This window comes from Bufo gargarizans, chromosome 6, assembly GCF_014858855.1.
Source record: "Bufo gargarizans isolate SCDJY-AF-19 chromosome 6, ASM1485885v1, whole genome shotgun sequence".
NCBI lineage: Eukaryota > Metazoa > Chordata > Amphibia > Anura > Bufonidae > Bufo > Bufo gargarizans.
Window position 1 is genome coordinate 31528884 of NC_058085.1, and position 72089 is coordinate 31600972.

General features: G+C 46.3%; 1 protein-coding gene across 1 annotated transcript; it reads left to right on the forward strand.

Annotated features, from left to right (window-relative positions):
• The first annotated feature begins 8573 nt into the window (after positions 1-8573).
• LOC122941690 (gastrula zinc finger protein XlCGF49.1-like) lies at positions 8574-40495 on the forward strand. Its single transcript, XM_044299115.1, has 3 exons — positions 8574-8629; positions 29199-29301; positions 38835-40495. Exon 3 carries the CDS (start codon positions 39212-39214, stop codon positions 39806-39808), a length of 597 nt encoding a protein of 198 aa, XP_044155050.1. The 5' UTR covers positions 8574-8629; positions 29199-29301; positions 38835-39211; the 3' UTR covers positions 39809-40495.
• The last annotated feature ends 31594 nt before the right edge of the window (positions 40496-72089 follow it).

Genomic DNA, 72089 nt, shown 5'->3' on the forward strand with positions numbered 1-72089 from the left:
TATAAAATATATAAACAATAAACAAATAAACATGTTACATATCGCCACGTCCGAAAAGTCCAAACTATTAAAATGTAAAAAAAATCTATGTGGTGAATGCCGGAATAGAAAAAAAATAAAATAAAAACTGTGCGATTCGCCATTTTTTTAAATGCGGAACGTACGTTGCTTTTTTGGTGTTTTTTTTGTGTTTTTTTTACATGGTATTGAGTATCGCAATACTTTTTTATGGTATCAAAATTGAATCAAAATTTTGGAATCGCGACAACCCTAGTCCCTCACCCTTTTTCTGTTCAAAAAGGTACCTTGGGAAATCAAATGGCCCCTTATGACAGCATTGTGAGCCTCCCGAACCAAACCTGATGAGACCGAAGCCGATTCGTTGTCCGAGAAGTAGTTCTTCACCATACTTTGGACATGAACTGGGTCACTTAGCAAGGTTTCGTTCAGTCATCAGGTTTATTCCTGCTTTGGGAGACCCACAAGGCCGATCTCTATAAATAGAGGCACATGATCTGAAAGAAGAAGGTTACCAATTATTGCCTGTTTGCAGAAGGATGGTATTTAGGGTGGGACAAAGATATAATCAAGATGTTGATATGACTCATGGGCCACAGAGTAGAACGTATAATCTCTCATGGTAGGATGTATTGTTCTCCAGGCATCCACTAGGCCAGAATCTGCTATTGCAGTAATTGCCACTTGGGAGAGGGAGGACATTGCTGTACAGCTGTCCTGTTGGGGGTGGCGAGTTATATTCAAGTCTCCGCCTATGGAACCATTGATTGTAAACCGAGCGAGTCATGTTGGGAACATGGCCCACCCAGAAATGGGTTTCCTGTAACATAGCCACTCCCACATGTTGTTGTTTAAGAATTGGCAAATTTGAGAGCACTTGGAGGGTGCGTTCAGACCCCTTACGTTAAAAGAACAAATAACAACTGTAGCCATGAGATAAATTATGCATTTCACAAGATGTTACCATTGTAGGCACTTTAAACCAAAAGTTGGGTATGTAATAAAACCAAATAAAAACAGTAAAAACTTGATAAAGAGTTGGAGCAACAAACTTCCAGTAGACCTGAGAGAAAGTATCTCCTAAAAAAGGTCAAATCTGGGATAACAGAATTCTTCTGTATACTCATATTCTAAATACGGAGGGGGTGACCACTACGTGGACCGTATCAGTGGAGTACGGGCCTTTATTTAATCCAATATTGGACATGGCTGTGTAACAGTAATGAAAGACTGTTTTTCTATGAAATAAAGCTCACTGAACTAGTGAGGTCAACAGACCACCTGGTCACTGAGACCAGGTCCCAGCAACAAAGAAAGGAAAGTTAAAAGTCCAAAAAGGAAGATGGTTAGGTAATCTGAGTGGACTCCATGGGCTAAGTCTGTTGGAGCATAAATGTGGTTATAGTGCAGTCAAAAAGAAGGCCTCCAAGGCAAAGCATTGTGTCTGGTTGCCCTGGACAATTGTTCATCCCTCGGTGTCCACTGGTAGCCTTCTTGGTGTGAGCTTGTCCTGCTTCCTGTCATTGGTGCTTTGCTGGATGTGATGGCGTTCAAGGGGCAAAGAAGTGGAGGCAGTTCTGCTAGATCACGGGTGGTGTTCCAGTCCGGTATATTCAGAGCAGCTATATCCAACGTATCACAAACCACTTGTCGATTTCTCAGTCAATTTCTTCCCAGGGGCATTAATAAGTAGCCCCACAGGATGTAGCCAGCGATATGTGATGGATTTCACCTTTAGGATCTCTAGGAGTGGTTTCATGACTCTCCACTTCTGCATTGTCATGGGGGAGAGATCTCAATATGAATGAACACAGAGGCGCCTGTAAAGGTGAAAGATGGAGTGGCCTGTGCAGCTTTTAAGATCTTCTCTTTAGTTTGATAGCTGACCATGCGGCTTATAACATCCTGTGGGAGCTCATTTTGCTTTAGCGGTGGGCGCGGTGAGCTCTGTCCATAGTCAGGTCAGCAGAGGCCTCTGTTCCCAGCAGTAGAGAGAACAATTCCATCACAGAAGCAATTAAACTTTCTGTTGGTATGGTTTCAGGGAGACCCTTAAGACGCACATTATTTCTGTGTCCTTTATAATCTTTGTCTTCTACCAAGTTGTATAATGAGATGATGCAGGCCTGTGTGCTGTCTAGGCTAGATGATACCGCCATACCAAACTCCACTATGGCTCCTTGGTTAACCTCCATCATGTCAACTCGTTTAGATACTTGCCTTATGTCACATTTGATGTCCTGTAGGTCCTTTCTGATCGGATCTAGAGTTTCCGAAATTAGTGCTCTCATGAAAGCTTGAGACACCGGTAATTGCTCCTGCGTACATGCCTCGTCTGCGACGCTCTCTCTTTCCCCTACCATGCCATCTTCTTCCTCCCGCGCTATCTTGTTTCCCTAGTGAAGGCCCGATCTTCCTCATAAATGTATCCATGTCTCCAGCACCTAGGACAGGTTTTTGCGTACCCGGGCGTTCCTCGGCTTGTCCTCAGTTATCTTGCCCATATCGGATGCGTGGACTCAGTGTATGAAGCCCATTTCCACACTGTCCTAGAGCCGAGCTCGCACAGGCATGTGTGCACAGCTCCGCTGCCAGGCCTAACGACCTGATCTATAAAAGGATCACGTTACTTTTATCACACGGTGATAAACGACCTGCTCTATTAAAATATCACATGATCTACCCTGTGAGGTGAACATTGTAAAATACAAAAAAAAAAACTGCTAGAACAGCTATTTTTTGGTTACCTCGCCTCACAAAAAGCGTAATATAAATAAATATATAGACACACACACGACGCACAACTACCTCTAGCAAAAAATTTGTATACTGCAGGAGTAACCCTAATAATGATTTATATATATATATATATATATATATATATATATATTAGGGCTGCACGATATATCACAAAAATTATCGAATCGCGATAATCACCAAATGCGATATGGCGATTTGGCCGACCCAAAAATGCAGCGATTATATATGAAGGGGCCCCGTGCACATAACTGGCTTTGTGTGTAAAGTATTTTACTCCTGTGTGAAACAAGCTCTCTCCTGGGAGAAGCGTTACTAAGTGATGTCAGTCACGCGCCGGCCGGCCAGCTCGCTGCAGTGCATTCATAGTGACAGTGAGTACAGAGGCGGCCATGTTATCAATAGGAGAGAGCTTGTTTCAGACAGTAGTAAAATACTTTACACACAAAACCAGTTATGTGCGCGGTTTAGGACACATAGGGCCATGAGGGGGACCAGCATAAGATGCTATATGTGTGTCTTATGCTGGCCCCCATCATGGCCCTATGTGTCATAGCAAACATCCCCTATAACAGTGTCCTCCACAGATCCCCCACATAACAGCGTCCTCCACAGATCCCCCACATAACAGCGTCCTCCACAGATCCCCCACATAACAGTGTCCTCCACAGATCCCCCACATAACAGCGTCCTCCACAGATCCCCCACATAACAGCGTCCTCCACAGATCCCCCACATAACAGCGTCCTCCACAGATCCCCCACATAACAGCGTCCTCCACAGATCCCCCACATAACAGCGTCCTCCACAGATCCCCCACATAACAGCGTCCTCCACAGATCCCCCACATAACAGCGTCTTCCACAGATCACCCACATAACAACGTCCTCCACAGATCCCCCACATAACAGCGTCCTCCACAGATCCCCCACATAACAGCGTCCTCCACAGATCCCCCATATAACGGCGTCCCCCACTGATCCCCCACATAACGGCGTCCTCCACAGATCCCCCACATAACAGCGTCCTCCACAGATCCCCCACATAACAGCGTCCTCCAGAGATCCCCCACATAACAGCATCCTCCACAGATCCTCCACATAACAGCGTCCTCCTCAGATCCCCCACATAACAGCGTCCTCCACAGATCCCCCACATAACAGCGTCCTCCACAGATCCCCCACATAACAGCGTCCTCCACAGATCCCCCACATAACAGCGTCCTCCACAGATCCCCCACATAACAGCTACCTCCACAGATACCCCACATAACTGCGTCCTCCACAGATCCCCCACATAACAGCGTCCTCCACAGATCCCCCACATAACAGCGTCCTCCACAGATCCCCCACATAACAGCGTCCTCCACAGATCCCCCACATAACAGCGTCCTCCACAGATCCCCCACATAACAGCGTCCTCCACAGATCCCCCACATAACAGCGTCCTCCACAGATCCCCCACATAACAGCGTCCTCCACAGATCCCCCACATAACAGCGTCCTCCACAGATCCCCCACATAACAGCGTCCTCCACAGATCCCCCACATAACAGCGTCCTCCACAGATCCCCCACATAACAGCGTCCTCCACAGATCCCCCACATAACAGCGTCCTCCACAGATCCCCCACATAACAGCGTCCTCCACAGATCCCCCACATAACAGCGTCCTCCACAGATCCCCCACATAACAGCGTCCTCCACAGATCCCCCACATAACAGCGTCCTCCACAGATCCCCCATAACAGTGCGTCCTCCACAGATCCCCCATAACAGTGCGTCCTCCACAGATCCCCCATAACAGTGCGTCCTCCACAGATCCCCCATAACAGTGCGTCCTCCACAGATCCCCCATAACAGTGCGTCCTCCACAGATCCCCCATAACAGTGCGTCATCCACAGATCCTCCATAACAGTGCGTCATCCACAGATCCTCCATAACAGTGCGTCATCCACAGATCCCCCATAACAGTGCGTCATCCACAGATCCCCCATAACAGTGCGTCATCCACAGATCCCCCATAACAGTGCGTCATCCACAGATCCCCCATAACAGTGCGTCATCCACAGATCCCCCATACCAGTGCGTCATCCACAGATCCCCCACAACTCAGCGTCATCCACAGATCCCCCATGACTATGTCATACCCAGCCGCGTCAGCGGCTCATATGGGAAAATCCAAGCAAATAGACCTCTAGCACAATTCCCTTAAAATATTGCATCGCATATTGTTATCGCAATTTTTAGGGCCCTAATCGCAATCGCACAAAATTCCCATATCGTGCAGCCCTAATATATATATATATATACTGTATTTATATTAGGGCTGCACGATATGGGAATTTTGTGCGATTGCGATTAGGGCCCTAAAAATTGCGATAACAATATGCGATGCAATATTTTAAGGGAATTGTGCTAGAGGTCTATTTGCTTGGATTTTCAAGGCAAAATCACACACAAATTACTGATAATGCTGAAATGTAGTTTTGCTTAACTCCAGAACTGAAATGCACAGTGTTTTTCAAAATAAAACATCTTTTACTAAATTAAATAACATATTTGCATACTGCAAAAGTACAAAATACAAAACTTGCCATTTTCCTAATAGCACTGCACAGAACAGATAAACAGAATAAATAGAAGAACATTTGTTCATTAAAATAACGACTTGCCTCCAGCCCCTCCTCCCTCCCTGCACTGTAACTGATGTATCGCCGGCCGCGCTGTGCAGCATAGCGGCCGGCGATACATCCGTGTCAGCCACGTAAAAAGTCAACCATCGCTTTATAAGGCGCACTGCCATTTCCCCCCCACTGAAAAGTTTGTCTTGTAAAGCGTAAAATATGGTAATATAATTGTAGCATTTTTGGGTCGGCCAATTGGCGATTGCGATATGGCGATTAATTGCGATTGCTTTGGCGATATATTGTGCAGGCCTAATATATACTATATATAGATATATATATATATACTGTAATGGCAGCACAGAAGGCCAAATATAAATATGGAGGTGATGCCAATGGATCCGGCAACAAATCTGTGATAATATAAAAAAAATAAAAAATGGCAGCACTCTCAGAAAAAAAGAGTGAAAAGAAACCCCCTGTGGTTACAACGTTTCCGCTTATCGCTTGAATGAGTCGAAAACGTTGCGACCACAGGGGTGAATTAAGTGTTTGAGAGTGCTGTCACTTTTTTCGTTATATTGTCATTTTTCAAACTGGTGTAAAGTAGAACTGGCCTAGTTGCCTATAGCAACCAATCAGATTCCACCTTTCATATTTCACAGCTCCTTTGGAAAATGAAAGGAGGAATCTGATTGGTTGCTATGGACAACTAAGCCAGTTTTCCTTTGCACTAGTTTTGATAAGTCTCCCCTCCCCCGTGTACTTCTATGTGTACATGGCATTGTGTGTCGTCACACTGTACTAATCTGTGTGGGAAAAGTGACTGCACACAATACTGTATTCAGAAGAGAGAGCGCATGTTGTGACCACGTGAGAGCGTCAGTAAATGAGATCTATATCCTGTGTATAACACCAAGGTTCTGACTGTAGATCGCTGCACTAACGTTATCAGCAGAACTATCTATTGTCTTCTACAAATAATGGACTTTCTACAGAATGGAAAGTGAGAAATAGATCTTCTGATTACAGGCCTGTATGGAAGTGGCTGATAGCTGTGACAGGATGTCTCAGGGAAGGGGTGGAGCAGAGCTGTGCCATGTGACAGGATGTGGGGCAGGGCTTATCTCAGGGAAGGAAGGGAGGGGAAGCAGAGCTGTGCTGGTGCATGTGAAATCCACAGGCAGGGCAGAGGCCATGTGACCAGTGCTGAGGGAACGCCTACAGAGCCTCACAGGAGATGACCACAGTGAGTAAAAATCATAGAAGAGCATTTCTGAGTGCGTGTGAAGCAAAGTAGATACCAATAAACAAACGTGCAATTTTATTATGTGCTGCATTACAGTAAGATATGGGTTATTGATTTTTATTTTTTTTTGCACAAAGGTGTCCATAGCCTTTAAAGGGCTTCTGTCACCCCACTAAACTGTTGTTTTTTTTTTGTGTACTTCTAATCCCTATACTGCGATTTATCCATACATAATGTGATTAATCATTTTGGTTCAGTAGATTTAGCTAAAAACGTACTTTTGTAATATGTAAATTACCTGTCTACCAGCAAGTAGGGCGGCTACTTGCTGGTAGCCGCATCCTCCTATCCTAATGACGCCCCCTCCGCATGTTGATTGACAGGGCCAGCGAACGGGATCATTCTCTGCTGGCCCTGCCTGTTTGCATTCAAAATCTGGCGCCTGCGCCGCGGCTGTACCTGTCTTCAATCGGCACAGGCGCACTGAGAGGCGGCTGCTTGCTCGGCCGCTCCATCCTCAATGCGCCTGCGCCGGGTGTAGATGTGACATGATCGGCGCAGGCGCATTGAGGATGGAGCGGCCGAGCAAGGGCCACCTCTCAGTGCGCCTGCGCCGATTGAAGACAGGTACGGCCGCGGCGCAGGCGCCAGATTTTAAATGCAAACAGGGCCAGCAGAGAACGATCCCATTCGCTGGCCCTGTCAATCAACATGCGAAGGGGGCGTCATTAGGATAGGAGGATGTGGCTGCTACCAGCAAGTAGCCGCCCTACTTGCTGGTAGACAGGTAATTTACATATTATAAAAGTACGTTTTTAGCAAAACCTACTGAACCAAAATGATTAATCACATTATGTATGGATAAATCGCAGTATAGGGATTAGAAGTACACAAAAAAAACAACAGTTTAGTGGGGTGACAGAAGCCCTTTAAGTTGTGACATATTATGAAACTACCTTGACCTCACACATTGAGGATCTGCCTTGACTAAGCTATTTAACTCATGTTCCTATCCAAACAAAAAAAGAGAACACAACATCTACACTTTATTATCTCCTCCAATGTCTCCTCTTATTCTCTCAAGTAATTGTATTTTACATGGGATTTTGTAGGATTTTACATCATCTCATCTTCTCTCTATTTAGGTTCCTACAATACAGGATCCGCCCAGTGGAGATCTACTATATAAGACCCTTCTCCTGATTGACCCATCAAGGATGGATAGGGACAGGGACAAGATGGCGGAGAGTATAATAAATCTCACCCTAGAGATCCTCTTCCGGCTTACTGGAGAGGTGAGAGATTCTGATGATGTCACATTACATCATCTTCTCTATGTTACTAACAGATAGACATGACTGGAGAGGTGAGGGACTCTGGAGATGTATGGAGTGATATTTATTATTGTGTCTCTCCATAACCAGGACTACACAGTAGTGAAGAAGACCTCTAGTGAGCGCTGCCAGGACCCTGTGTCTGAAGGATGGGGAAGAACCCTGAGCCCAATCATGGGGCCTCCTCCTCACCCCCTGATACATGAAGAAATCAGTAAAGAGAAGATCCTAGAGCTCACCAATAGGATGATTGAGCTGCTGACTGGAGAGGTGACAATGCTGGGACATTATACAGGAACGCTATGAAGGGATCTGGGTGATGACTGTATCATTGTGTTGTCAGGTTCCTATAAGGTGTCAGGATGTCACAATCCATTTTTCCATGGAGGAGTGGGAGTATTTAGAAGGGCACAAAGATCTGTACAAGGACGTCATGATGGAGGATCACCAGCCCCTCATATCACCAGGTAATAGACATGACTAAATCCACACGTCCTCTCATTATCTGTATGTAAGGAATTAATTCAGTCACTGGATGTGTTTACTACAGTTAAGGAAGAGACAAGAACACCAGAGAGATGTCCCAGTCCTCTTCTTCCACAGAATGGTTCAGAAGAACATCACAATGTCCCACAGGATGATCAGGTAGATGGAGATAAGGTCTCATGAAATGTTTCCTATGATCTGTAGAAGGCTGTGAAGATCTTGTTTTGTCTACCAGTATTATATGTTTATCCTTGTATAATGAGAAACGTGGAGATGGCAGGATTATAGCTGACCATAAACATTACATATCTCTAGTTATGGAGACTGCTCGTTGGAATGGGGAACCCATTGGATTTATACAGAAGACCTGTAGATATTTGGGTCGGATAACCGGCAGTGAAGGTGCCCACCCTGCCAAAAACTGATAATGTGGCCATATTGCTGATATGGTTGTGTTCAGGACATGTTTGGTGTATGTTTTCCTTTGCAGGATATGAAAATTGACTGTATTCCAGTTTATAATGTTAGGTGGTTGTTACAAACAACAGGGGCCTGCCTGTTGCTTCATTTTCAACTGGTTTCTCATTTTGTTTGGGTAGTTGCTATTCAGTTGCCTTGTTTCTGAATCTGGGCATGGTTAACACCTAGCTTTGTCTGGTGATTAGGGTGGAGTTTCTGATTGTCTAGCCTTTATATAGTCAGGCCTTACACAGTACTGGTTTTTGGGTGCTTTCTAGATGCTTTCCCTTCCAGGTAGTTCTTACTTTGTTCTGTATTCTGAGACTAGTAGTCCTGTGACTCTATCTTTGTATCTGTGTATTTTGGGATCTGTGGTTTTATGGTCTTTTTTTTTTTTTTCTGTGTGTGAGATTTGCTTGTTGCGTTGCTGTTGTGTCCTGGCTGATCTGCTGACTTGAATTCAGATTCAGTTCAGTACTGCTCATTCATCCACTATCTACCTGTATGTCACACATCTGTCATCCATTCCTTTGGTGGATCATTTCCTCTTTCTGTGACCCTTAGCATTTAGTTTCTGTCATCAGAGCCGTATTTACGAATAGGCACCCGAGGGCAAGTTCCTACGGCAGGGCCGAGCAGAGGGGGCATGTGATCAGTGCAGGGGCCAGGCTCAGCATTGGAAAAGTGGTGAGCCTGAGAAACATTTGGGTTAATATAATAGTCCTCTCCTCTTATACCCCTTCCTGAAATATCCTCTATCCCATAATAATGGCTTGGCCATTCTGGGAGTTGTAGTCCTCTCCTCTTATACCCCTCCCTGAAATATACTTTATTCTGTAATAATGGCCTGGGCATTTTGGGAGATGTAGTCCTCTCCTCTTATACCCCTGTCCTAAAATATCGTCAATGCCATAATAACGGCCTGGGCGTGCTGGAAGTTTTAGTCCTCTCCTTTTTATAATCCATATCCATTGATGACCCATAAAAACGGTCCTGGACATGCTGGGAGTTTTGTTCCTCTCTCTTCTACCTCCTGCCTGTAATATCTGCTGACGCTGGTATATAGATTATGGTCTCCATTCTGTGTGTTATATTATCACCCAGTGCCCCGTGTGTGATGCCCTCCTTTTGGGGCATATAAAAGTGGTCCCCCTGATTGTGGTGCTCAGTGTTAGGGCTTATGGTTCCGTGGGCATCTGATCGGTGCCTCCGCTCCGCATCTTGTGGATTATAGACCCATTCAGTTTGCGGGTCGTAGTATGGGCACAGGGCACACACTCATTTGTGTGCATGAGCCCTTAAGCTGATTTGTGGAGCAGCAGTGAGTGGGAACTACTACTCCATCAATCTGCTGAGTCACATATACTCCTGCAGTGCCAATGAGGAAGCAGGAGCACTGTGACTACAGGCCCGCCTGCCCAGTTGGAAGCCTAGCCCATTTAGATGGAAGCCTGCCCGCCCAACTCCTGCCTCTGGGCCCTGGCTAGCCTACAACTGAAGCCACAACAGTAGCCACACTGCCCCCCAAAGGCAGAAGAAGAGAACTGAAGAGGTGCCATGTGTGCCGAAAGGTCTGCAGCATATAATCTAATCTGCAAATTGCTGGTATCACTACAGATGAGATTATACAGGTGACGTGCAGATTACAAGAAATGTTTTCTAATGACATATAATCAGAAGCACCGCGATCATTGATGGTCTGGATTTTTTGCTGAATATCATGGGTAGCAGGGCACTTCTTTTTAAAGAGGTTCTCTTAGATTTGCATATTAATGAGCTATCCTCAGGATAGGTCTTCGATATTAGATTACCAGGGTTCCGATACTGCCTCTTCCTAGGCCAGTGACGTCACTTTAATAAGTCCCATATTCTAGGAATGGCTCATTCCCTTTCTTGGTAAGCTGTGAGGACTCCTCCAATGAGCGCTGCAGCCTCCTCAATCCGCTGATCGACAGGGGTCTCGGGTAATGCTGAGCGAAGCGAGCTGCTGGTCAACGATTTTTCTCATCCGTCTCATTGGGGGACACAGGCCTTGACCATGGGTATAGCTGTTGCTGCTAGGAGGCAGGCACTAAGCACACAAAGTGTAAGCTCCTCCCTCTTCCGCTATATCCCTTCCTGCAGGGACCAAGCTAATCAGCTTTTAGCTTAGTGTCTGTAGGAGGCAGACCTTCCTGCGTTGCAGGTCTGATAATTTTGTCTGTTTTTTTTTTTTTTCTTCTTCTAGAGGGAAGCTTCAGGCAGTCTTTAAACAGCCTGCACTCCCAACCAGGAGATGGGAGACCAGGGGGTCATCCAAACCACCTGCTTGTTCCCGCTCTCCGGAATAAAAGGAGGACCAGAGGTTCCCGTAAACGTAAAAACCTCTGTCTCCCGCCAGCAATCGCATCACCACGGCCACCCCAGAAAGTCCCCTCTATTTCCGGTGTAGCGTTCCTCACCAAGGGGCTGCACACCGAAGGTGGTGATCCAGCTGGAGCCAGGGGGCAGAAGATTTCGGACAGGTGAGTAGGAGCAGTGCTCTCCTCCACACTCCTTCAAGTAATCCCTTCAGTGCCACCTCCAGTGCCCCCCTCCGGGTCCCCCTCCAGTACCCCGGCTAGTTTCTCCTCCTCCCCACGTGTGGATTTGGGCAGCAATCTCTTTTAAAGGATTAATTTACCTGGGATGCTTCTGCACGCCGCGCATCTGCTGTGGCTTCCCGGGCTGACGGCGTCTTTTGGTGTCACCACTAGACATCTAAGAAGCTCTGATAGACGTCTAGAACCTCCTCCTTGAGGTTCCTTTGTTTTGCTTTCATTTTCTCATCTCGTTAGCCTCTCTCAGCTGTCATGTAGTTGCACTGATTGCATCCCTTTAAATCCTTTTCCCATAGTGCATCACTTTGCTGTTTATATTACTTCCTGGAGTGTCTGCATGCTGTTTCTACTTCTGAGTCTTCTACAAGATAAGTTTTGTTCTTTCATTTTTTTCTCTGTTTGCTGGATCCCAGGTGACCCTGACTCCCTCCGTATCTAGTGTAGGGAGCCGGTGGTCGTGTCCCCTCACTATTATAGGGTGTTCAGGTGTTATACAGTCGAGGTACGAGGATATGCGATCATCTACCATTGGGATTTTCGCATAGGCTGAGCAGTAAGGGAGAGAGCCAGGTCTGATTCAGGGCTCTCCCTTTTTGTTCCTTAGTTTTGGATCCAGTCAGTCGTATATTCATTTTGTGTTTTCTAGTTTCCTGCACACCTTCCGTGACATTATAAACCGCCAAAACCGTCTCAAGTATGGATCCGGTTTCACTTTTGACTGAACGCATGCAGGGTCTTTCATTGGAGGTAGCAGATCTCCGTAAGACTCTTTCTCAGTTTCAAGTGACCGGTTCAGCTTGCGTTCATGGAGTTTGTTCTGAGCCTAAGATCTTGCTCCCGGATACGTTCTCCGGGGGTAGTGAGAATTTTGTGCGTTTTAGAGAGGCTTGCAAACTCCATTTTCGCCTACTTCCCCATTCCTCTGGTGATGAGGAGCGGAGGGTGGGGATCATCATATCGCTGCTCAGGGATAACGCTCAGTCCTGGGCCTTTTCGCTGCCGGTGGGGGCACGGCCCCTCCGTTCAGTGGATGAATTCTTTTTAGCCCATGGTCAGATAGATGATGATCCGGATTCGTATTGCTCTGGCTGAGTCTAGACTACGTCTTTTATGTCAGGGTAAACAATCCGCAGAGATATACTGTTCAGAATTTCGGAGATGGGCAGCTGATACTGGTTGGAATGATGCTGCACTCCGAAGTCAATTTTGCCATGGTCTTTCAGAGGGATTGAAAGATGCATTTGCCTTTCATGAGAGACCTACCTCCTTGGACTCTGCCATGTCTGGGGCCGTTCGCATTGACAGGCGTCTTAGAGAGAGAGGAGAGATCACTCCTTCCTGTCATACTCAATCCCAGGACAGTGCGGCGGTCTCATTCAGTGCACAGGGGTCTCAGTCGCTGTCAATCCCTTCTGAGCAGGAGCCCATGCAGCTCGGTTTGATTGCCTCTGACAATAGAAGATTCAGCCCTCATGGGAAGGTTTGTTTCTGTTGTGGAGGTATAAATCATTTGGCAAATGTTTGTCCCTCTAGGAGATTCAGGCAGTTTTTTGAGAGTAATAAAGAAACAAAAAGAAAAAAATCCTTTAAAAATGTTCCATCTGTTACCATTGGCAGGGTTGAGGCGGAAATTGAAGGTTTTCCGTTTGCTTGTAGTTCCCGTTTTGTCCTACCTGCCAGGGTGGCGCTAGAGAGCAAGAACATTTTTTGTGAGATTTTTGTAGATAGTGGAGCAGCTGTCAATCTCATTGATAATCAATTTGCTATAACTCATGGTTTCCAGGTATGCACTTTGGGAAACGATATACCTGTTTTTGCTATTGATTCCGCTCCACTTTCTCAGAAATCGTTAAAGGGCATAGTTCACAATATCCGTTTGATTGTGAGTGATGCTCATGTTGGGGATGTGTCATGTTTCGTCCTTAGCGGGTTGCCTACTCCTCTAGTGTTGGGGCTACCCTGGCTCACTAAACATAACCCCACCATTGATTGGCAAGCGAGGCAAATAAATGGTTGGAGTGACTTTTGCAGAGAGAATTGCCTCACAACATCTGTTTCTGAGGTTTCTACTAAGACTGTACCATCTTTTCTCTCTGAATTTTCGGATGTCTTCTCTGAGAGTGGTGTTCAGGACTTGCCCCCGCACAGGGAGTACGATTGCCCTATTAATCTCACCCTAGGCGCCATGCTGCCTAAATCTCGTTTATACAATCTCTCCCAACCTGAAAGGGTCGCTATGCGTGCTTATTTCTCTGAGAGTCTGAGAAAGGGACACATACGACCCTCGAAGTCACCTGTTGCCGCTGTTTTTTTCTTTGTTAAGAAAAAAGATGGTTCTTTAGGACCATGTTTGGATTTCAGGGAGCTGAACAGTATCACAATTCGTGACCCTTATCCGCTTCCTTTGATCCCGGACCTGTTTAACCAGATTGTTGGGGCTAAAGTTTTTTCCAAGTTGGATCTAAGAGGGGCATACAACCTGGTCAGGGTCAGAGAAGGAGACGAATGGAAGACGGCCTTCAATACCCCTGAGGGCCATCTTGAGAATTTGGTTATGCCTTTTGGTTTGATGAATGCTCCTGCCGTCTTTCAGCATTTTGTGAACAGCATTTTTTATCATTTAATGGGGAAATTTGTATTAGTGTATCTGGATGACATTTTGATTTTTTCTCCTGATTTCAAAACTCATAGGGAACACTTACATCAGGTCTTGCTCATCCTGCGGGAGAATAAATTGTACGCTAAACTGGAGAAATGTGTGTTTGCGGTTCCAGAAATTCAATTTCTGGGGTTTCTTCTCTCCGCTTCTGGTTTTCGCATGGACCCCGAGAAGGTCCACGCTGTGCTTGAGTGGGAGCTTCCTGAGAATCAGAAGGCGCTGATGTGTTTTTTGGGCTTTGCCAATTATTACAGGAAGTTTATTTTGAATTATTCCTCTGTTGTTAAACCACTCACTGATATGACTAGAAAGGGGGTAGATTTTTCCTCCTGGTCGGTAGAGGCGCGTAAGGCCTTTTCTAATATCAAGGAGAGTTTTGCTTCCCATCTTGGTAAGACCTGATATTTCTCTACCCTTCATAGTTGAGGTTGATGCTTCTGAGGTGGGTGTGGGTGCGGTCTTGGCTCAGGATCCCTCTCCTGCCAAATGGCGACCGTGTGTCTTTTTCTCGAAGAAACTCTCCTCCGCAGAGAGAAATTACGATGTGGGAGATAGGGAGTTGTTGGCCATCAAGTTGGCTTTTGAAGAATAGCCCAATTGGCTAGAGGGAGCTAGACACCATATTACCGTGTTTACTGACCATAAGAATCTGGCCTACTTGGAGTCAGCCAAGTGTCTGAACCCGAGACAGGCCAGATGGTCTTTGTTCTTTTCCAGGTTTAATTTTGTTGTCACGTTCCGCCCTGGGGTTAAGAATGTGAAGGCAGATTCCCTGTCACGTTGTTTTCCGGGAGGTGGGAATTTTGAAGACCCGGGTCCCATTTTGGCTGAAGGTGTGGTGGTCTCTGCTCTTTATCCTGAATTAGAGGCAGAGATTCAGGTAGCCCAGTCAGAGGCTCCTGATCTTTGTCCTCCTGGGAGGTTGTTTGTGCCTCTCGCTTTAAGACACAAGATTTTTAAGGAACACCACGATACTGTCCTTGCTGGGCACCCGGGGGCAAGAGCCACAGTGGATCTTATCGCTCGGAGATTCTGGTGGCCGGCGCTTCGTAAGTCGGTTGAGGGTTTTGTGGCAGCCTGCGAGACCTGCGCTCGTGCCAAAGTCCCTCATTCACGGCCATCAGGTCCTCTCCTTCCCTTACCCATTCCTTCCCGTCCTTGGACACATCTGTCCATGGACTTCATTACGGACCTGCCTCGTTCCTCGGGGAAGACTGTGATTCTGGTGGTGGTGGACCATTTTAGCAAAATGGTGCATTTCATCCCTTTTCCTGGCTTGCCCAATGCTAAGACGCTGGCGCAGGCATTTATTGATCACATTGTCAAATTGCATGGTATTCCTTCAGACATAGTCTCTGATAGGGGCACGCAGTTTGTTTCCAGATTCTGGAAGGCTTTCTGTTCTCGCTTAGGGGTTCGGTTGTCATTATCTTCTGCTTTCCACTCGCAGTCGAATGGCCAGACAGAGCGCGTCAATCAGAATCTGGAGACATATCTGCGGTGTTTTGTGGCGGAGAATCAGGAGGATTGGTGTTCTTTTTTGTCTCTTGCTGAGTTTGCTTTAAATAACCGTCGTCAGGAGTCCTATGATAAGTCACCATTTTTTGGTGCATATGGGTTTCATCCGCAGTTTGGGACATTCTCTGGAGAGGGGTCTTCTGGTTTACCTGATGAGGACAGATTCTCCTCGTCTTTGTCATCTATTTGGCAAAAGATTCAGGATAATCTAAAGAGCATGAGTGAGAGATATAAGCGTGTGGCGGATATAAGACGTGTGCCTGGTCCGGACCTGAATGTTGGTGATCTGGTGTGGTTGTCTACTAAGAATATCAAATTGAAGGTTCCCTCCTGGAAGTTGGGTCCTAAGTTTATTGGGCCTTACAAAATCTTGTCCGTCATCAATCCTGTTGCCTACCGTCTTGATCTTCCTCAGACTTGGAAGATCCATAATGTTTTTCATAAGTCCTTATTAAAACCTTATGTCCAACCCATTGTACCCTCGTCTTTGCCTCCTCCTCCGATTGTGGTTGATGGTAATCTTGAATTTCAGGTCTCTAGGATTGTGGATTCTTGTGTTGTCCGCGGTTCTCTCCAGTACCTCGTTCATTGGGAGGGTTATGGTCCTGAGGAGAGGATGTGGGTCCCAGTGACGGACATTAAGGCCTCTCGTCTCATCAGGGCTTTCCATAGGTCCCATCCTGAGAAGGTGGGCTCTGAGTGTCCGGAGTCCACTCGTAGAAGGAGGGGTACTGTCACCACCAGACATCTGAGAAGCTCTGACAGACGTCTAGAACCTCCTCCTTGAGGTTCCTTTGTTTTGCTTTAATTTTCTCATCTCGTTAGCCTCTCTCAGCTGTCATGTAGTTGCACTGATTGCATCCCTTTAAATCCTTTTCCCATAGTACATCACTTTGTGGTTTATATTACTTCCTGGAGTGTGTGCATGCTGTTTCTACGTCTGAGTCTTCTACAAGATAAGTTTTGTTCTTTCATTTGTGTTTTTTCCCAGGTGACCCTGACTCCCTCCGTATCTAGTGTAGGGAGCCGGTGGTCGTGTCCCCTCACTATTATAGGGTGTTCAGGTGTTATACAGTCGAGGTACGAGGATATGCGATCATCTACCATTGGGATTTTCGCATAGGCTGAGCAGTAAGGGAGAGAGCCAGGTCTGATGCAGGGCTCTCCCTTTTTGTTCCTTAGTTTTGGATCCAGTCAGTCGTATATTCATTTTGTGTTTTCTAGTTTCCTGCACACCTTCCGTGACATTTGGAACGCACCGGTATAGTGCGGGGCGTTGTTAATGAAAGCCCCGGCTTCTGTGCGGCCTTTTCATGCAGGGTCCCCCCCATGGCTTATTGTCCCTGGCCAGTATCTCAGACGGCCGGGGATGCTGGCGTTGTTCTGGCGAGTGTGGGGGCGTGGCCTGAGAGCAAGGGGGCGTGACATAAAAGGATGGGCGGGCACTCTGTTCACCTGACCCCGACATCAGCGGCAGGGCAGTGGGAGAGTGGGCTCCGCCCACTTCTGGATTTTTAAAGTTCCTGGCGGGAAATGAGGGTCTGACCTGCGTTTGGAGGGACACAGGCTGGGTAATTGTTATTTGTCCCTTCTTGCAGGGCTTAACCTTCCCATTTGTCTCATTGGGGTGACAGGGGTGTCATTATGTCTGAACCCAGGCTGCAGGTCCCGAAGCAGGCTGTCCCTTTGGTGCGTAATTTTGCCTGCGCATCATGTCGTGCAAAATTTCCATGGGATTATAAATCATACCCAAACCATATCACCAACTAACCAATAGTTTAACCCAATAAAAATACACATGGACACTTTAATGGGTGGAATAAATTATGCCGCGGCCATCTTTATTAAAGATTAGCTTAAAGTCATTTAACAATAAATCATCATAAAATTAAATCTTCAATGAAATAAATCATCATCAATATCTTATTAACAAACCAATAATTAGACTAGCCATAAGCTCGGCCTAAACTACTGACTCAACTTGTCCGCTCACCTTGACAGTGAGCGACTTTTACCCACCGGAACATGCCAGATAAACAGGCGGCATGGGCCCCACCCCACCAACCACTAACTCAATCATAGCCTGCAAGTTTAAATACAAAATATCCAAACCAATTGCTGACAAATGGATAAAATAAAGGCGGGGCAAACCACTTTCAAGGTCCACGTGACGAAAAGAGAATCCCCAGACCAGAGGCATGAAACGAGCCATAATCCTATTAATTCGTATCCTAATCTTATCCAAGTACTTAAAATTAGGATAAGACAACCATAGCAAACGAGGAATCATTTTGGACGGGCGTCAGGAAACAGCCGCCTTGTTCTGACCATAGTACTCTTCATACAGAAAAGCAATTCAATGGAGCTGAACTTGACCACATCATTGGCCCCTGCGTGAAAAATAATGACATCAGGGTCTGGGTATAACAAACATATCTCCAAAACTATATCCAATAAACCATCCCATCGCAAACCCCTGACTCCATTCCAATATACTCTAATGACGTCTGTAGACCAGGACAGATTGTCACCATACGATCTTTCCAAAGCTCTTCTATGGGCCCACTGCACGAATGAATGGCCGATGATCCATACGGTGAGCCCCGTGAAAGCTATAAACAAAAGAAAGTTAAACAACGGTAAAATCAGAGCGAATATACAGTTTAAAACGATTAGACGACCATCTACCAATACTCTTTATTACAGACGTACTCAAACCAGACTCCGCTGCCGTCGTGGCGGCACCAATCTGAAAGAAATGAGATGTGAGGCGAAAACCCTCTAGACCCAGCTCCCTTAAACATTTTGAAAGGACAGACCTGAACTGATACTGTGTCAACCAGAGGCGTATCTATTGCGAGGCAAACAAGGCATTTGCCTGGGGCGGCACTTGCCAATGGGGCGGCAAAATGCCTTGTTTGCCTACACAAATACTTGCCGATCGATCTGATCCTTCACTATGCCGCTGCGAGCGGCAGCATCGCCGGCGCCGCATAGTGAAGGAGTGACTTATCACTTATCTCCTCCTCCCTCCTCCTTCCGACCCCAGCTGTTTTCCTACCCGGCCTTGCTACCCACGTCACTTCTAGTAGTGACGTGGGAGGTGCGTCTCTTCCCTCCGCTCCTGACTGGGTTTGTTGGCGCAGGCCCCGTAGCAGAATATTCCGGCCCAGTGCGCATGCCCGAAGCGCAGTAGGAGGCGTAGTAGCAGAAAATTCCGGCTCCTACTGCGCCTGCGCCGAGTCGCCTTATTTGCGCATGCGCAGTGGGTCAAAATATTCAAAATACAAGCGGCAGCCACAGCCGGCCGGGAAAAGTCTGCCCAGACCGGCTCCCTCCTCACACAGACAGTTGGCCACTTTGCCTGACTGACTCCTGGCCTACGTACCCTGCGAGGAGTGTCCAGACCAGGACCAGGTCCTGAGGTCCAGGCAGAGGAACAAACAGGAGTGAGTGAGAGTGAGACAAGAGAGTTAAAAAGCAAATACTGCACGTTCACAGTGAGAGTGAGACTCATAAATAAAGGTGGTATGATGTCAGACTGTCTATAGTGGCCCTGGCCTCTCCTTGAGGCTGCCCCATACAGACTGTATGGCCTGGGGCAGCCTCGAGGAGAGGCCAGGGTCACCATAGACAGTCTGACATCCCACCTTTATTTATGACACAGACACAGTGCACTATTTGCTTGTGGCAGCCGGGCAGCCCCCAATCCCCCATACAGTTTAGTGTCTCCTTGTGGCTGCCCCCGGCCCCCCATACAGTATAATGTCTCCTTATGTCTGCCCCCAATGCTATACAGTATGTATAATGTCTCCTTGTGGCTGCCCCCGCCCCCCATACAGTATAACGTCTCCTTGTGGCTGCCCCCATACAGTATAACGTCTCGTTGAGGCTGCCCCCATACGGTATAACATCTCCTTGTGGCTGCCCCCATACAGTATAACGTCTCCTTCAGGCTGCCCCATACAGTATAACGTCTCCTTGAGGCTGCCCCATACAGTATAACGTCCCCTGTGTTTTTTCTTTTAAACTGGTATTTCTTGCGATATATATATCGTTATTGTGATAAATTTCTTAATATTGTTATGCAAAACAGGAAAGGGTGGAGCCTAAAGAGGAAGGGGTGGGGGGTGCCCGAGTTTAGTCTCGCCTAGGGCAGCACAAAACCAAGATACACCACTGGTGTCAACGGAGAAGCATCTGCATGAATAAAAAACATACTACCAGCCACAGGTCTGAAATGCCAATACCGAGATAACATACTCACCGGACAAATAGAACCCAACCTGACTTTGTTCACACAAATCCAGGTACCCTTATCTGATTGATCCACTTTGGACGATGGAAGAAAAATTAAAACATAGTTAACATGAATATGAATGTGCTGTAACGCCAGGCCGAAACCTGATCTTCCGTTCTTGGGAAACAGCTCACCAATTCTAAACGCACCAAAAAACATACAACAAAACGCAGTGGAAAAAAGCAATGCCTCAAAATCGTCCGAGCAAACCCTAGAAGTAGCGGGACATAATGACCTCAACAATGCAGGGGATATAGGACACCTGCTGTCAGGAAAACCTTTTTAACAAATTGGACAAAACCGCGCATATCTTGGTAACCTTTTGCAATAGGAGACAGCACACACCCTTCTCGGAATCAATGACTATTCCCAAGTATTCTAAACGATTAACAGGGTAAACAGTCTTATCCTCTGCAAGCGGGACATCAAACTCCGAACATACTGAAAAAAAGGATTCCAACAATTCAGAACACACCGAAGAGTCTGCCGGACTGATGAACAAAAAATCATCCAAATAATGCGTCACTGTTACTCGCATACACTTTACCGATACCGCCCATTCAAGAAAAGATGAAAAAACTTCAAAATAAAAACATGATAAAGAACATCCCATAGGAAGGCATCTATCAAAATAAAATAAACCCTTAAAATGAAAACCCAGCAAATTAAAACATGAAGGATGAATGAGCAATAAGCGAAAAGCGGACTGAATGTCCGCTTTTCCCAATAAAGCTCCTTTGCTATAGCTCTGTACCAAATCAACTGCAGAATCAAAGGTGGCATATTTAACAGAACATAATGCCTTATCGATTTCATCATTCAAAGATGCCCCATATGGAAAGGACAAGTGATGAATTACAAACCGGATTCCAAAAAAGTTGGGACACTATACAAATCGTGAATAAAAACTGAATGCAATGATGTGGAGGTGCCAACTTCTAATATTTTATTCAGAATAGAACATAAATCACGGAACAAAAGTTTAAACTGAGAAAATATACAATTTTAAGGAAAAAATATGTTGAATCAGAATTTCATGGTGTCAACAAATCCCCAAAAAGTTGGGACAAGGCCATTTTCACCACTGTGTGGCATCTCCCCTTCTTCTTAGAACACTCTACAGACGTCTGGGGACCGAGGAGACCAGTTTCTCAAGTTTAGAAATAGGAATGCTCTCCCATTCTTGTCTAATACAGACCTCTAACTGTTCAATCGTCTTGGGCCTTCTTTGTTGCACCTTCCTCTTTATGATGTGCCAAATGTTCTCTATAGGTGAAAGATCTGGACTGCAGACTGGCCATTTCAGTACCCGGATCCTTCTCCTACGCAGCCATGACGTTGTGATTGATGCACAATGTGGTCTGGCATTATCTTGTTGAAAAATGCAGGGTCTTCCCTGAAAGAGATGACGTCTGGATGGGAGCATATGTTGTTCTAGAACCTGAATATATTTTTCTGCATTGATGGTGCCTTTCCAGACATGCAAGCTGCCCATGCCACACGCACTCATGCAACCCCATACCATCAGAGATGCAGGCTTCTGAACTGAGCGTTGATAACAACTTGGGTTGTCCTTGTCCTCTTTAGTCCGGATGACATGGCGTCCCAGATTTCCAAAAAGAACTTTGAATCGTGACTCGTCTGACCACAGAACAGACTTCCATTTTACCACACTTCATTTTAAATGATCCCTGGCCCAGTGACAACGCCTGAGTTTGTGGATCTTGCTTAGAAATGGCTTCTTCTTTGCACTGTAGAGTTTCAGCTGGCAACGGCGGATGGCATGGTGGATTGTGTTCACTGACAATGGTTTCTGGAAGTATTCCTGAGCCCATTCTGTGATTTCCTTTACAGTAGCATTCCTGTTTGTGGTGCAGTGTCGTTTAAGGGCCCGGAGATCACGGGCATCCAGTATGGTTTTACGGCCTTCACCCTTACGCACAGAGATTGTTCCAGATTCTCTGAATCTTCGGATGATGTTATGCACAGTTGATGATGATAGATGCAAAGTCTTTGCAATTTTTCGCTGGGTAACACCTTTCTGATATTGCTCCACTATCTTTCTGCGCAACATTGTGGGAATTGGTGATCCTCTACCCATCTTGGCTTCTGAGAGACACTGCCACTCTGAGAAGCTCTTTTTATAACCAATCATGTTGCCAATTGACCTAATTAGTGTTAATTGGTTTTCCAGCTCTTCGTTATGCTCAAATTTACTTTTTCCAGCCTCTTATTGCTACTTGTCCCAACTTTTTTGACAATTTGTTGACACCGTGAAAATTTAATCAACGTATTTTTCCTTTAAAATGATACATTTACTCGGATTAAACGTTTGATCTGTCATCTACGTTCTATTACAAATAAAATATTGACATTTGCCATCTCCACATCATTGCATTCAGATTTTATTCACAATTTGTTTGGTGTCCCAACTTTTTGGGAATCCGGTTTGTACACGATAAGCATTAGGCTCTTTTTTTGGGTCCACCCCTAATGGAGAAAGGTGAAAATTAGCAAAAGGAGGACACGAGAAAGGACCTGCAATCCTACCTAAAGTCAATTCCTTTGCTAATTTAGATTGAACAACTGAAGGGAACTGATCAACAGAAGACAAATTATTAACCTATTCACAACCAAAACCAGAAAATGACGGTAACCGAAAACCAAAAGGAAAACTATCCAGAAGCAACTCCGCCATCATGCAATTTGGGTATTGCTCGAGCCAAGGACGCATGTTCTCCAGATTTACTGGCGTCCAGGCTCTTAGCCACATACTCTTTTGTGGAAGGCTGGGTTGGAATGTTAGCTCTTTTATAACACGAACCAGCAGGTGGCTACCTCCACAAAAGGCACACTCATGACGGTACTTGCAGGAAGGCCACCTGCACTGTGATTCATTGAATGCAAAGCATGTACCTTTCCTAAACAACTGAAAATGCGAGGCTGAGGGAGTTGGGTGTTGCCTTGCGGCAGCAAAGGATGGACGCTGCGGCAACAATAAATTCAGCAACAGCCCAACATCCTTTGCGCCCCTACGCATGCTGGGGTACACCGACAGCCTTTGTCTGAAACCTTTATCATATACAAACCATCCAATCCCCCCAAAATTTCTATATGCCTCTAACACATTATCCAAATGCTGAAAAATACCAGAACATTTTATAGGAAATTTTTCTCCCATCACGCTACAAAAAATACAATATGCTTGCAGCCAATTATTAAAAGTTTGGTGAATGGGACATCTTCTGTCTTCCTCAGACTTATCCTCCCGCTTCTCCAGTTTCGCAACGAAATCTATAGACGCAGGTAAAAGGGATAATATATCTACGAATTCATTTCTCCATATCTTCTCTTTCACCGACATGGAGAGGTTAAAACCTAAAGGGGATATTTCACACAACAACATTTCTTTATAACACACTTCAGAAACACCTTTGCGTCTAGAAACCACTGGCCGAGGGAGAGATTCATCACTATCCGAATCCCTACCCACCTCCTGACTGCTAAACTGCAAAGCGTCAGAAAAATCAAGGGAAGGGGGGTAAGGGGGACAAAGCTCTTTAGGGAAGAAAGTACAGAGGACAATGAAGCAATGACAGGACCCAGACCACTGGGACACTCACCACCTTCAGAAGCTGAAGTCCGGACACCTGCAGAGGATTGAGGGAAGTCCTCTAGCTGTGGTCCATCTTCTAAGCACGCACCCTCCTGATGCTCAACACCTAAGTGGAGCCGCTGGGAGGAATGCTGCACAGGCAAACGTCCTTCTCCGTGCCTTCCTCCACACCTTGGCTGGACCAGAACGTTGGTGGCATCAGCGGACGCTCTCCCTCCCAAAGGTGTCTCCAGAGCAGCACCCGAACACTGAGGATCGCAGGAGGAACAAAAATTGCTGGTCAGAGATTCCTGGGGACACAGATTCCAAACGCACTGCTGCCCCTGACGTCATCCTGCTACTTCAGGCGCACTCACTAGCAGAGGAGCCGCATCTCTCAAGCCTCTTCTTTTCCTGTCCGGACCTGCGTGGGGAAGGAGAAAAACTGGTGCGCTGCCTCTTCTCCCCCTTAGTGCAGGCATCATGGAGGGGGCACCCGGATCCTCAGCCGCAGGGACCGCCGAAGAGGAGGACATCTCAGCAAGGCAGGACTCAAGCCAGGACGCTGTGTCACCATCTCCAGCGCGCCTCCGGAGTTCCACGACGAAGTCTTCCATCTGGTAAGAGAGCAGCAGGCGGGGACGGAGCAACAATCCTTCCATAGGTACTTGTCTGACAGCACACGGCTGGCAGACACCACTCTTATAAACCCTAACCAGGTCCTAAGCCCAAAGCTCCCCACCCAATCCTATACCTGTTGCTGGGCATCCTTATTCCATTCTGCACAGCAACGGCATTCAATAGGTCCCTTCCAGACCCAATGAATGATATATGCTACTCTGCCCAGTAACCCTACTATTTTTTGCCCCTACACCTCACATCTTTGGCGGGAAAAATTCCTGCTAAAACCCTAAATGTAAATCTCTGGGATGATTATAATCCCATGAGGATCCCTCCATATTTCTTTCCGGGATTCTGACATTCCCTCAGTAAGACCCTCTGCTTTGCGTGTGCTGCGCCGCCATCAAGTGGCTCGGCTCCGTACCCATTGTTTCCGCTGCCCAACCTACGGAAGAACCGGAATGGGCGTGTTCCCTGTCTAGGGTGGTACAGGATGTCTCCAATACCAACAAAGCTATTGTGGATATACTGGGGCGTTTGTCGGCAAGGCAGTCCTCTGACCGGTCCGATTCTGGGAATCATGGGGCTCGTGCCCATCGCGGCCGCCCCACAAAATGGGCCAGAACTTCCTCCCCCAAAAGGGATTCTGTGTCTCCCGTGTCCTCGGCCTCTCCTCCTCCTGCTAGAGAGTCTCACTCCGACATGTCCCCAGTTGAAGAGGCATGTTCCAAAGAGAGAAGGTCAGATAAGGATGTTGTCTTACCGGAGGGTCAGTCGCCCAAACTATTCTCCATGGTGGACAATTTAATTACGGCAGTTATTGAGACGTTGCAGGTTGAGGATCCTGCTCCGTCATCTGCCAGCACTGTTGTTTCCTTTAGGAAGTCCCGTCATTCGCACAAGTGTTTCCCCATCCACCAGGAGTTTGATTCCTCTCTCTCCAAGGAGTGAAATTTCCCTGATAAACATTTCATGTTGCCAAAACGCTTGAACATCCTTTTCCGGAGGATTTGACTAAGAAATGGTCGGCTACACCTATAGTGGACCCGCCAGTTTCCCGCTTGGCTAAACATACTACCTTGCCAATGGCAGATCGGGCTTCTTTTTTTTAATATCAAAGATAAGAAGCTGGAAGCGTTTGCAAAATCTGCCTTTGAAGCAATGGGCACGGCACTACAGCCTACATGGTTTAGCAAGGCTATGGGAGAGTAGGCAAGTAATTTACACCAGGGTCTCGACTTGAAGTCCCCTCGGGGGAACTTGCAGATGTGGCCCTGCAGCTCTCGCATGCCAGTGCATATATTTGTGAAGAATCTTTGGATGCGGCCAGCTTTATGGCTCGTTCATCGGTCCTGTTGGTGGCTATTCGCCCTACCCTATGGCTCTCATGCTGGGCGGAAGATAATGCTTAAAAAGCGGACCCTGGCGACCCCCCCTTTACCGGCGGCAGACTTTTTGGTAAGCGCCTGGATGAGATCATTTCGGACGCTACAGGTGTTAACAGCACCCATTTACCACAGAATAGGGGGCGATCTAATAAGTAAAAAAACTGGAAGCCTTTTTTCATCCCTTTCAGAGTTTTTCCGCCCCCCCCCCCCCCCAAGGGAGCGTCTTATAAGTCGGGCGCAGGCCAGAAGAGCAGGCCTTCCTTTAAGCCACAGCCTTCGTTCATTCCCATCAACAGGGCTCCAAGTCCTTTAACCCTAACAGCTCCGCTGCATGACGGGCTGCTCCCGGCGCCCTCCGTTCGCGTGGGCAGCCGGCTTCATGTGTTTCGGCATGTTTGGCTGGCTCAAGTCTCAGATGCATGGGTGAGGGAGGTCATTGCAGAGGGCTACAATCTGGACTTCAGGCCGTCTCCTCCGACCTCTCCCGCAGCCGCAGATTATTTTTTTCTGGCAATTCACATGCTGCTGCAGCAAGGTGTGATTGTTCCGGTTCCTGCGCAAGACCGCTTTCAGGGGTTTTACTCCAATCTCTCTGTTCAAGGGGCCTCACGCGTCAACAACAAGGTCGAGGACTTCGTCGCGTGGTCCAGGAACCCCATGGCCCTGGCATGCGACACGCTGGTGATCCCGTAGAGTCGGTTCACGTTTCCTTATGTGTTCCTGCGTCTTCCACTCATTCCGCATCTTCTCCGGAAGATTGGGTCCGAGGGACTGCCCGTCATTCTCGTGGCCCCAGATTGGCCGGTTAGGGTGTGGCACGCGTCCCTAGTCGCCCTTCTCGCCGAAGAACCTTGGCGTCTTCCTCTTCGGGAGGACCTGCTGTCGCAGGGGCCGATCTTCCACCCGAATTCAAGGTCGCTACATTTAACAGCATGGCTGTTGAGCCGCCGTACTGAAAGCTCTTGGGTCCTTCGCCCTGTGCAGACCTTCCTGCCGAAGGTGGTGTCAGAATTCCATTTAAATGAGGAGATTATTCTCCCTTCATTTTGTCCGGACCCGTCCTCTGGAGCAGTCGTTCCATACCCTGGATTTAGTACAAGCCGTGTGGGTTTATCTATCCCAGATGGCATCTTTCAGGCGGACGGATTCCCTGTTCGTGATTCCAGAGGGGCCGAGACAAGGGCTGGCAGCGTCAAAGACTTCCATTTCCAGATGGATTTGTTTGGCTATTGTGGAAGCGTACCGCGTTAAGGACTGGGTCCCCACCCTTCCGGGTGACTGCTTATTCGGTTCGGGCAGTGGGGGCCTCTTGGGCGGTGCATCACGGGACTTCGGCCCTTCAGGTGTGCAAAGTGGCGACCTGGTCATCTTTGCATACTTTTTCCAAGTTTTTCAGAGTGCACATCTTTGCATCTTCTGACGCTTCTTTGGGGCGTAGAGTTTTGCAGACAGCGGTTCTCTGATTGGCAGGAAAGTTGAAGTTAAGCCCACCCTCAGGGACTGCTCTGCAACGTACCATGGTCAAGGCCTGTGTACCCCAATAAGACGGATGAGAAAACTAGATTTTTGTACTCGCCGTAAAATCTGTTTCTCTTCCGTTCATTGGGGGACACAGCTCCCACCCATTCTTTTGTTATGGGCCCTTTCGGGCCTGTGTGCTTCTGGGTTTTCACATAATGTGATTTTCTTATGTCTGGCTTCTCCTACTGCTTTTGCACGAAACTGATTAGCTTGGTCCCTGCAGGAAGGGATATAGCTGAAGAGGGAGGAGCTTACACTTTTTATTGTGCTTAGTGCCCGCCTCCTAGCAGCAACAGCTATACCCATGGTCAAGGCCTGTGTCCCCCAATGAACGGTAGAGAAATTGATTTTACGGTGAGTACAAAAATCGAGTTTTAAACTTGAAAGCCATTTTAAAACTTGAATCCAGAGTCGGCTTCAAGTAATAGAATCGATGGCCGAAGTTATTCAAACATTTTATTCCGTTTTTTGTGGTGAATATACAAAAAAAAGCTGCATTTTGTTTTAATTTCAAAGCGTACAGGATAAATTGCATGATAACTGTGCAGTGCGGGTCATTAGGGATGCGGTGATATAAAATATGTGGAGGAGATTTTATTTATTTTTTAACCATTTATTAGTCCCACAAGTGGACTATGTCAGTGCTATGCTGATATTCACCAGCAGGCTGCACCAAAGATGCACAGCCTTCTGGGACACGCTAGAGGCAGGCTAGGGGACTTCACTAAGCCCTGGCCTGCCTGCATTGACATCGGCACTCCGCAATCTCATTTGTGGGTTGCCAATGGGAGACAGGGAGTCCACCCCCTCTGTAACCGCTTATATGCCCCGGGCGCTATTGTCTGCGGCATGTAAGGGATTAAATGGCCTGAATCGGTGATCCTGCCAGACCGATCTGTTAGAGCAGGAGAGTGGCTCTCGTGTGAGGGTCAAATCCCTGCTCTCTGCTGCACTGGAGACTGTTACAGGAAAATATGTCTCTCAGCCAGAACATCAGCCTGATGACCACAAATGTGCCTAATAATTTTATATAGTGTATATTGATATCCAGTGGTATTCACCCATTCAGTGATATCAGTATGGCCAGTAGCCATTTGGTCATTGTGTCCCTTGTTAGTAGGGGTGTCCTGATACTAGTATCGGGGCCGATACCGGACATTTGCACGAGTACTTGTTCTCGTGCAAATGTCGCCGATACCACGGCCCATACCTCATGGCCCAGATCAGCGGTGGCGGTGGCGTGTCCCATCTTTTGGGCGGCAGCGGTGGCGCTGCTCCCAGCCGATCAGCGTGGGGACGGCAGCGTGTCCCAGCTGATCGGTGTGGGGGCGGGACTTCTGTGGGGCCAAAGGCTGTCCGGGCATGCTGGGAGTTGTAGTTTTGCAACAGCTGGAGGCACGCTGGTTGGGAAACACTGCAGTAGACGGTATATTGGTGGACTTTGGATATACTTTATATACATACACATTATTAGCCACATTTGCTTAGCATCCAGGGGGGGCAGGCACAGAGGCAGCTGTGTGTGGTGGTGTCCTCTATGTACTGTCTTATTTGTATTGTCTGTATCTTTATGTATAATGTCCATTGCTTTGTCATCTCTGTTATCAGTAAACAATTTTTATATATCTGCGAGGGTTTTATGTTACTCCTGTGTATATGAAGGACTGGAGGGGTGTATATAATACACAGAATGAGTGGGTTATATAGGAAACAAGGGCAACGGTCTAGGAATTGAATAGAAGGGACGGAATATGGAGAGGGATATAAATCTCCAATTTCCAATAAGCAGCAAAACCTCCCTTTATCAGAGACCCAAGCAATGCTTAGACTGGGCCACCGTAAAAACGCCTAGCCTAAGGTCCCTTAGTGACCACTGTAAAAAGGTGCATTGGTGGTCACTAAGGGGTTAAACTACTTGTATTATTTGGTTGCTGTCAGCGCTACATTATACCTCACCATTACCTCACCATCTACTGCTGCTTGATCATGTTTGGCTGTCATTCTAATTACTGATCTTTTCTGTTCATAAAAAACCTTCCACACGACTTCTCCAACCGTCTGATGACTTCTACATTATTTCTTTCACAGCTTGTGAATCCGGGTGAAGATCTGAACATTATATATGTTACAGAGACATATGTGAGAGGTGATGAGCAGAAGATAGAGGACATTTCTACAGATAACCGCCCAGGTGAGTAGTGAACAGTAATAAAGCAGTAGTAACCACTAATAGACCCACAGATTCTACTCCATCACTGAGTACAACAATTGTATGTTGAATTCTTTATGGTCTGTATTCTGTAAGGTTTTTCAGCCAAAATAGAAATTAGATAAGGATGAAAATGTGATTCTGATTTTGAGAGTGAGGAACCATTAGCTCCTATTAGGGTCACATAAAATGTTATTGTGTGCTGACACAGAACAGAACATGGAGACATACACCCAAATAAGAGAGGGAGGATGGAAGGTCAGAGATATGAGTGTCAGGAATGGTGGTCACCAGAGTCTAGGAGGAAGAGATGAGGCTCTCTTTGTACCTCCTCTTCTAGTGATTCGTTCCTTCTAGTCCAACTATAGACATACTACTACTGTTCAGTGAAAATGACTGCAGGTGGACCCCTGCCACAAACTATGCGTCCCAGGTACCAGAATTTACTACGTTGCAGGTTTTCACGTGGACATGGTTGGACTTGTGGAAATCAGGGGTGTTGCTAGGGTCGCAAAAGATTTGGGGCCCAAATATTAATACAAATGTGTCGAATTCTCCATCCAACCCCCTCCCCAATGCTAAATACATATTTTAACTGCTTCCCGACTGCCTAACGCAGGGATGCGTCCTGGCGGCAGTCGATTCATTCCTCCTTGACGCGCCGGTGCATCATCTCGGGAGACGCGAGATTACGCTCACAGCCGGCCCACGCATGCGCATTGCGGGCCGGCAAAAGTTAAAGGAGCGTTTCGTCACCAGCCTACCAGCCAATGACCAGCTCCTCTGCTGGTCCTTTTCGTCGGTTGGTCTCAGCAGAGGAGCACAGTTCACAGTGAGTAGCCACCAAACACTTCACTTAGCCCCAGATAACCCCCAGCACCCCAATTAACCCCTTGATCGCCCCTGTCAATCACCTAGTGAAAGGGAAAAAAGTGATCAGTGTAAACTGTCACTTTTTTTTTTTTTCCACTGGTATTAACTGTTAGGTTTAGGATAGTTTAGACCCCTTGGTTAGGTAGTTAGCGATCATTTAGCGCCCAGCCCACCGCACCGCGTATCGCTAATCAGCATTTGTACTTTTATACATTTGATATTTTTTAGCAACCGCAGCGGCCTCCGGTACTTCGCTAGCCTCCCATTTGTAAGACAGGCTTGCTTTTTTTCTTGGGTAGTCTCAGGGAATACCCCCTAAATTTAGTTGACCAAATGCCAAATAAGGGGTATTCTTCTGAAGAAGCCTACAGGCTTCTGACCCAGTCGGATATGGAATGGGAACCATCATCTGACGAATCCAGCGGGTCAGAATATGAACCTGTAGAAAGCAATGGCAGTCTGACCCAAAGTTCGGACGAGGAGGTTGAGGTCCCTGATAGCACCAGGCGTACCCGGCCCTGTGTTGCTAGACCACAAGTTGCGCAGGATCCGCTTCAAGGGCAGCAGAGTGGGGCTGGCGCTGTCAGATTACGTAGTGAGCCATACACCAGCAGCGCAGCCCATCCTGGACCTAGTACCAGCACTGCCGTACAACATGGTGAAGTGGCGAGCACCAGAAGGGCAGTTGAAGCTGGTACGGTGGCACGTGCAATAGTTACCCCGTCACAGCCACCGCACAGATAGGCCCGTAGAGTCCCTGAGGTGCTGGCAAACCCTAATTGGCAGCCCCCAACTTCAGCTGCACCAGTAGTTCCCCCTTTCACCGCCCAGTCTGGAGTTTGGGTTGAGACAGCTCAGATCGGTTCGGCACTGGGATTTTTTGAGCTGTTCTTGACTGCGGAGCTCTTAGACTTAGTCGTGGCAGAAACAAATCGGTATGCCACTCAATTTATAGCCGCCAACCCGGGAAGCTTTTATGCCCAGTCTTTCCGGTGGAAACCCGTCCAAGTTTCCGAAATAATTTTTTTTCCGGGCCTTCTCGTCAACATGGGTCTAACCAAAAAGCATGAATTGCGGTCATATTGGTCCATGAACCCAATTCATCACATGCCCATGTTCTCTGCTGCCATGTCCAGGACACGATTTGAGACCATCCCGCGATTCCTGCACTTTAGTGATAACAGCACCTCCCGTCCCAGAGGCCACCCAGCTTTTGACCGGCTCCACAAAATTCAGCACCTCATAGACCACTTCAACACCAAATTTGCAGATATGTATACCCCTGAGCAAAACATCTGCGTAGACGAGTCCCTTATACATTTTACTGGCCGCCTTGGCTTCAAACAATACATCCCAAGCAAGCGTGCCCGGTATGGGGTCAAATTGTATAAGCTCTGTGAAAGAGCCACAGGCTATACCCACAAATTTCGGATCTATGAGGGTAAAAATCAGACCCTGGAGCTGGTTGGTTGCCCTGACTACCTGGGGAGCAGTGGGAAGACAGTCTGGGACTTGGTGTCACCCTTATTTGGCAAGGGGTACCATCTTTATGTGGACAATTTCTACACAAGTGTGGCCCTCTTCAGGCATTTGTTCCTAGAACAGATTGGCTGCTGTGGCACCGCGCGACCTAGTCGCCGGGGCTTCCCCCAACGGCTCGTTACCACCCGTCTTGCAAAGGGAGAGAGGGCTGCCTTGTGTAACCAAGAACTGCTCGCGCTGAAATGGAGAGACAAGCGTGACTTTTACATGCTCTCCTCCATTCACGCAGACACGACAATACAAATAGAACGGGCAACCAGTGTCATTGAAAAGCCCCTCTCAGTCCACGATTATAACCTTCACATGGGAGGGGTGGACTTCAATGACCAGATGTTGGCTCTTTATTTAGTTTCCCGACGCACCAGACGCTGGTATAAGAAGGTGTCTGTATATTTGATTCAATTGGCTGCATATAATAGTTTTGTTCTCTACAGTAAGGCTGGGAGAACAGGATCCTTCCTCAAATTTCAGGAAGAGATCATCGAGAACCTCCTGTATCCAGGAGGTTCCGGGGCCCCATCCACCAGTGTAGTGAGCCGTCTACACGAGCGACATTTCCCCAATGTCGTTGCTGGTACCTCAACCCAACCGTCACCCCGAAAAAGATGTCGTGTCTGTAGCAGGAGTGGAATAAGGCATGACACCCGCTATTTCTGTCCTGACTGCCCTGACCATCCTGTCCTATGCTTAGGGGAGTGTTTCCGGAAGTACCACACACAGGTACACTTAGCATAGGAATTGCATCTCACAGGACAGACACACAGGGCTATTATGGCCCATTTACACACAGCTGCTGCAAACCTCTCCTTTCACCTGGGACAAAGTGCATAATGTACTTCGCCATATCTTTGGGCGATTTGCGCTTTGCACATTGTCCCACGGGGAAGGAGAGGTTTGTCCTATAGGTAAAAAAAATAAAAATAATCACCAAAAGTTAACGTTCTGTTCAAAAAGTTAAATAAAAAGTTTAATAAAGTTTATATGTTCTGTTCAAATGTTATTATAAAGTTAATAAATTTATTGCGTTGCGGCCTGGTTTTTTCTTTTTTGTTTAGTTTTTTTTACCTTCCAGGTGGACCAACCGAGCGACTAGCTGCAGCACTGATGTGCATTCTGACAGAAGCATTGCGCTGCTGTCAGATTACACAAAAGTCGGTGTATGCGGCGCTGCAAGACGAGATTTCTCCTCTGCAGTAAAAGATACGTTTGCTGAGGCATATAAGCTGAGGGGGCGGCGGTGTTCATATGCTTTGGCAAACACTTTGTATATAAAAAATAAAAAAAATCCCGGCAATGATTTATTCATCCACATCGATTCATGTGAATGGAGAAATCGGGTTTGCCAGGGCATACGAGCTAAGTGGCAACGGATGTTGGGCGGAGCTCCTATTTCCTGGCAGACGCCTTTCCCCTCCTTTTTTTTTTTTTTGGCAGAGATATTTTCATCCACATTGATTGATGCGAATGAAGAAATCTGTGCCGTTCATTTTTCATTTCAGCCCAGAGGCTGAACGAAAAAAAAAAATCTCATTACCCGTATGCTCAATATAAGGAGAATAGCAGAAACTCCTAATGCTGGCCATATGTAATGATTGCGGAGACCCTCAAATGCCAGGGCAGTACAAACACCCCACAAATGACCATATTTTGGAAAGAAGACACCCCAAGGTGAGGGGCATATTGAGTCCATGAAAGATTGAAATTTTTGTCCCAAGTTAGCGGAAAGGGAGACTTTGTGAGAAAAAAGAAAAAAACATCAATTTCCGCTAACTTGTGCCAAAAAAAAATAAAAAATCTATGAACTCGCCATGCCCCTCATTGAATACCTTGGGGTGTCTTCTTTCCAAAATAGGGTCACATGTGGGGTATTTATACTGCCCTGGCATTTTAGGGGCCCTAAAGCGTGAGAAGAAGTCTGGGATCCAAATGTCTAAAAATGCCCGCCTAAAAGGAATTTGGGCCCCTTTGCGCATCTAGGCTGCAGAAAAGTGTCACACATGTGGTATCGCCGTACTCAGGAGAAGTTGGGGAATGTGTTTTGGGGTGTCATTTTACATATACCCATGCTGGGTGAGATAAATATCTTGGTCAAATGCCAACTTTGTATAAAAAAAATTGTAAACGTTGTCTTTTGCAGAGATAGTTCTCTCACCCAGCATGGGTATATGTAAAATGACACCACAAAACACATTGCCCTACTTCTTCTGAGTACGGCGATACCAGATGTGTGACACTTTTTTGCAGCCTAGGTAGGCAAATGGGCCCACATTCCAAAGAGCACCTTTCGGATTTCACAGGGCATTTTTTACAGATTTTGATTTCAAACTACTTCTCACGCAGTAGGGCCCCTAAAATGCCAGGGCAGTATAACTACCCCCACACCATTTTGGAAAGAAGACACCCCAAGGTATTCCGTGAGGGGCATGGCAAGTTCCTAGAATTTTTTTATTTTTTGTCACAAGTTAGCGGAAAATGATGATTTTTTTTTTTCTTACAAAGTCTCATATTTCACTAACTTGTCACAAAAAATAAAAACTTCTATGAACTCACTATGCCCATCACAAAATACCTTGGGGTGTCTTCTTTCCAAAATGGGGTCACTTGTGGGGTAGTTATACTGCCCTGGCATTTTAGGGGCCCAAATGCGTGCGAAGTAGTTTGAAATCAAAATCTGTAAAAAATGGCCTGTGAAATCCAAAAGGTGCTCTTTGGAATGTGGGCCCCTTTGCCCACCTAGGCTGCAAAAAAGTGTCACACATGTGGAAAAGTTGGGGAATGTGTTTTGGGGTGTCAAAAGACAACTTTTCCCATTTTTTAATACAAAGTTGGCATTTGACCAAGATATTTCTCTCACCCAGCATGTGTATATGTAAAATGACACCCCAAAACACATTCCCCAACTTCTCCTGAGTACGGCGATGCCACATGTGTGACACTTTTTTGCAGCCTAGGTGGGCAAAGGGGCCCACATTCCAAAGAGCACCTTTCGGATTTCATAGGCCATTTTTTACAGATTTTGATTTCAAACTACTTCACATGCATTTGGATCTTGGATACAAAGCTTGATTTGCTCACCCCTAGTCAGTTTATTTCCCTTCCATAATGCCCCTGAGAGGTATAATTCCCCTCTATAGTGCTCCCAATAGATATAATGCCCCACTTGTAGTGCCCCCACTATGACAGATGGCCCTGGAAGACTATGATCTTCTACATCAGGATACTTTTTCCATTTAAACCCCCTAAAATTTCAGCTTGCTGCTTAAAGCCTGAGTGTCATGATTGAGGATGGGGGAAACCCTCAGCCGTGCGATGTCTCTGGAGTCCGAATCCCGACTAGCCGCCACCACGCCCCCTACTTGTGATCCATCTAAGTAACATCTTCCTCTGATTCCCGACTAGCCACCGCCCGCGCCACGCCCCCTACTTGTGATCCAAATCTGACATCATTCATCTGCGGCTTCTTGACTCCTCCTGTACTTGCCGGCCGGATCAAGGATGTCCTGGGATGTGCGCCTGCGCGGGCATGAGTTTTTTTTCAGTCACTTCGGCGCAAAATCACGCGAGACCGGAGGTCACGGGTCTCGTGCCGATACTCATGATCGTATCTTATCCAACGTCATATCCGGGGGACAACAGGAAGTGACGTGACGACTCAGGGTATTGAAATATTACGGGGTAGGGAAATATCACTACAGGATCATCAGCGTCAGCGAGCGACACAAGTACGTACGGGGGGTTGTTTGGCGGCAATTTCAAATTACATAATGGGCATTGTGCACTGTGGGGGCAGTATTACTTAGTGTAGGCACTGGGGGGAAAGACTAGGAGATTCCTGGACTAACATTGGATATTTTCGGTGGCGTATATAACTGGGAAAAGCTATGGGTGTCATGATGGAGCGTGAGGGGCAACCTCAGCCGTGCGCCAGGTACGTATAGGTGTCTATAAGCTGCTTGGACCAGGACAACAGAATTAGGGAGCAGGTCACCTCCTACAAGCGTCCTAACTCTGACACTGACTCCTAGCTGTATGACCATCCCAGTAGGTAAGACGGCTCATACACAGGAACCTCGGGTCCCTACTATCCCTCAGCAGATCCCTGAGCTAGGAGCTGGGTAAGACAACCTGTTCCTCCTAGACACGGAGGAACAGGAGTCTAAACTGGCCAAACTGCAAGGAAGGGGAAACATAAACAGCCTATGGATATGGCAAATAAGGGGGCACCAATACGGACAACGGTGAGAAAGGAATGGCGAGAAAAAAGCCACTCACTGCGCCGTTAGCGGTGAAACCCCCATAACGCTCTCCCTCCGGAATTGAGGGGTGGGAGTGTCACGGCCTATGGTGTGCACTGTGACATTTTCCCTTCACTTGCGGTTGTCTGCGGCAACGTGTTGTTTGTGTGCATGTGGTGGCAGTGTCTCGGCCTTCTGGCTGATTCCCAGGACATGGTTGCCACGCATGCCGTTTCCGGCGGTAACAGGTGAAGTGTGATGTTTCTGTGTGTATTTTCCTTTAAGTGGTTTCCGTTCCTTGCCTGGTGTAGGAAGGGTTAACTCCCTTCTTAGTATGTGAACACTGGGTGTGTCTGTGTGTGGGTGTGGCTACTTGAGCTATTTAGCCTCAGTTGAGACCTGAAGCTGAGGGGTACTCCAGCCTTGTGGTAAGCTGGAGTCATCCTCCTGGTCTTATACCATCTGCCAGTGAGGGCCACCCTTGTGGTCATAAAAACATGTCATGATGTTAATTTTATGTTTGTGTGGTGTTTATCTTTCTGCAGCTATGGATATTGGTTTATGTGTGCGTGCTGTGTCCTTCATGTTTGGTATGGACATTCAGCATGTGAGCACGGGATCCAGTCAGTGTGTCTGTGGCAGGTAGGTGTGGTAGTGCTTTCACTCACCTGTAATATCCATAGGCTGTTTATGTTTCCCCTTCCTTGCAGTTTGGCCAGTTTAGACTCCTGTTCCTCCGTGTCTAGGAAGAACAGGTTGTCTTATCCAGCTCCTAGCTCAGGGATCTGCTGAGGGATAGTAGGGAACCGAGGTTCCTGAGTATGAGCCCTCCTACCATCTGGGTTGGCTCATACAGCTAGGAGTCAGGGTCAGAGTTAGGGACGCTGTAGGAGGTGACCTGCTCCCTAATTCTGTTGTCCTGGCCAAGCAGCTTCCACATACGTGTAACATCGCACGGCTGAGGGTTTCCCCCATCCTCAGTCGTGACACTGAGAGGTTGTTCATAAAAATGAAAGGAATCTAGGATAACATAATAAAGACTCTTCGGGCTAGTAGGAAGCTGGTCACGTCATCCATAAAAAGTACCTTAAGATCTGGAACTGGTTCTGTTCTTGATAAGGTATGGTGATGGTGCCCCAAATCAATGTAGACCAGTAATTCAAAGGATCCAGGTTTTCTTTCTTGATCTGGGCTTTGAGTGCCTTCTTTGAGACTAAAGCAGTATGGATATATTTCACGGCACTCTTCCCAGCTTGTAGAAAATTCGCTTTATTCAGCTATATGCACGATGCAAGGAAACAGTACTCCACAGATGCAGCCGGCCTACGGCCATTTTGCGTCCTTCGAAGCTTTCTCAAGGCCTGATTGAGACTAATTTGAAGAACAGGTGGATACAGAAGTTCAACCAAAAGCTGGATCTAGACTGAGACCTTCCATTATCAATTTTTTTCCTTAATTGGACTTGAATTTCGTTTTTTGAGCACTAATGGCGCCTCCATTTGAACCCCTGGGCTCTGTCAGTCTAAATTCCTCGAAAAGGTTTCCAAGTATGTTTGTCAAAGAGATATGACCTAATAGCTCCGATTCACAAATTCCTTCATAATTGTCCACTGAGCATTTCACTAGAAAAATGTAGAGATAGCCATGAACATGGACCTATGAAGAAGTAGAAAACTGGAAGAGAACAGCCTTGTGCCCGAACATCATCTACTGGTCTTTGCTCTGAAGTCTTCCGTTAGATGCTCTGTTGTCTCACCACAGTCTGATGTTAATTATTTTATTTTGCTCTATGCCTTGCTATTTGTATTAAAGTGGAACTCCCGCAAACATTTTTATTCTCTGAACATCTGGAAAGGTACATCATGTAATCTGTAGTGAATGTAATCTTCTCATCAGTGACTGTATTTGTGAGTTATCCCCTTATGATCCTCAGCTGTGTCATGTGAGCAACTCTCTGATCTCCAACTGACACAGGACAGGAAGTCAGCTACTTCTTTATTCATTCCTATGAAAGTGAGGCTCCCATAGGAATACATGGAGAAACTGACTTCCAGTCCACACATAAGATGCTGTGTCATTTGGAGAGTCTGATTGCTGGTCACATGACACAGATGAGAAGCAGAAGGGAGGTGATAACTCACAAATACAGACTTTGGTAAGAAAATTACATTCATCACAGATTACATCATGTACCTTTCTAGCAGGTCAGAGAATAAAAAAATGTGTGGAAGTTTTTCTTTAAAGGGACACTGACAGGCCGTCTGAGCATAATTAGCTCTTTATATGCCCCCCTAGGTCTTATAATAAGTTTTCAATTCATATAAGTATTATCCCTGTGCGCATTGTAAAATGTTAAAAATAACCTTTATATTCACCTGTCCTTTCTGCCCAAGGGGTGTTCTTTGTGCCGCATTTGTGCCCAGCCACGCCCCAACTGCCGGATCCTTAGACACGCCCATCTCATTAGTATTCACTTGGTGCAATGTGATCCTGGCGAGCGAGGGTGTCGGGCGCATGCGCAGGATCTCCGAATGTCGGGGACAGGAAAATACCGCCCAGCGAAGTGAATACTAATGAGATGGGTGTGTCTAAGGATCCGACAGTTGGGACGCGGCTGGGCACAAATGCGACACAAAGAACGCCCCTTGGGCAGAAAGGACAGGTGATTATATAGATTATTTTTAACGTTTTACAATGCGCACAGGGATAATACTTATATGAATTGGAAATTTATTATAAGACCTAGGGGGGCATATAAAGAGCTAATTATGCTCAGACGGCCTGTCAGTGTCCCTTTAAACTTTTTATATAGAAGTGCTTATGGTTATATTATTCACAGTAATAAAATCAGTTTTATTCTTCCAGATAACTGTACCAGGAGCTCAGATGGACATTGGATTACTTTAGCTTTGGAGGCAACTGCTCATGATATTACACAAGCAACATATGAAGCTATACCGTCAGCCCTACTCAGCCAAGATCTTTCATTTGATCCATTTCAGCAGGTCCAATTTTCCGATTCATCACAGACTGTAACTCAAAATAAAAGCGGGAGAAGTTCTGTTGAACAAGGAGCTGATACAAAGATTAAGTTGTTTTCGTGTTCAGAATGCGGAAAATCGTTTAACCATGAATTAGAACTTCTTCAACATGAGAGAAGCCACACAGGCGAGAAGCCGTTTTCATGTCTGCAATGTGGGAAATGTTTTGCTTTCAAAAAAACTCTTGTTGCACATGAAAAGATGCACATTGAAGACAAGTCACATCAGAGTAGTGACACAGGGAAGAAGCCAACCTCATGTTCTGAATGTGGGAACATTTGTATCAGAAAATCAAATCTTATTACACATCAGAGAATTGACACAGGCGAGAAGCCGTTTTCATGTTCGCAATGTAGGAAACGTTTTGCTTTAAAAAAAACTGTTGTTGCACATGATGAAAAGATGGACATTAAAGACAAGTCACATAAAAGGAGTCGCACAGGGAAGAAGCCAATCAAATGTTCCGAATGTGGGAAAATTTTTATCAGAAAATCAAATCTTTTTAAACATCAGAGAATTCACACAGGAGAAAAGCCATTTTCATGTTCCGAATGTGGGAAATCATTTATCGATAAATCAAGTCTTAGTACACATCAGAGATTTCACACAGGGGAGAAGCCACATGTGTGTTCAGAATGTGGGAAATGTTTTACTCAGAAATCAGATCTTGTTAGACATTGGAGAATTCACACAGGGGAGAAGCCATATTTTTGTTCAGTATGCGGAAAATCTTTTTCTCGGAAAACATATCTTTTTAATCATCAGAAAACCGTTCACAATGGAAAAGAACATTTATGAATGTGGGAAACATTTAACCCAAAAATCACATCTTTAAAGAACTCAAGCAGGAATGTAGAGAAAGGAAAGGCAATTAAGAGCAGTAAATTATAATTATGAAATGTATGCAATTAAGAGGTCCTTGATATGGAGGCAGACTACATCACTGCTGCGGGCCATGTGGTAAAGTAAGCCCATGTTCTGTTAGTTCCATGTTAGTTCCCACCTTAAAACCCAGATAATTACCTGTAGCACCACTAGAGGGAACTTGGTGAAAATAATTTTTTACAGTTTGCATTGAGCTCAATGGAAGTGATATTTATTCCTATACTGTTTGGGAGAGGCAATGGAATTAGAGCTGTATAGAGGAGATTTGGCAATGTCAGTTGTCTGGTGTAAATAGTTTCAGAGATCATGGTGTTCAGAATGAGCGCCATATTTATAAAGCACCTGCTCTACTTTTTACAACATAGGAGTTGGGGAAAGCACGATTTTGTAAAAATTAAGATTTGTGTACCAATAAAAAAAAAAAGTAAATGTAGGAAAGCTCACAGAAAGTCAGTTTTCCCATGGGGCCCAAAATTTTGTTGTATGCCCCTGACAGTAAGGCTCCTTTCACACTAGCGTTCGGGCGGATCCGTTCTGAACGGATCCGCTCATAATAATGCAGACGGAGGCTCCGTTCAGAACAGATCCGTCTGCATTAAAATGGCAAAAAAAAAGCTAAGTGTGAAAATAGCCTCGGACGGATCCGTCCAGACTTTTAATGTAAAGTCAATGGGGGACGGATCCGCTTGAAGATTGAGCCACATTGTGGCATCTTCAAACGGATCCGTCCCCATTGACTTACATTGTAAGTCTGGACGGATCCGCACGCCTCCGCATGGCCAGGCGGACACCCGAACGCTGCAAGCAGCGTTCAGCTGTCCACCTGTCCGTGCGGAGGCGAGCGGAGCGGAGGCTGAACGCCGCCAGACTGATGCAGTCTGAGCGGATCCGCTCCATTCAGACTGCATCAGGGCTGGACGGCTGCGTTCGGGTCCGCTCGTGAGCCCCTTCAAACGGAGCTCACGAGCGGACCGACGAACGCTAGTGTGAAAGTAGCCTTACCAATAAATTGTGAAAGGGCTAAAAATACCTGGCAAACCATAGAGTAGTGAAGCCTGTATAGGACTGAAGAAGACCAAACTTGGCCAAAGCTTGGTCATCTGTTTTGACTGCACAAAAAGCAGACACCGCTGTAGTGAAAGCATAGTCAAATTTCAAGTCCATGTGGAAATGGATGTAGCACAGATGGGTCATCAATATTAGATCGGCAGGAGTCATACTTCCGGCACCCCCGCCGATCAGCTGCTTAAAGAGAAAGCCGCAGCGAGTGGTGTAATTACAACTATGGTGTCCCCATTCACGTAAATGGGACGGCTCCATCCTATTCACTTGAACAGACAGAAGTTGTCCTATAGAGGTGAATAGAGATGCCATAGTTGTAATTACACTGCTCGCCACTTCACTTGTGACAGCGAGCAGGTAAACAGAGAAGGCAGTGCTTGTACAAGCGCTGCTTTCTCTTCAAACAGCTGATCGGCAGGGGTGCCAGAAGTCAGACCCCTGCTGATCTGATATTGATGACCTATCCTATTGATGATCGGTAGGTCATCATTATAAAAAAGCTGACAACCTCTTTAATTTAGTTCAAATGGTTAAACGTTTCTGCTACACCCACCTCTATCAGGAATTTCTGTGATTCCTTGTCCTGACAGCGATACTTTACCAATTGTATCTTTATTACCAATAAATAACACACCTGTATATCCACCATGTGTATAGAATATTTTACATTTGTATATTTAATGTGTTCCTACAGTATCCATAAATGAATAGTACACTGGAATAAAAGAAACTTTGTAATATATCTTGTTAAAGAAAAAAGCTTCTATCTGCTTTTAGATGGTTGCTTTGCTCATTCCTACTTTTGACATTGACATCTGTGGAGAGGAGGAGGAGGCTGCTGTAGTTTTTTAGCTCTGTTACACTTAGCACTTTTGAATCTACTACATCTAGTAGGATAGGGCTCTACCACTGTTTAGAGTGAGGGAATAAGCTGGCAGCAGCCCCCTCTTTCCTGAGATTTTTGTGTGTGAGGCTGGACATGGAGACGGGCTACACGACATAAGATGGTGAGTGAAGGGCAAGAGAAGTAAATTGCCCTCAGAAGCCCAATAGGAAGAGTCAATCTTTAATACAATATATTATAAAGTTTATTATATTCACTTGTACTGTTCATTTCTGAAAACTTGTTTATTACTGGTACACTATAATGGTCTTAAATCTTGTTACTAATCATTATTTATTTTTATTTATTTTATGCACTTATATAGCGCTACTATATTCCGCAGCACTTTACAGACATTAGCATCACCATTAGCAACCAACTGTCACCAATGGGGTTCACAATCTAAGGTCCCTATCAGTATGTCTTTGGAGTGTGGGAGGACACCGGAGGAAACCCACGCAAACACGGGGAGAACTTAAAAAGTTCCAGGCAGATGTTGCCCTTGGTCAGAAATTTGAACCTAGGACCCCAGTGCTGCAAGGCACCAGTGCTTACCACTGAGCCACCGTGCTGCCTAATTGTAAAACCTCTATACTGAAAGGGGTTATCCGAGTAATATTTTTTGTTCTTTCTATGTCCCTAACTAAGCAAATGTAACAGCTTTCCAATTCACTCACTTTATCTGCAGTGGCTGGTTTCTCAGATTTCACTGAGGGTCACATGACCTGTGATGTCAGCTTCTCTCCCTGCTCTGATAAAAGTCGTTTACAAGCCTGTAAACGAGACATCACTGTGCTGGCCACGCCCCCTCCACTGTCTACTCTCTGCTGGGATTCTTAACCGCTTCAGCTGCACAGCTCTGCAGGCAGTGAAGAGACAATACATACTAGAGAGAGCATTGCACAAGAAGGTAGGGGGAAGATCCTGTGTGTATTAGCAGTGTCATTATACAGCTGAGACTTGTAGTCCTACACATACAACATGCTGCAGAGTCTCCCAGCAGGCAGACATGTCACTCAGGGCAGCTCTTGTATCCACTCCCTTAGCAGTGTCATTATACAGGTGGGACTTGTAGTCCTACACATACAACATGCTGCAGAGTCTCCCAGCAGGCAGACATGTCACTCAGAGCAGCTCTTGTATCCACTCCCTTAGCAGTGTCATTATACAGCTGGGACTTGTAGTCCTACACATACAACATGCTGCAGAGTCTCCCAGCACTCAGAGCAGTATCTTGTATCCACTCCCTTAGCAGTGTCATTATACAGCTGGGACTTGTAGTCCTACACATACAACATGCTGCAGAGTCTCCCAGCACTCAGAGCAGTATCTTGTATCCACTCCCTTAGCAGTGTCATTATACAGCTGGGACTTGTAGTCCTACACATACAACATGCTGCAGAGTCTCCCAGCACTCAGAGCAGCTCTTGTATCCACTCCCTTAGCAGTGTCATTGTACAGCTGGGACTTGTAGTCCTACACATACAACATGCTGCAGAGTCTCCCAACAGGCAGACATGTCACTCAGGGCAGCTCTTGTATCCACTCCCTTAGCAGTGTCATTATACAGCTGAGACTTGTAGTCCTACACATACAACATGCTGCAGAGTCTCCCAGCAGGCAGACATGTCACTCAGGGCAGCTCTTGTATCACTCCCTTAGCAGTGTCATTATACAGCTGGTACTTGTAGTCCTACACATACAACATGCTGCAGAGTCTCCCAGCAGGCAGACATGTCACTCAGGGCAGCTCTTGTATTCACTCCCTTAGCAGTGTCATTATACAGCTGGGACTTGTAGTCCTACACATACAACATGCTGCAGAGTCTCCCAGCAGGCAGACATGTCACTCAGGGCAGCATCTTGTATCCACTCCCTTAGCAGTGTCATTATACAGCTGGGACTTGTAGTTCTACACATACAACATGCTGCAGAGTCTCCCAGCAGGCAGACATGTCACTCAGGGCAGCACTTGTATCCACTCCCTTAGCAGTGTCATTATACAGCTGGGACTTGTAGTTCTACACATACAACATGCTGCAGAGTCTCCCAGCAGGCAGACATGTCACTCAGGGCAGCACTTGTATCCACTCCCTTAGCAGTGTCATTATACAGCTGGGACTTGTAGTCCTACACATACAACATGCTGCAGAGTCTCCCAGCAGGCAGACATGTCACTCAGGGCAGCTCTTGTATCCACTCCCTTAGCAGTGTCATTATACAGCTGGGACTTGTAGTCCTACACATACAACATGCTGCAGAGTCTCCCAGCAGGCAGACATGTCACTCAGGGCAGCACTTGTATCCACTCCCTTAGCAGGGTCATTATACAGCTGGGACTTGTAGTCCTACACATACAACATGCTGCAGAGTCTCCCAGCAGGCAGACATGTCACTCAGGACAGCTCTTGTAATCACTCCCTTAGCAGTGTCATTATACAGCTGGGACTTGTAGTCCTACACATACAACATGCTGCAGAGTCTCCCAGCAGGCAGACATGTCACTCAGGGCAGCACTTGTATCCACTCCCTTAGCAGTGTCATTATACAGCTGGGACTTGTAGTCCTACACATACAACATGCTGCAGAGTCTCCCAGCAGGCAGACATGTCACTCAGGGCAGCTCTTGTATTCACTCCCTTAGCAGTGTCATTATACAGCTGGGACTTGTAGTCCTACACATACAACATGCTGCAGAGTCTCCCAGCAGGCAGACATGTCACTCAGGGCAGCACTTGTATCCACTCCCTTAGCAGTGTCATTATACAGCTGGGACTTGTAGTCCTACACATACAACATGCTGCAGAGTCTCCCAGCAGGCAGACATGTCACTCAGGGCAGCTCTTGTATCCACTCCCTTAGCAGTGTCATTATACAGCTGGGACTTGTAGTCCTACACATACAACATGCTGCTAAGTCTCCCAGCAGGCAGACATGTCACTCAGGGCAGCTCTTGTACTCACTCCCTTAGCAGTGTCATTATACAGCTGGGACTTGTAGTCCTACACATACAACATGCTGCAGAGTCTCCCAGCAGGCAGACATGTCACTCAGGGCAGCACTTGTATTCACTCCCTTAGCAGTGTCATTATACAGCTGGGACTTGTAGTCCTACACATACAACATGCTGCAGAGTCTCCCAGCAGGCAGACATGTCACTCAGGGCAGCTCTTGTACTCACTCCCTTAGCAGTGTCATTATACAGCTGGGACTTGTAGTTCTACACATACAACATGCTGCAGAGTCTCCCAGCAGGCAGACATGTCACTCAGGGCAGCTCTTGTACTCACTCCCTTAGCAGTGTCATTATACAGCTGGGACTTGTAGTCCTACACATACAACATGCTGCAGAGTCTCCCAGCAGGCAGACATGTCACTCAGGGCAGCACTTGTATTCACTCCCTTAGCAGTGTCATTATACAGCTGGGACTTGTAGTCCTACACATACAACATGCTGCAGAGTCTCCCAGCAGGCAGACATGTCACTCAGGGCAGCACTTGTATCACTCCCTTAGCAGTGTCATTATACAGCTGGGACTTGTAGTCCTACACATACAACATGCTGCAGAGTCTCCCAGCAGGCAGACATGTCACTCAGGGCAGCTCTTGTACTCACTCCCTTAGCAGTGTCATTATACAGCTGGGACTTGTAGTCCTACACATACAACATGCTGCAGAGTCTCCCAGCAGGCAGACATGTCACTCAGGGCAGCTCTTGTATCCACTCCCTTAGCAGTGTCATTATACAGCTGGGACTTGTAGTCCTACACATACAACATGCTGCAGAGTCTCCCAGCAGGCAGACATGTCACTCAGGGCAGCACTTGTATCCACTCCCTTAGCAGTGTCATTATACAGCTGGGACTTGTAGTCCTACACATACAACATGCTGCAGAGTCTCCCAGCAGGCAGACATGTCACTCAGGGCAGCACTTGTATTCACTCCCTTAGCAGTGTCATTATACAGCTGGGACTTGTAGTCCTACACATACAACATGCTGCAGAGTCTCCCAGCAGGCAGACATGTCACTCAGGGCAGCATCTTGTATCCACTCCCTTAGCAGTGTCATTATACAGCTGGGACTTGTAGTCCTACACATACAACATGCTGCTAGAGTCTCCCAGCAGGCAGACATGTCACTCAGGGCAGCTCTTGTATCCACTCCCTTAGCAGTGTCATTATACAGCTGGGACTTGTAGTCCTACACATACAACATGCTGCAGAGTCTCCCAGCAGGCAGACATGTCACTCAGGGCAGCTCTTGTATTCACTCCCTTAGCAGTGTCATTATACAGCTGGGACTTGTAGTCCTACACATACAACATGCTGCAGAGTCTCCCAGCAGGCAGACATGTCACTCAGGGCAGCTCTTGTATTCACTCCCTTAGCAGTGTCATTATACAGCTGGGACTTGTAGTCCTACACATACAACATGCTGCAGAGTCTCCCAGCAGGCAGACATGTCACTCAGGGCAGCTCTTGTATCCACTCCCTTAGCAGTGTCATTATACAGCTGGGACTTGTAGTCCTACACATACAACATGCTGCAGAGTCTCCCAGCAGGCAGACATGTCACTCAGGGCAGCTCTTGTATTCACTCCCTTAGCAGTGTCATTATACAGCTGGGACTTGTAGTCCTACACATACAACATGCTGCAGAGTCTCCCAGCAGGCAGACATGTCACTCAGGGCAGCACTTGTATTCACTCCCTTAGCAGTGTCATTATACAGCTGGGACTTGTAGTCCTACACATACAACATGCTGCAGAGTCTCCCAGCAGGCAGACATGTCACTCAGGGCAGCTCTTGTATCCACTCCCTTAGCAGTGTCATTATACAGCTGGGACTTGTAGTCCTACACATACAACATGCTGCAGAGTCTCCCAGCAGGCAGACATGTCACTCAGGGCAGCTCTTGTATCCACTCCCTTAGCAGTGTCATTATACAGCTGGGACTTGTAGTCCTACACATACAACATGCTGCTAAGTCTCCCAGCAGGCAGACATGTCACTCAGGGCAGCTCTTGTATCCACTCTCTTAGCAGTGTCATTATACAGCTGGGACTTGTAGTCCTACACATACAACATGCTGCAGAGTCTCCCAGCAGGCAGACATGTCACTCAGGGCAGCACTTGTATTCACTCCCTTAGCAGTGTCATTATACAGCTGGGACTTGTAGTCCTACACATACAACATGCTGCAGAGTCTCCCAGCAGGCAGACATGTCACTCAGGGCAGCTCTTGTATCCACTCCCTTAGCAGTGTCATTATACAGCTGGGACTTGTAGTCCTACACATACAACATGCTGCAGAGTCTCCCAGCAGGCAGACATGTCACTCAGGGCAGCTCTTGTATCCACTCCCTTAGCAGTGTCATTATACAGCTGGGACTTGTAGTCCTACACATACAACATGCTGCAGAGTCTCCCAGCAGGCAGACATGTCACTCAGGGCAGCTCTTGTATTCACTCCCTTAGCAGTGTCATTATACAGCTGGGACTTGTAGTCCTACACATACAACATGCTGCAGATTCTCCCAGCAGGCAGACATGTCACTCAGGGCAGCACTTGTATTCACTCCCTTAGCAGTGTCATTATACAGCTGGGACTTGTAGTCCTACACATACAACATGCTGCAGAGTCTCCCAGCAGGCAGACATGTCACTCAGGGCAGCACTTGTATTCACTCCCTTAGCAGTGTCATTATACAGCTGGGACTTGTAGTCCTACACATACAACATGCTGCAGAATCTCCCAGCAGGCAGACATGTCACTCAGGGCAGCACTTGTATCCACTCCCTTAGAAGTGTCATTATACAGCTGGGACTTGTAGTCCTACACATACAACATGCTGCAGAGTCTCCCAGCAGGCAGACATGTCACTCAGGGCAGTACTTGTATTCACTCCCTTAGCAGTGTCATTATACAGCTGGGACTTGTAGTCCTACACATACAACATGCTGCAGAGTCTCCCAGCAGGCAGACATGTCACTCAGGGCAGTACTTGTATTCACTCCCTTAGCAGTGTCATTATACAGCTGGGACTTGTAGTCCTACACATACAACATGCTGCAGAGTCTCCCAGCAGGCAGACATGTCACTCAGGGCAGCTCTTGTATCCACTCCCTTAGCAGTGTCATTATACAGCTGGGACTTGTAGTCCTACACATACAACATGCTGCAGAGTCTCCCAGCAGGCAGACATGTCACTCAGGGCAGCACTTGTATTCACTCCCTTAGCAGTGCAGGCGGAGGGGCAGAGATTGTTTTTATTGCATGTAAACAAGGGCCAGAAGAGAACCAGGGAAATGAGGAAATATATATATATTTTTTTTTTGCATAAAACTTGCTTAGCTCAGTTATATATCAGATTTTCAGTGCTATATTATTTATATTTTTTCATAACTCGGACAACCCCTTTAAGTTTGAGCCAATCATTCTTCATCCTTTAGATGTTGCCACAGAACTAATGGAGGTGCAGTGGAGCTTATAGATATTCTGTATATGTTCCAGAGAGAGAGAGATGATACCCAGTCCTTTCTTGTAAGTAGGTGCGAAAACCTTTGATGCTTCAGAAAGGCATTTCGGCAGGATGCTAAATTATGGATCATCAGAAGCTGTCAGTGAAGTCCGAAATTTCTTGGACTAACCATAGATAGTGTATACTGTACATCTGAAAATCAGGTAGGGCTACACCCACCATATTCTCAGGTCTCTATTTTTATTTTTTCTGTAGGCAGCTTTCACTGCAGCTTTCTAAAATCCGGCGGGCTGTTCCGCCAGAGAACAGTCTGCCAGAGTTCACGATAATCGGAACTGTCAGACATGATTATAATGGGCTCTAACAGTAACTCAGACATTTTCCAGCATAAATGCCGACTTTTGGCCATGCAAATACAGCGGCATGCAGCTTTATTTTTTTGTCCAGCAGATAGCATTTATGCCAGAACCGCCTTCCGGGACAGAATGCTGGATTTATTCATGCTGTTGTGAATCTAGCGCTAGAGAAGGGTCTCTCCCCCAAATTAATGGAGATATCATTGCTCCACTAAAGAACTACTGTGACATCACAATATCAGAATTGTGTGCTCTCCACATTTTTTGCGGCCCCTATGAAATAAATGGGTCCGCATCCAATCTGCAAAGGATGTGGATCAGATGCAGGAAGATGACTATGCTCATGTCCATGAAGCCTTATACAGTGCTTTTGGTGTACCGAAGGGAGCTGCATTGTGAAACTCAAGTCAAGGCGTTTGCCACATGGTGGTTTAGGATATGCTGTTTTTAACTTCTGTGAGTATAATAAAAGCGTGTGAGGAGCATATTGCCAGTGCAGTGCTTCACTATTTTTCCTAATGTAAGGATCGTGGAGTGGCTGTACCAGAAGGAAGGACCATGGCTGGACTCACTAGTGGAGAGTCTTCTTCACATTGAAAATATACCAATGGAGGTTTCTTCAATATGCAAGTCAGACATCTTTGATTCATTTCAGTGTGGTTTAAATACACTTTTGTGGAGTTGTGACATCCTATTTTCTCTTTGTATTCTCTCCACCCCCTCAGTGTTTTCCTGCCTCTACGGGGGTTAACAAGTGGAGAGAGACCTCCATGTGGAGGGAGGAAAGAAGAAGGCGCTACTGATTTACCGGATCTCCAGCTGTGCTCCCGTGGCAGGGGCTAAGGCTGGGCAGCAGGAGCAACAAGGACCCTAGTTTCGGCTTATGCTGGAGCCTGCGGTCGTTCCTAGACAGCAGACCTCCTTCCTCTTGGGGGAAGCAGTCAGCTGCGCCGGATTCACACGGAGGTACGGGCGGGAATCCAGCGTCCTCTTTGCCTTACCAGGTGACCGGCAGAGGAGTAGGTGTGGTGCATGAAGCGCAAGAGATAAGGTGCCGTGCGGCGGATGACACGCAGGTTAAGACGGTCCGTACAGCGCATGAACAAGTGGACAGCTCGGGGCGCAGCATGATGATGTAATACGCTGGATGTTTAAAGGAATCGCAGGATTTCACTCAGCGTCTGCCTGTAGTCACACCGTGATGTCCGAGACACCTACTCCTCGTCAGGAGGGCTCGAATCCCTCTGCAACCGCCAGTACTGTGAGTCCCCTGTGGGGGTATGGGTGTTAGACACCACATTTCTTCTTCTATGCAAGTATTCTAGCTCTGGTAGCTAACTTTGCGTATATTTAGTTGTTCCTTTCGATTCCAGGGCACAAAAGACTCTAAGTCAAAAGTAAAGATACTAAAGTGCAATGCCTGCTCTAAGAAGCTCCCTGAAAATTATAAGAAAAGACTTTGCAAGTCTTGTCAGTCTGAAATTTGAAAGGAGGAACAACCAAAAACTTTTTCGGAGATGAAATCCTTTATTTAGGATGAAAGTCCTCATTAGCCTCTATGTCCACTCCCAGTGGTACCCTTCACCCTCCAAAAAAGCGGAAGCTTTCTGTCCTGTCCTCCTCTGATGCAGACGATGCTGAGGAAATTTAGGTCTCCTCTAAACAGGTTCTTAAGGAAGATCCTCTATCTGAAGGAGAGGTCATAGAGGAGGATAAAAAATATTTTTTCTCATCTGAAGAAATGGATGAACTGTTAAGAGCCGTCAGATCCACTATGGGGATTGAGGACACACCTAAACCACCCACAGTCCAGGACGAGATGTTCAGATCTAATAAATCAATTGTTTTTTCCGATCAATGAAAACATAAGAGAAATTATTATGGACGAGTGGTTAGATCCGGAGAGGAGACTAGGGGTTTCAAAGGAATTTAGAAACAGACTTTGTTTTGACCAGTCTGAATATAAGATCTTTAATGAGACACCCAAAGTAGTTAGAAGAACAGCATTACCCTTTGAGGACTCCTCCAAACTAGGTGACCCTATGGACCGTAAGGCAGACGGGTTATTAAAGAAGTCCTGGGAGTCGGCTATGTTCTGCGTAAAAGCAGCAACATCCGTGGCTATGGCCATGTACATCTGGTTAGGGGAACTTGATGAGCTCCTTAAAAACAAAACCCCTAGAGAGGAGATTAGAGACTCAATCCCATTACTCCGATCCGCTACGGCCTTCCTAGCTGATCCCTCTGTGGAATCTATTCATTTCTCCGCCAAAGAGGCGGCTCTCTCAAATGCCGCCCGTAGGGCCTCAAGGCTAAGCTATGTTCAATCCCCTTCTCAGGAGAGTTTGTATTTGGCCCTACACTAGACAAGATATTGGAAAAGGCCCTGATAAGAAAAAATAATTTCCGGAGGATAGGGATTCAAAGAAAAAGCCCTTTCGGCTGTTTCAACCCCATCAGAGATCATATAGGGGAAAAGGAAAAACTGGCAGATGGAGCTACCCCAAAGTGGGAAGAGGAAGGGGCTTTATCCTTAACCCACAAAACAGACAATCTAGTAAGCAATGATGCCAGGGTGGGGGGGGGGGCAGACTGATGAGGTTTCTATCTCTGTGGAAGCAGATGACATCAAATCCCTGGGCACTAAACATCATCGCTCGGGGGGGACAGGATAGAATTATTTTCAGTTTGCCCCAAAAGATTCCTGATCTAGTCACAAAACAGGTCAGAATTACCCAGGATATGGCAGGGGGTTCAGGGACTTCTAAGCTCGTGTGTAATCCAGAGGGTCCCAGATTCAGAAAAGGGGGAGGGTTTCTACTCAAACATTTTCTTAGTAAAAAAAAAGCCTGACCAGTCCTTCCGAACCATAATAAATCTAAAACTGCTAAACAGATCTACTCTGTACAGAAGATGGAAATCCATCACATCCACAATCCCGCTTATACCAAAAGGGGCGTTCATGTCCTCAATAGACCTCAAGAATGCCTATTATTACATTCCCATCCACCAGCTCTCACAGAAATTTCTACGCTTTGCAATAAAAGATCCGAGAAGTACCCTACACCACTTCCAGTACGTTGCACTCCCATTCAGCATCTCATCCACACCCAGAATATTCAAGAAGTTAGTGGTGGAAAAAGTCGCTTACCTTCACAGGGAAGGAGTAATTATTATCACCTACCTTGACGACTTCTGAATCTTTCTTAGACGTCCTTGCAAGGTTGGGATGGATTATAAACATAAAGAAATCTTCCCTCACTCCATCCAAAAGGATAAGATTCCTAGGAGTAGAATTAGATTCGGACTCGCAGAAGGCCTTCCTACCGCAGGACAAAGCGGAGGGTCTTGTACAGAAGATTTCAGGGTTCCAAAGATCTCGTAAATGCTCCATCCGAGAGGCTATGAGTCTGTTGGGAAATCTGTTTGATTTCAGTTCCTTGGAGCCAGGCCCGCTCAAGAATAACACAGGGTTGGATCCTGAGAGAATGGAATGGAAAACAAGCAGATTTGGACAGGAAGATCCTGATACCACAAAAGGTGAAGCCCGATCTTAATTGGTGGAAGCTCAGAAGAAACCTCCTTCAGGGGATAAATTGGTTAAATCAACCAGAAATTCAGGTGATAACGGACGCCAGCGCCTCGAGCTGGGGTGCAAAAATTGGAGACCATTTTTTTTTAGGGTACCTGGCCAGAAAATATAAGAAGAAATTCATCCAACTTCATAGAATTATATGCAGTCCTCAAGACTCTAAAAGAAGGAGAGTGGCTTCTAAAAGGACATCACCACATAACAACGGTGGCATATCTAAAACACCAGGGGGGAACAAGATCCAACCAAAGGAGAGGTGGCAAGGAAGATTTTCTCTTGGGCAGAAGGAAATTCCCTATTGTTTTCTGCAGTCCACTTGAAGGGTTCCGAAAACATAGAGGCATATTACCTAAGCAGAAGAAGAATAGATGCAGGAGAGTGGTCTCTAAACAGGAGCATCTTCCGGGAAATAGCCTCCAGATGGGGTCGCCCAGAGATAGATCTATTTTCCTCCAAAGAAAATGCTCAGGTAGATCTCTTTTGTTCCCTAGATCCAAGGGACAAGCCTTGGGCAGTAGATGCACTTTCAATAAGCTGGAATTGGAGGCTGGTACAGTGATACCTCGGTTCACGAACTTAATTCGTGAACTGACTCTGGTCGCAAACCGAATTGGTCGCGAACCGAGGCACATTTTCCCATAGGGTTCAATGTAAATCCAGTTAATCCGTGCTGACCTTTTTTGGGGGGTTAGGGTTAGGCTCAAAAATATGAAACAAATTACAATACACATTAGTACAGTATAGTAATGTATAAAGAGAGGACACTAACCTTGCTTGAGATGACTTCTGGCATGGAGGAAGGCAGGTGGGAGGCAGTTATTGTTTGGAGGGAGAATCCCCCTCCATAATGACATCAGGGGGAACTGTACAATACAGTAAGTACAGCACTGTATGTGCTAAAAAGCACACCAAAAATAAAAAAATCACTTAAAATGTTTGCAGAGTACTCACAGTACTTCTATCTGTGTCTCTTCTTCTCTCCACGGTCTTCCTACAGGAAGTCATGACCATGTGACAGCCTGGAAATAGCATTAAAATGGCTGCGGCTCCTGTTCGTGAACCGAGGCGGAGTTCGTGAACCGGAGCATATTTTTATGAACTTTTCTGTTCGTGAACCGAGTTGTTCGTGAACAGAAGCGTTCGTGAACCGAGGTATCACTGTATATGCATTCCCTCCAATACCCCTTATACCCCGGGTCATTAAGAAAATCCAAAGAGAAACTGCTACGATAATCCTGGTAACTCCTCTATGGGCCAAGAGAAGCTGGTTTCCTATCCTAAAACAACTAGCACTGGAGAACCCATGGGAGATTCCTTTCCAGAGGGATATGCTTGTCCATGGTCCTCTAATACATCCAGATCCCCAAATATTCAGGTTAGCTGTATGGATCCTGATAGCGAAACATTGAGAAGAAAGGGCCTTTCTGAAAAAGTAATCCTCACACTTAAAGCTAGTAGAAAGAAGGTTACTTCTTCCATTTACCTAAAAATTTTGAAAAAGTTTTGTTCCTGGCTTGGTGATGACCATCCCGATACTGCCTCTCCTCCTAGTAGCAGAATCTTAGATTTCTTACAGAGTGGACTAGAGCTAGGGCTAAGACCCAGTACGCTTAAGGTGCAGATATCTGCTCTGAGCACCTTCTTTGACACTAGCCTAGCTGAACATAGGTGGATAAGGAGATTAATCTGTAAATTTTTATTTTTATAAAAGTAAATATTTCTTTAGAAACAATTGGAGTTAATTCACTCTTATCAAATCAAATGTAAAAATATTATTAGGCAAAACCGTAATTATTACAACAATATAGATAATCTAGTAGAGACCACCTGAATCAATTGAAAATATACGGTAAGTGATCAGTTTAAAACTTAACATTTAATACACATAATATAGAAAATTTGGTCCCATGATGATTGGATACAATTGTAGAAAATAAAAGGAGCAGCGCGGTGGTACACCTACGGAGAACAGGTGCAATCAACCAGAACCCAAAAACAGACAATGGTGCTCGGCGGCACTCAAATTAAACCCGGTGGTCCTACCGCTTAGATGAGAAGCTCCTTGGATTCACGACCGCCCGTCCAGTGCTGATAGATATACACACCGTTTGGTGACGGCAGACGTGTGCATCAGGGTGTAGGAATGCTAGGATTGCTGGCCCTAATATCACCCTCGGGCCCTACAATGGCCTAAATGGCGTGACCACGGTATTCCGCGATCAGCCAATGCAGGAACCTACCCCTGGAATTGGTGCGCCCTAAGTTAGGGCGCACCAATTCCAGGGGTAGGTTCCTGCATTGGCTGATCGCGGAATACCGTGGTCACGCCATTTAGGCCATTGTAGGGCCCGAGGGTGATATTAGGGCCAGCAATCCTAGCATTCCTACACCCTGATGCACACGTCTGCCGTCACCAAACGGTGTGTATATCTATCAGCACTGGACGGGCGGTCGTGAATCCAAGGAGCTTCTCATCTAAGCGGTAGGACCACCGGGTTTAATTTGAGTGCCGCCGAGCACCATTGTCTGTTTTTGGGTTCTGGTTGATTGCACCTGTTCTCCGTAGGTGTACCACCGCGCTGCTCCTTTTATTTTCTACAATTGTATCCAATCATCATGGGACCAAATTTTCTATATTATGTGTATTAAATGTTAAGTTTTAAACTGATCACTTACCGTATATTTTCAATTTAGGCAAAACCGTAACATAATAATACAGTTAACAGGAAAGAAAAGGGAAGAGTGGAAAAAAAAAAGGAGGAGGCGGTAGAGAGGTGGTAGGGTAAAGGGGGTACCAGTCAAAATAATCATTTGTGAATTATTACAATAAACGCTTTAAACAAAATGTTTTGTACATTTTAGCCTATCAACTTGACAGTAATTGAGAAACTTTCTCTGGAGTCAAATATTCCAACCAAGCACTCCATATATCCTTATATTTTTGCAAATTTGGCGCAACAGTCCATCTGAGTCTTTCAAAGTCCTGTGTTTTCAGGATTTCCAGAAACCATTCTTTGACTGTTGGTGGGTCTTCTTGCAACCACTTTCATGGTATAAGGATCTTTGCAGCATTTAGGAAATGTATACACAATTTGTATTTTATGTCCACATGACCAATATCAAATATGTAAAACAGTATACATTTTTCTGTGAATTTGGACTTTGTTTTAAATACCTCATTAACTATTTTATTTATTGCTTCCCAAAAGGGGGTAATGCGTGGGCATCTAAACCAGATGTGTGTAGGATAAGGAGATTAATCAAGGCAGCTGTTAGATTGAGGCCTACCTTAAGGTCCAGAGTTCCCACGTGGGATCTGAACACGGTACTTGAGGAATTAACGAAACCTCCCTTTGTTCCATTATCTAATATTTCGATAAAACACCTTTCTCTAAAAATGGCCTTCTTAATAGCTATAACTTCGGATAGATGTATTGGGGAGTTACAGGCCCTCTCTTGCAGACAACCATATCTTCAGATTCTGGAGGACCATATTCAGGGGCGGACTGAGAACCCTCAGGGCCCCCGGGCAAAATAAATCAAGGGCCCCCTTACAGGCCCCACCCATGTTCTGCTGCAAGCCCCACCCTTGTCCCGCCTCCATGCCCCGCCTCCAGCCACACCCTACACAATCTTTAATAAGCAAATTTTTGTATGGGGCCACCTCCCCCCCCCAAGAAAACTACCGATCGTTACACAAAAACAAGCCCTCACATAGACCGAAATATAGAAAAGTAATTTTTGAAAGTAATTAAACCAAATAAAAACTATACAAGTTTTGTATTGTATTGAGCCGCAGAATAAAGACGTCATTTTTAGTAAACGCCATGATGTCAAAACCTCAAAAACCTTGGCGGAATTGTGTGTGGTTTTTTTCTTTTTTTTTTTAACCCACAAATAATTTTTTTTTTTTTCCTGCTTTCTGATACAAGGCATGGTAAATTAAGTGGTGACATTTAAAAAATGCATCTTGTCCCACACAAAAAAAGCCCTCATATGACTATGTGAATGGAAAACTAAAAAGATTATGGCTAATGTAAAAATTAAAATGGGCTCAGTCTTTAAGGGGTAAAAGGTATCAAACTACAATGTTTTATATTGCTTGCTCTTTTTGAGAGCATCAGGGTTTTTGCACATTTTACATACACAGCTCTTCTACACACACAGCTCTGAGTGGCACATTATATATCACTGTTGCACATTTTACATACACAGCTCTGCTACACACACAGCTCTGAGTGGCACATTATATATCACTGTGTTACACATTTTACATACACAGCTGTGCTGTGCACATTATACATGCCTCTGTCGCATACAGCTCTGCTACATACACCACACACACTACTGTGCTGGATTCACACTATACACCTATCCAGGGCCGGTAGCGAATCTACATTTCTGCCCCTCATGATTCATGTCCATTTCTTGCCCAATATCATAGTGCCATCCTCTCCCCCTGCCCCCTAATGTGCCAGTATCAAGTGCCTCTCTCCTTCCCCCCCCTCCATGTGCCAGTATCATAGTGCCACTGTGCCATCCTCTCCCCCTGCCCCCTAATGTGCCAGTATCAAGTGCCTCTCTCCTCCCCCCCTCCATGTGCCAGTATCATAGTGCCATCCTCTCCCCCTGCCCCCTAATGTGCCAGTATCAAGTGCCTCTCTTCTCCCCCCTCCATGTGCCAGTATCATAGTGCCACTGTGCCATCCTCTCCCCCTGCCCCCTAATGTGCCAGTATCAAGTGCCTCTCTCCTCCCCCCTCCATGTGCCAGTATCATAGTGCCACTGTGCAATCCTCTCCCCCTGCCCCCTAATGTGCCAGTATCAAGTGCCTCTCTTCTCTCCCCCCCATGTGCCAATATCATAGTGCCATCCTCTCCCCCTGCTCCCTAATGTGCCAGTATCAAGTGCCTCTCTCCTCCCCCCTCCATGTGCCAGTATCATAGTGCCATCCTCTCCCCCTGCTCCGTAATGTGCCAGTATCAAGTGCCTCTCTCCTCCCCCCTCCATGTGCATGCAGGAGTTTTGTCTCCGCTTAAAAATCATCTTCTGAGCGGAAACATAACGGACCCCATTATAATCTATGGGGTCCTAAGGGCTCCGTTTGACTCAGTTTGGCGTCAGTTATGTGCCTTTTCCTTCCTTTCCGTTCTCCTGCTCCTAAACGGAGCAGGAGAACGGAAAGCCAGAACGGTGATGTGAACGAAGCCTAAGATGGCTGCTTGATTCTTAGCTCTCCCTGATAGTGTTGGGCGCGAATATTCAAATCACGAATTTTATTAGCAAATGTTGCCACTTCGAGATTTCGCAAAGATTTAGAATATAGTGCTATATATTCATATTCGCAAATATTCTAGATTTGTTTTCATCAGTAACCTCCCTTCTTGCTTGTGGGCCAATGAGAAGGCTGCAATGTCTTTGTCTGAGCTTATCAACATCCCAGGCAACCAATAGGAAAGTTGCCTACCCCTTACTATATAAGAACCTCCCCAGCAGCCATTTTCTGCAGTTCAGAGAGAGGGAGACAGCAGTATCATTGTGCTCTGTGCTGTACTGTGTCATTAAATTAGTTAGCTTATATATATATTACAAATTGTTAGTGGGAGATAGTCAGTGTAGGTCAGTGTTTCCCAACCAGTGTGCCTCCAGCTGTTGCAAAGGCTGTCCAGGCATGCTGGGAGTTGTAGTTTTGCAACAGCTGGAGGCATTCTGGTTGGGAAACACTGGTGTAGGTTATATCCTGATATAGTGTAGCTGATAGGTTCTGCTGTCCATACATACATGCTACAGTCATAGTGCTGTGATGTCACAAGTTCACAACAATACATAGTGCACCAATCAGTAATATGTAGTCAGACCTGCTAAAATGTGAAGTTGCACGTATTGCGCCAAAACATGCGCATCATTAATTGCCAATTTGTGCAATTGTGAATATATTGGAGCACTCTATCTGCATATACTGTAGAGCTATACTGTAGCAGCTTGGAAAAATTTATCAAAAGTGACCAACGCCTGTATTGCACACGCAATACGTGCATATTACATTGCCAATTTTCACAATCAAGATAATAATGGCGAATTCGCAAATTTGTGACGAATATTCCCCAAAATATTCGTGAAATATCGCAAATTTGAATATTGCCCCTGCCGCTCATCCCTACTCCCTGGATATGGATGCCTCACCACAGCTCAGTGTCTCTAACCTGCTAAACAACTGCTGCAAGCAACTTCTTTCCTCTTCCTGCCTCTCTGCACAGCTGGACCTCACCTTGCTCCTACCAGAACTGGCGAAGGCACATTACCAGGTGTGAGTATGTCATACAGGCCACATAGAGGAACAGATATCTTAAGCAGCTCTGTGCATCCTCTCCTCCTGTGCTTCGCCCCGCTGCCCTCCCACCAAGGGGGGAGCACAGAGTCTCTGACAGCCTCTGAGGCTACACTCTGCGACGGCAATATTGCCCACATATAGAGATGACAGCATAGCCACACAGAGGAACAGACATCTGAAGCGGCTCTGTGCATCCTCTTCTCCTACATTTCACCCCGCTGTCCTCACACCGCTCAGGGAGCACATGGTTTTTGACAGCCTCTGAGGCTACATGCTTCAGTGGCCATATTGCCCAGCTGTAGAGCTTACAGCATGGTCTTCTGCTCTTGAAGAGCTAGTTGCTTGGAGCTAGGGCCTGCCAACCAGTTCACCAGTTCACCATACTTGCCAGGACTATTACTCTGATATACTCACCTGCTCCTATACTCACCGCTTCCAGCAAGGTCTGCCAGCGTCTTTCCTCTGGTTCCCTAATCAGCTTGAGGGGCCACCATTATGGATCTGCAGACACCATAACAATAGCTGAGCTCAGGATTATTAGTGATGGATTGTTCTCTTAACATCATTGGGCTTTCTGAATGTCACAGTATTGACATTTTATCCTCATCCCTAAAGGTACCCCATAGAGTCTTCCTTGGTACCAACCTTTGGATGGTTGGTACCAAGGAAGACGCAAAGATGAGAATTATAGGTACCTTTGATGCGGCGCATAGGGAAGTACGGGAGGTCTTGAGAGACAGCTGGAGTCTTCTTAAATCTGACCCGGTAGTGATCACTTTTGGTAGAGGAGGGAATTTAAAGGGACAAGCTAGTAAACAGTGCCTTCTCCACTCCAGCCCTGGAAACATGGTTACCCAAGAGACCACTGGGCACGTATAGCTGTAGTGGATGCGTGGCATGCAAGGCCATCATGAAGGGAAAGATGGTTGTGAGTAGTGTCACCAAGCGGAGATACATAATTCGGTCATTTATCAACTGCAGAACAGTGGGCGTTGTGTATGTGGCTACCTGCATATGTCATGTGCAATATGTTGGCAAAACTAAACGGGAGTTTAGGCGGAGTATCAGTGAACATCTTAGGGATATTGCCAATGAAGCCGACACTCCAACACTCCAATTGCCCAACGTGCTCAAATATCACTTGGACAGGAACAACTCTATTAGGTTCCAGGGTATTGAGTACATCAGAACATCAGCACGCGGGGGGGGGGGGGGGGGGGGGGGGGGGTGATATTGACAATCTCCTCCTCCGGAAGGAGGCTCAATAGACCTTTACTCTGCAGACCACCAAACCAGATGGTTTAAATGACTTTATCTCCTATATTGGGTTTATTCAGTGATATCCACAGTGGGGCAATTATGTATAGCTGAGGTTAAGGCTTGATTAACTGTCCCTACATAGACCACTATATGTGATGGATTCAGTCAGTAGGTGATTTACTGGATTATGGCACTGTTTAGCCCCTGATAATATCAGGGTGTCATCTTATATATAGGCTACGTGTTTGCACGCTATATCATGAGAGCGTGCAACATTTCTGTGTGTTAGTCTTATGTTTGTCTTCCAATCTTGCTCCTGATGACTAAGCTGCATATTTACAGCAGCTAAAGAGTCGAGCAGTAAGGCCTGTGTGCCTTAAGTGATATAGAGGGATACACCTCAATAGTAAGCCACATGTTATTGTAGCCAGCAATTATCTAGTCAATGTACCTGGGGAAAATAGTGGCGGGTTTAGTGATAGTGTCTCTGTGTTTAGACACTCTCACATATTTAACCCATGCAATGGTGGAGTTACATATGCGGATTCATTCAGTTACCCCACTAGCTCCCAGTCACACTGCTGGTTCCCCGATTTGTACATTATCCTAGGATCAGGTTTGAGTGTTTGACGTCACACTCTCACCACACACTAGTGGGATCCTGGGCGTAATTGGATTTTAGTTGAATTATCCACATTTTAAGGACTATTAATAAAAGTTGTATTTTAGCGACAGACAGTTCTAATAGTTAATCGCTCTACCATTTGTAGTGAACTGATTATTTATCCCAGTTTATTTGATGAGTGATGGCAGGTAATCGCTCTAAAAGGGTATTTTGAGCCTGATGTATTTAGAGGCAAGCCACACTTTATCACCAGGATGGAAATTAGGAGAATCTCTACGTCTTTTATCAGCAGCCTCCTTCACGCGCACAGAAGCCTCTTTCAGAGATCCCCTGGTCTCTTCCCAGATTTTAGAGAACTCTCTTTAAATTACATCCGTGGGATACCAGAAGTAGAATACACCAGGAGTGGGATGTTAGGTTGTTGACCATAAACAACCAAAAATGGTGATTTCTTGGAGGACTCGCTGACATGATTGTTGTACGAAAATTCAGTCCAGGGTAATAGTTCAACCTAGTTGTCATGATGAATATTAGCGAAGTGGCGCAAATGGTTAGTAAATATTTGGTTGACACACCGCACTTGACCTTTGAACTGCAGATGATATGCCGAAGAGAAGTCCAGAGATACAATAAGTAACTTGCAGAGAGCTCTCCAGAATTTTGAGAACTGTACGCCTCTATCAGACACAATACGGAGAGGGAAGCCATGGAGATGGGAAATGTGCTCAATAAATTTGTTGGCCAGTTGGGGAGCAGAAGGGAGTCCAGGGGAATGAAATGTGCAATTTTAGAGAAGAGGTCTACCACTACCCAAATCATAGAACAACCAGAGGTAGTAGGCAGTTCCGTAATAAAGTCCATGGCGATTTGTTGCCAGGGAACCTCAGTAACAGGAAGAGAAAGCAGAAGGCTTGGATGTTGTTTAGAAGTCTTATTTGCGCACAGGATGGACAAGAAGTGACAAATTCTTGAATGTCTTCTCGTATGGAGGGCCACCAGTACCGCTGCGCTATGAATCTGAAGGTCTTTCACTGACCAGCATGAACCGCCACTTTAGATGAAATGCCCCCATAGTAAGACCTGCTTTTTGAGAGATAGCAAAAGTCTTTCCAGATGGAATCTCAGATAGCTTGACAGGGCAGGCAGAGATTTAAGCAAGTTCGATGATATGTTGGGGCTCCTCCTCCTGGTCGGTAGAATCAAAGGATCTCGAGAGAGCATCTACTTTAATGTTCTTGTCTGCAGCACGAAAGTAAAGAATGAAATTAATTTGGGCAAAGAACAGGGACCATCTAGCTTGTCGAGGATTAAGTCACTGTGTACAGTTGTGGCCAAAAGTTTTGAGAATGACACAAATATTAGTTTTCACAAAGTTTGCTGCTAAACTGCTTTTAGATCTTTGTTTCAGTCGTTTCTGTGATGTAGTGAAATATAATTACATGCACTTCATACGTTTCAAAGGCTTTTATCGACAATTACATGACATTTATGCAAAGAGTCAGTATTTGCAGTGTTGGCTTTTCTTTTTCAGGACCTCTGCAATTCGACTGGGCATGCTCTCAACTTCTGGGCTAATTCCTGACTGATAGCAACCTATTCTTTCATAATCACTTCTTGGAGTTTTCAGAATTAGTGGGGTTTTGTTTGTCCACCTGCCTCTTGAGGATTAACCACAAGTTCTCAATGGGATTAAGATCTGGGGAGTTTCCAGGCCATGGACCCAAAATGTCAACGTTTTGGTCCCCGAGCCACTTAGTTATCACTTTTGGCTTATGGCACGGTGCTCCATCGTGCTGTAAAATGCATTGTTCTTCACCAAACTGTTGTTGGATTGTTGGAAGAAGTTGCTGTTGGAGGGTGTTTTGGTACCATTCTTTATTCATGGCTGTGTTTTTGAGTGAGCCCACTCCCTTGGATGAGAAGCAACCCCACACATAAATGGTCTCAGGATGCTTTTCTGTTGGCATGACACAGGACTGATGGTAGTGCTCACCTTTTCTTCTCCGGACAAGCCTTTTTCCTGATGCCCCAAACAATCGGAAAGAGACTTCATCGGAGAATATGACTTTGCCCCAGTCCTAAGCAGTCCATTCACCATATTTTCTGCAGAAGATCAATCTGTCCCTGATGTTTTTTTGGAGAGATGTGGCTTCTTTGCTGCCCTTCTTGACACCAAATCTTCCAAAAGTCTTTGCCTCACTGTACGTGCAGATGCGCTCACACCTGCCTGCTGCCATTCCTGAGCAAGCTCTGCACTGGTGGCACTCCGATCCCGCAGCTGAATCCTCTATAGGAGACTATCCTGGCGCTTGCTGGACTTTCTTGGACGTCCTGAAGCCTTCTTAACAAGAATTGAACCTCTTTCCTTGAAGTTCTTGATGATCCTATAGATTGTTGATTGAGGTGCAATCTTAGTAGCCACAATATCCTTGCCTGTGAAGCCATTTTTATGCAACACAATGATGGCTGCACGTGTTTCTTTGCAGGTCACCATGGTTAACAATGGAAGAACAATCATTTCAAGCATCACCCTCCTTTTAACAGGTCAAGTCTGCCATTTTAACCCAATCAGCCTGACATAATGATCTCCAGCCTTGTGCTTGTCAACATTCTCACCTGAGTTAACAAGACGATTACTGAAATGATCTCAGCAGGTCCTTTAATGACAGCAATGAAATGCAGTGGAAAGTTTTTTTGGGGATTAAGTTAATTTTCATGGCAAAGAAGGACTATGCAATTCATCTGATCACTCTTCATAACATTCTGGAGTATATGCAAATTGATATTATAAAAACTTAAGCAGCAACTTTTCCAATATTTATTGTAGACTGCAGATATGTGACGTTCTTGTGGTCAATATAGATCACCACAGGATGACCAGCTCCCTCCAGAAGGTACCACCATTCCTCCAATGCCATCTTGTTGGCCAACAACTCTCTGTCCCCAATCGAGTAGTTGCACTTAGGAGCGGAGAAGGCCCTGGAAAAGAAGCCACAGGTTATCATCTTACCCGAGGAAGACTTTTGTGAAAGCACCTGCCCCAGCACCAATAGACGATGAATCCACCTCAAGAAAAAATAGATTACTGGCATCAGGACAATGGAGTACTGGAACTGTAGAGAAGGCCTGCTTCAAGGCTTGAAAGGCTGATTCAGCCTTAGCTATAAAACTCTTGGGATTCGCCCCTTTGCGGGTCAAGGGCGAGATGGGAGCTGTCAAAGAGAAGCCTGGCACAAACTGGCGGTAATAGTTGGTGAACCCCAAGTGAGGATTATTCAAAAATATTTTTTTCAAATTTTGCATACTGATTATTCTCTCAAAGCCTTTTAGGACCAGGTGGACCTGTTTTTCGGTGGGATACCAAATCTGAGGAGAAGATTAGAATGTCATCAAGATAGACCACAAAACAGGAATAGAGTAAGTCTCTGAAGAGATCATTGACAAATTCATGAAATACCACCGGGGCATTGCTTAGCCTGAAGGATATCACCAGATACTCATAGTGACCGTCAATGGGTGTTAAATGCGGTCTTCCACTCATCCTATTGACAAATTCGGATCAAGTTGTAGACCCTATGCTCCTCTGAGGCAGTCAAACAACTCTGGAATAAGGGGAAGAGGGTATTTGTTCTTGACTCTGAACTTATTGAGACCCCTATAATCGATCTATGCCTGGAGAGAAACATATTTTTGCTTCACAAAGAAAAAAACAGCGCCAGCCAGAGAAGATGACTTCCGGGTAAATACTCTATCAAGATTTTCTTTAATATATTCGGACATGGCTTGCATCTCTGCTGACGACAGGGGATAAATATGACCATGAGGAGGTGAAGAACCAGGTGAATAGGACAATCATAGGGCCTGTGTGGAGGTAACGTCTCAGCCTCTTTCTTATCAAAGATGTTGGAATAGGTATGATATGTTGCAGGCAGATTTTCAAGATTTGGTGGTATCCAACGTCACCGAGCACCTCTCTGGACTTCCAATCAAGAACAGGTTTATGGATACAGAGCCATAGTAGTCCCAAAAGGAGAGGATAGGACAGACTTGGAAGAATCAAGAATGAAATGTCTTCAGTATGGAGAGCTCCAATCTGTAGTTTCACAGGTTCAGTAGTAAACTGTACAGACTCAGATAGAGCCCTTCCATCGACAGATGACACCACCAATGGTCTCTGCAGGCGTTAGACAGGAATACGATATCAATCCACTATGGCTTGCTGCAGGAAGTTTCCTGCCAATCCGGAATCCAGAAATACCATATCCATGAACCAATTATCTCCAAATGACAAAGTTGCCAGCAGAGTCAGGGGTAAAGAGAAATTATCTTCACCTAGGGCCGCCTCTCCAACAGACCTTAGGCTTGGGAGTTTCCCGGCTTCAGGGAATAATCACATGATTTAAAAAGCCTCCTCCCCTTACCTATTCAGTCAATAAGAGAGGACACGGAAGTGATGCAAGAACAAAAAATATGAATTAAACATAAGCAAATTACATCCTTTGAAGACAAAAGAAAATAAAAGGGTGGGGAATCCCAGTGCCGTTGTGGAAGCTATTGGAAAAACTAATTACCGGTAAGAGTAAATTTACCCTTTTCCCCGGCGCCTCCACAACGGCACTTACAGGAGGATTAACAGAGAAATCAGTTCTGGGGGAGACTACAGCTGAAAGAAATCTGCGGCCAAGTCCTGGTTTTTGAGGATATCTAATTTGTAATGATTAAAGAAAGTCATAGGGCTAGCCCAAATGGCTGCCCTCCAAATCTGGTCCAATGAGACGGATGCAGACTCTACTAGACATTGCTCTAGTAGAGTGAGCTCTTATACCGGTTGGAGGATGAAGACTCTTCTGGACATAGGCCAAGGTAATCATATCTCTTATCCATCTTAGTAACATAGTATATAAGGCCGAAAAAAGACACTTGTCCATCCAGTTCGGCCTGTCATCCTGCAAGTGGATCCAGATGAAGGCAAAAAAAAAACTGTGAGGTAGAAGCCAATTTTCCCCACTTAAAGGGGTTCTGCACTTTCAATTAACTGATGATCTATCCTCCTCGGCGGGGGTCCGACACCCGGGACCCCCGCCGATCAGCTGTTTGAGAAGGCAGCGGCGCTCCAGCAGCGCCGCTGCCTTCTCACTGTTTACCACCGGGCCGCCCGCCCACTGACGTCACGACTTGTATCAACTAGAGTGGGCGCGGCTAAGCTCCATTCAAGTGAACAGAGCTTAGCCGCGCCCACTCTAGTTGATACAAGTCGTGACGTCAGTGGGCGGGCGGCCCGGCGGTAAACAGTGAGAAGGCAGCGGCGCTGCTGGAGCGCCGCTGTCTTCTCAAACAGCTGATCGGCGGGGATCCCGGGTGTCGGACCCCCGCCGATAAGAAGCTGATGATCTATCCAGAGGATAGATCATCAGTTAATTGAAAGTGCAGAACCCCTTTAAGGGGTAAAAAATTCCTTCCCGACTTCAATCAGGCAATCAGAATAACTCCCTGGATCAACGACCCCTCTCTAGTAGCTATAGCCTGTAATATTATTACGCTCCATAAATCCATCCAGGCCCCTCTTGAATTCCTTTATTGTACTCACCATCACCACCTCCTCAGGCAGAGAGTTCCATAGTCTCACTGCTCTTACCGTAAAGAATCCTCTTCTATGTTTGTGTAACATAGAAAATGTATCTTGCTATGGAAGATTTGCTGGCTGCTTTGTCCTTTGTTAGGACCCTGGTATTGGAGGAAGACTTGATCTGATCGCCTGAAGCTACTGGTGGTGTTCAGGTAGGATCAATATACCAGACGGTCGGTGGACCAGAACAAAATCCCTTTAGGGGTCTCTAAATGATAATGTAACAAAATAAAAATAAAATATATTTATTATAACTAAATTGAAACTGAAAAAGTGAAAGGAAAAAATGTGCTTTCAAATTATCAGTGACAGTGAGGCCCAATATCTTAGTAGCTGCTAGCGGCAACTGAGGGGCTTATAGCATCTAAGTTATACTGCAGTTACGCACAGGTACTATACAGGGTGGGCTTCAAAATGGCTGACTTCAAAATGTCCGCCATGGTCACCACCCATCTTGAAAAGTTTCCCCCCTCACATATACTAATGTGCCACAAACAGGAAGTTAATATCACCAACCATTCCCATTTTATTAAGGTGTATCCATATAAATGGCCCACCCTGTATTTCCCTGTAAAATCTGCAGGTTTTGTAGTAGGTTAAATTGATCCACCACTAAACAATTACGGGGTGCGTTGAATCCCACTGTTTACCGAGCCTACATTCGGTGTCTGTGAGAGTGTGGGCTTCCTTTTAACACTGTGAGAGTTGCCACATAAACTTTCCAGTCTAACTGTGTGTAGCCTGCAGTTATTTCAAGTCACAGACAGGTATCACCTGTTTGAGGAGCCTGACGTGTATTAACGATTGGTGGGGGTCAACATTTCCCACCGTGACTTACAAGTTGTTTGCGCGTAACCTGTTTGTTTCACAGGTCACGCGCGTGTATCAACTGCCCTTGGAGTTTTACGTAACATTTGAACACGCTGCGGCTCAATGGGAGACAATGTGGCTAGGTAATCACTGCGCTCTGACACTGTGTATCCCTCATCCTCATCACACACACCTACTCCGGCATACTGGTTCAGACATGCATTGCTGGTGTCAATCACACTATGCTACCATGCTTGCCCTCAGACGGCCCTTACGCTACAATCATATTCCTCACTGTTCGCTGTCTAAGACGCTGGATCGCTACACTGTATTACACCCCTCCCGACATGTTCGTCAGGGGTAGTGGGGTATAGCAGTTGACTGGTTTTTGTAATGAAGAACCGGTCTGGGGGATGAGACAAAAACTCCAGTCTCAAGCCTTCTCTTAAGGTAGCTACAACTATGGGGAGACTCCTATCTTTTCCCAGGCAGGAGCGAAGTGTTTTAATCTGCTTCCCACATGGTCTATGGCGTCATTGTGTGGAACGGGAGGAACTTTCAGGATTGAAAAATAATCCTCTCCCTCTTCCCCTGGACGGCTGCCATTTTCTTGACCCCTCTTTTTTCCTCTGGTCCAGTCTTTTTTTTTCTGGTTTTGAAAGGAACATCCTCGATAAAAGTAATGATTTTCGAGCGAGAATCCTTTTTTCTTGTCCGAGGCCTTGTCAAGAATGTCGTCCAAGGTCAAGCCAAATAATCTGTCTTCTTCACAGGGCATTGAGCACAGGCGGTTTTTAGAACTTGAGTCACCAGACCATGTACGAAGCCAGATCGCTCTACGGGTCACGTTAGATAAAGCTGCAGACCTAGCAGAGAATCTGACTAAGTCAGCAGAGGCATCTGCCAGAAAGCTGGATGCTTTCTTCAAAGTAGGCAAAGAGGCTAAGATCTCATCCCTAGGTGTACCTGCTGCCACACGGATAACGTTGGCTGTACAGATAGATGCAATATTGGGACGCAACATGGCTGTATTTGTTTCCCATGACTTCTTCAATAAATTTTCACACGTCTTGTCCAAGAGACCCATGTCCTCAAACGGAAGGGAGGTTTTATTTTAGAAATGTGGGCGACTGGAGCATCTATTTTTGGCGTCTTGTCCCACAGATTAGAATCGGATTTTGAAAAGGGATATTTCTGTTTAAAGGAATTTGTCAAGTTTTTTTTTTTTTTTCTGGATCTTTCCATTCCCTGGATATTGGAGCCTTAATATGGTTATGGATGGAACATTCCTTTTCTTTCTCTCACCCAACCCATGGAACATCTGATCCTGGATGGAGTGGGTCTCCCTCACTTCTTCCATATTCATAGTGGCTCTTATGGTTTTTAGAAGCCTTTCTGTCTCTTCAGGTAGAAACAAAGGTTTTCCAGAATCGTCATCAGAGGAAGAAGAGTCTGGATCGGACACTAATTCCCCCTCATCCAGATCAAACGCTATATCAGAAGCAAGAGATCTATGGGGCGTGGATTAAAACAAACACATTTTATAGGACCAAGTAGAGAGAGACCAACACCTACACAAGGGGTGGATATGATGATGATACACGACTGACACCATGTGATCATTTTTTGGGGAAGCAGGAATTCCTTAAACCCAATAAAAGTTACATACAAATGTCCAAGAAGGACAGAAAAGGCCCCACCGGGGAGGAGGCTGACCGGGCTGAGGCAGCGGGATCTCCAGGCTTCTTAGTGTCAGTGTCCACCGGGGCAAGCATGGTTGCAAGCGGAGAGCGAGGACAGAAGTGGATTTCCTCCCTCTGTTTAAATCTTGAACGCCGCGCCACCAGAAGTACCACTTGATCGCGAGATTCTCTTGCCCAAGGAGAATCCTGCCTGGTGACGTCATCTTGTTGGATCACGCACGAGTTCCCTTTACCTGGGAATATCGTGAGCCCGGGGAGGCCTGCATGCAGGGCTCATTCCTGGGAACGGGTAAGGGAGGCCATGCGTCCTGGGGGTTCCTGTTCTCTGCTCATGCCCTCCCACACCGTGGGGAGAAGAGACAGCTCCTATACATACACGTCACACAGAGACAGCTCTGCTACATACACGTCACACAGAGACAGCTCCGCTACATACACATCACACAGAGACAGCTCTGCTACATACACATCACACAGAGACAGCTCCGCTACATACACGTCACACAGACACAGCTCTGCTACATACACATCACACAGAGACAGCTCCGCTACATACACATCACACAGAGATAGCTCTGCTACATATACAGACAGCTCTGCTACATACACAGACAGCTCTGCTACATATACAGACAGCTCTGCTACATATACAGACAGCTCTGCTACATATACAGACAGCTCTGCTACATACACAGACAGCTCTGCTACATACACATCACACACAGACAGCTCCGCTACATACACATCACACACAGACAGCTCCGCTACATATACAGACAGCTCTGCTACATATACAGACAGATCTGCTACATACACAGACAGCTCTGCTACATATACAGACAGCTCTGCTACATACACAGACAGCTCTGCTACATACACAGACAGCTCTGCTACATACACATCACACACAGACAGCTCTGCTACATACACAATGTCATTCCTTCCTGGTGGAACACATAAACTTCAGGTCCATTACAACCACAGAGCACCTGGTCATGTGATCCCTGACTCCTCCCACACATGGGCATGGCCTCATCACAGGTCTTTTTCCTCCTCCAGCAGCACAGCCTCCAGCCTGACTCCTCCCACACATGGTCACATGGGCATGACATCATGAAAGGTCCTTGACTAAACTTCATGGGCCGTAGGAAGCTTGTGACATCACAGGGTCATGTGACACTGGAGCCTCGATCCCAAGCTCAGGGTAAGCACCGTGCTATTGTTCCACAGCGCACACGTGACCATGTGACGTCACAAGGTTCTTCCGGTGCATGGAGGTTGGACACGATGTTTAGTGGCCGGTGGAGGTAGGTCTGTAGTAGAAATGGCAAAGAGCTCATCCCAGCAGGTTATTAGACTAGGCCCCGCCTCTAGCCCCGCCCACAATCACTGACCGGGGAGCGGTTGGGTGAGTGGACGTCCCTTTATTTCTTATGTCAAAAAGAGGGACATTTAAAGGGGTTGTCCAGGGTCAGAGCTGAACCCGGACATACCCTTATTTTCACCCAGGCAGCTGCCCTGATGTTAGCATCCGAGCATCTCATGCTCCGATGCGCCCCCTTGCCCTGCGCTTAGGGCTCTTTCACACTTGCGTTCTTTTCTTCCGGCATAGAGTTCCGTCGTCAGGGCTCTATGCCGGAAGAATCCTGATCAGGCATATCCCCATGCATTCTGAATGGAGTGAAATCCGTTCAGGATGCATCAGGATGTCTTCAGTTCCGGAACGGAACGTTTTTTGGCCGGAGAAAATACCGCAGCATGCTGCGCTTTTTGCTCCGGCCAAAAATCCTGAACACTTGCCACAAGGCCGGATCCGGAATTAATGCCCATTGAAAGGCATTGATCCGGATCCGGCCTTAAGCTAAACGTCGTTTCGGCGCATTACCGGATCCGACGTTTAGCTTTTTTAGAGTGGTTACCATGGCTGCCGGGACGCTAATGTCCTGGCAGCCATGGTAAAGTGTAGTGGGGAGCGGGGGGGCAGCATACTTACCGTCCGTGCGGCTCCCGGGGCGCTCCAGAGTGACGTCAGGGCGCTCCAGGTGCATGGATGACGTGATCGCATGGCACGTCATCCATGCGCATGGGGCGCTCTGACGTCACTGCGCGGACTATAAGTATACTGCTCCCCCGCTCCCCACTACTACTATGGCAACCAGGACTTTAATAGCGTCCTGGCTGCCATAGTAACACTGAACGCATTTTGAAGACGGATCCGTCTTCAAATGCTTTCAGTACACTTTTTCCGGATCCGGCGTGTAATTCCGGCAAGTGGAGTACACGCCGGATCCGGACAACGCAAGTGTGAAAGAGGCCTTAATCGCTCAGGACACGGGCACTTCCGCCGAGCAGTGTGTTCGGTGACGTCACCGGCTCTGATGGGCGGGCTTTAGCTCTGCCCTAGCCGTTTTACTGGCATGGGGCCATGGAGAGCCCGGTACGTCAAAAAATGCCTTTGCCCTGCGCGATTTAGCGCAGGGCAAAGGAGAGCATCGGAGCATGAACTGCTCCGATGCTCATGTCAGGGGGGCTGCCGGGTGAAAATGGAGGTATGTCTAGCGGCAGGACGGATCCAACAGGCTGTTTACCTGACGGAACAGCCTGCCGGAGGTCCGTGCCGCTAGTGTGAAAGTAGCCTAAGTTCCCTCCCTAAGAATAACGCCCCCATTAGTGCCCCCCAGTAAGAATAACGCCCCCATTAGTGCCCCCCAGTAAGAATAACACCCCCATTAGTGCCCCCCAGTAAGAATAACGCCCCCATTAGTACCCCTTCTCTGCTTCTAGTTTAGGTTTAGTGTAGGACCTACCTGATTGGGACCACCTTGGCGATGGTAGGCGGGCACAGATGTGTGTCCATCAAAATATTTTGGCTAAGAGTCTCAGGTTTTATTATATCAGTGTGAGGGCTTAGTCCAAGTATAATGTTTGCATCTATTGTGTTAGTGTATTATTTTCTGTTATTTTGAGCATTCAAAATTTGTTTAAAGGGTTCCTATCACTTCGTTTTGACATAATTAGCTATCAGACACTAGCGATCCGCTAGTGTCTGCTCTACCAAACAATGCTATTATATTACCTTTGTGTGCAGCCGTTTGCCTAAAAAACGAACATGCTAATGAGCCTCTAGGTGCTATGGGGGTGTCTTATCAGCACCTAGAGGCTCGGTCTACTCACACTGTATGCCACCCCGCTCGTCCCTCAAGCCCGCCCATCTCCTCCAGAATGCCATCCTCCATCTCAGCCAGCGGACGAATTCTCTCGCCTGCGCCGTGCGCGTCTGTACTCGGCACAGGCGCAGTCACTGTCTGAACGCTCCCTGCGCCGGCATCTCCACTGCGCCTGCGCCATCTGTTCCTCGGAGCACTCTGATGTAATCGGCGCAGTGGAGATGTCTGTGCAGGGAGCAGTCAGACATTCACTGCACCTGCACCGAATACAGACACGCACGGCGCAGGCGCGAGAA

Coding starts and splice junctions, on each gene's coding strand:
- LOC122941690 (XM_044299115.1), top strand. CDS start 39,212: ATGCACATTGAAGACAAGTCACATCAGAGTAGTGACACAGGGAAGAAG.